The following is a 72089-nucleotide window of genomic DNA, read 5'->3' on the forward strand; positions in this document are numbered from 1 at the left end:
GCAGGCAGATTGTTTTAAGAAGCACGTTGACATGCAAAATGGAAATTTACAGCAAAACAACTATGCATCCTTGAGTAGAAACAATGAGGATAATGAAAGGTTGTTTGTTATGCAGCATGTCATTAATGCCATGTCTGAAAATGTTGAAGCAGCACAAAAAGATGATGTATGGTACGTCGATTCAGGTGCTTCGAACACATGACAAGTCATGGGGAGTGGTTCAAGGAGATGAAAGACCAGGTTTTGTGGAAACAGGGGATAACACTGCTCATCCAATTGCCCATGTTGGAGATGTGCCATTGTCTATGTAGGATGGCAAAGTGAAGTACCTTGCAGATGTACTTCATGTTCCGAACATAACAAAGAATCTGGTTTTAGTTGGCCAGATGATTGAGCAGGGTTTGTAGGTTTGGTTTAATCCTAATGGTTGTTATGTTGAAGACTTTAAAGACAAGTGCAGGTTGGTTGCAAAAGGCAACAGAGTGGGCAGAATGTTTACATTGAATGTAAACATGCCTGAAGTGAGTGCTGCGATGTTTGCAAATGGTTCAGACACAGACATTTGGCATAAAAGAATTGGACATGTGAATGTGCAGAGAATGAAGTCTATGCAGACTAAAGGAATTGTGACAGGGCTTCCAAAATTTAAAGTTGAAGGTATGTAGAGAATATGTGAAGCATGCCAAGCAAACAAATCATGTATTTCCACATAACATAAATGTGAGTAGAAATGCACTAGATGTTGTGCATTCAAATGTATGGGTTCCTACGAAGACCATGTCTATGGGAGGCTACAGGTATTATGTGACATTTATTGAGATGACCACACAAGGAAAGTGTGGGTATACTTCATGAAGGAGAAGGGTGAGGTGTTCACTCACTTTCAGAATTTCAGAGTTATGGTTGAAAAGCAAACAGGGAAATATGTAAAGTGCCTAAGGTCAGATGGAGGGGGAGAGTACTTCTCCAATGAGTTCTCTGAATTTTTGAAGAAGAATGGAATTCGGAGACACTTTACATGCAGATACACTCCGCAGCAAAATGGAGTTGCTGAGCGAAAAAACAGGCACATTGCTGAGATTGCACGAGCATTGATGGAAGAGAAGAATATGCTGAATAGCTATTGGGCTGAGTTTCTACAGCAGTTTACATCATGAACAGGACTCCAACTGCAGCCATACATGCTGCATAGCTATTGGGCTGAGGCTGTTTCTACAGCAGTTTACATCATGAACAGGACTCCAACTGCAGCCATACATGCTGCATAGCTATTGGGCTGAGGCTGTTTCTACAGCAGTTTACATCATGAACAGGACTCCAACTGCAGCCATACATGATGTAACTCCAGAGGAGAGGTTTACTGGCAGAAAACCTGATTTATCTCATATGAAAGTCTTTGGATGAAATGCATATGTGCATGTGCCAGATGAGCCGAGAACAAAGCTGGATCTAAAAGCTGAAAAATGTGTGTTTATTGGATATTCCCTTGAGCGAAAGGGATACAGGTGTTATAACCCTGCTACACGTGAGTTGAGGGTAAGCAGGGATGTTGTTTTTGATGAGATGAGCAGCTGGTATGCTACTGAAAAAGAAGCTGTTGTTGGGGCTGATGTGAGTGGAAATGTGGTTGCACAAAATGCAAGTCAGCAACAATCACAGTCTTTGAGTGGACCAGGAGAGTCCTCATCTAGTGGTTCAGTTGATAGACCATGGAGTGGCAGGCTGCATCATAATACCAGTCCTGCAAATGTGATTAGTACATCACATAAAGGCAAAGAGAAAGTGGTTGAGCCCCTTAGTATGCCTGACATTTCTACAGGGCATTCTCATGTTGATGGAGAATCTAGTGGCTCAGAGATGAGCCTTGATGAGGAGCTTGGGATACCAACTATGAGAACACCTGGTGTAAAGAAGGCTATGGAAGCCATGAATGCAAAGCTGCGAAGATCTGGGAGAAGTAAGAATCTTGTGCAGAGGTTTATCGATGATGGTTATGTTGCACATCACTATGCATACATGGCAAAGGTTGTGCAGGTCGTAGAGCCCACATGCATTGATGAGGTTGTTGGAAATGTGAAAGCTATGAGGAGATGGATTGGAGTCAAGTTCGTGAAGCTCTTTACCATGATTCCCATATTGGTAAATAGGGTGGAGGAAGAAGAATGAGCACCACATCCCACAGCTGCCCATGTGTCCACAACTGTGCCATGCGTGGACATGCAAAGCATCCAATAGTTCCTGCACACTGAATGACGAAGATGATAAAATCAACCCTCTAAAGGGTGTAGACATAGAGTGGTACAATCCCCTAAACATGGAAGACGTTCGAAGATAGGGTAGCTAGACCAAATCTGTGCTCCAAAGTGCTAGAAGTGCACATGGTAAAAAAAGCAATCATCAAGTTCTTCTCACATTGGTACCATCGACACCACCCATAAGAGACAAGGGGAGGCTATCTTTAGTTGAATAAAAGAATAAATATTTCAACTGAGGCTAACTAAACATATTGCAATGCTCGATGCTACATGTGTATCACGCTCACCTACATGCTCATTCTAAGACATTGGGGTTGGAAAACAATTGAGGAGCTCCGTGAAGGAACCTAGTGTGGCATTTAACTTTTGATACATCTTAAACCTGTAGGAAACATAAGAGCACAAAATGATTGAGTGGATATTGAACTTCATCAAAGACTTCAAGCTTTTACAAGATCCAATAGCTACTATTAGGTTCTTCAAGCTAATCCCTGCTCTCCAAATAGTTTCAATACTCTTACAAGGAAGTTGGCACCAAATTGCATGGTCTTTGACCTAAATACAATATCCATCACAAGTCCTCTTGTGTACCATGACAAGTTAAGGTTTCTCACTGGGCATTGTGAAGAGATGTGCGACACACACTTTTGAGCACCCATCCTACTTCAAGCGTGACCCACATAGAGTCATCATCCTTAAAACTCTACGCCTAACTCTAGCTACTAAATGATTCCAAGAACTGAATATGAGCTAGGAAGGGGAGTATATCAATTGCTATGGTTTACATTACTTAATCTTTGGTGTCATGACCATATTTTTGTAGATGTGATTTGTATTTTTCCATTCACTAAGTGCTTAATGATAAGAGACAATGGATATCTAGGTTCTAATGCACAAAGCTATGAGCCAAATCCACCTTATATATACTAGTTTTGACCATGGGCACACAAGACACATAGTTTTGGATAAAAAGGTGGTCGTGTATATAATACACATTTGCTAATAAGAAAGGACATGTTCCATTATCCAAAGTGGAGTGTATCTTCTTTCTCTCCCATGTTGTTGTGAGACTCTCTTGTGTACTATTTGCGGATGTGTATATGTTGTGAAAGGGATTACTTGCATGCTTATGTGGTAGAGTGCTTCTCATACTCTTCTTTATGGCTAAGAGCATGTGAGGCTAGCAGTAGCACATCCACATAACATTGCTCCATATCTGATGGATTGACAACTACGATGGTTAAACATCGGGGTGGATATGCAAGTATATGTAGCTTTTGCCACTAGGAGGTTGAACGATTGGTACTAAGGTAAGTCCCTTAATGGTCCGTTTGATGTCAAGCTTGCTTGTTGTTTTATTTTTATTTTTGGCTATGTGTGATTGAGTTGCTATCTTAGTGTTGAAATGTACTAGGTTTGCTTCAATGAGCTCAACACTTAAGATGGTTTGCTTCCATTCACCACGCCATCAATGGGTGTGTAAGGAAGAAAAAAAAAACTCTTTCAAAGCTTCCTCCCTCTAGTTTTCTCATGTTTTAATAGCAAAATTTTAATAAAAAAGAGACCGTGACTAGGTGAGGATAGAGTATTGTTTTAAGGGAACATAGAACTTGGGAGAGTAGACAAAGTCAAATAACACGTAGGAAGACAAAATTAAGAGCTTGAGAAAGTATACAAAATCAAATAACATCTAGGAAGATAAAACTAAGGTGCTGGTAAATGTAGTATGGTCATGTTAGAAGAATTCAAAGAATTACTGGTAGTGTCAAGAGGATATTAGGAAAATTCAAAGAATTACTGGTAGTGTCAAGAGGATATTAGGAAAATTCAAAGAATTACTGGCTAGTATTGAGAGGATATTGGAAAATGGCAAAGATAAACATGGCAACATGGTAAGATATTGACATGAACACCTCATCTAGCATGCCTCTAATGATTATAAACAAAAAAAAAACATTTAACTAAAAGCCTCTGACATCCAAAAATGTCAATACAGAGTCTTAATTGATTAAATCCTCTATAGTCAATACAGAGTCTTAATGTTCCATCTTTCTTCTTTTGAAAGAGAATGGGCGCACCCCAACGTAAGACATTGGGTCTGACAAATCCCTGCTCTTAACTGCTTCTTAAGTTTTATGGCTTCGGGGACTGGCATTTTGTATGCACGCTGAGCCGCTGGCCGGGGGTTAATTCGATCTCATGATCTAATTCACGAGACGTAGGCATCTCAAACAGCTCTTTAGAAAACACATCTGCATACTCACTTAACCACTCTGGTTCTTTAGCCTTGTATTTTATGTCTACTGGATTTATTTTAACGACATACACAGCTTGCCTCTTTTTGAGCCCTTTTGATAATTTGGAAGCCTTGACTAATTATAGCACTAGGGATCTGAAAATTCCAATTCCTTGAACTTTAGAGAAACGTAAGGTCTTAGAAGGAAAAAAAAGCATAAACACCTTTCAGGAGCTTTAATCAAGTTCCTTAGACTTGATGTTGTTGTAAGATGGTTTACTTTGTATCAATGGGTGGCCTATAATGATATTAATGGGTGTGAAAGATTTAAAAACAAAGAGCCTTCTAAAGCTTACAAGCCCCACTTTTTAATTAAACATATATTAATTTAGCAAATTTTAGTAAGATTGAGTTTGTGTCTAGGTGTTATTTTTTGTGGAAGTATTGGCATTGACCAAAGGCTCTTTAAAGTGCAATTAAAAACTTTCAGACATACAATGTAATGATAAGTGGAAATATCAACGTACAATCCTTGAGAACTTATCAGTGTGCAATGCTAAATAAAAGGAGTGTTGTAAGAAAGATAAAACAAAAGAACTTTGTTACATATCATTGAAGGGCTAATATTTTTATGAGATTGCTCCACCTTTAATTGAGAGAGAGAGAGAGAGAGAGAGAGAGGTAAGTTTTAGTTTTACTTTTATTGTCAAAACCATATAAGTTTTAGTTTTACTTTTATTGTCAAAACCATATAAGCTAGAGATTCACGTGGGGTCATTTTTGGGATTTTAGGAAGGGGGGGGGGGAGCACATCCTTCTCCCATGGTAGGCAAGAAGCTATGGCTTTGAAGCAGTTTTTAGAAATAAAAAATTTAAACCATGCAATATTGAGAGTAGAATGTTGGAGGGCATACAAAGTCGTGGCCTAGTATATAGGGGTCTATTACATTTTACTTATGGTGGTGCACATAGTGGCTCCTTTTATTGTTGCCCAAGATTATTAACTTTCTCTAATTCTTCTTGAGATGCTTGCTAGTAAGAAAGAAAGTGCCTCAACGGAGGGGAGGCACGGGACACAGTACTTGATTTTCGGAGTTGGGCCCTTAGCAATTTTATAGCAGAACATAGTCGGCAGAGATGGCTTCCGGGGATATTCTTCGAGCACGAAAGTAAGTGATGTGAAGACAGTAGGGAAGATTGGCTTGCACGTGTGACTGACCAACCAGAGCTTGGCATGATAAGCATGATTATAGCTGCTCTTAATGGTTGTGTGGATGTATGTCATCACGATCAGAGGCCTCTTGATGTCACCCAAGGATTGGTCCAAAAGGGGAAAGCCTAGCAAACAAAGCAGACGTTGAGTGGGTTAAAGTTGGTTCCTCTGGGAAAGATTCTTGGGGAGGGAGCAACTCTTGAGTTTTCCCTTCATACATAAAAAAGGATTGGCTTTTGGACATAATAAATTCTCAAGCAGGGCAAGAGCCTAGAGGAGCAAATTTTTTGCTTGGTGATGAAAACGTACTGTTATGTGTCAGCATTGTTTCTTTTCTCTTCCTAAGCCATAGGGTTTCACACATTCTCTCTCTCTCTCTCTCTCTCTCTCTCTCTCTCTGTGAACACAGTCTGCTTCTTTTTTGTAGGGTTTTTTGTTCTACGAATCCCTTCTTTCCTAGCTCTGCAGCTCTGCCACGGCGTTTTTAGGGTTTCTGCGTTGATCATTCTGTGTTCGTGTTTTATGACCTCATCACTGTGTTTTTCTAGGTTTCTACCTTCATCTCTGTGTTTTTGCAGAGATTTCTACCCTCGTCATAGTGTTTTAGGGTGTCTGCTTTCTGTGCAACTCGATACTGTTAAGGCCGTGGTCTGCTCTGCTCTCGCCGTCGCTGCAGCGGAACCGGGGCCCGAGCCCGGCGAGGGACTGAATTCTGCTCGTCTGCGCGCGGTTCTGCAGCTTCTCGATCACGCCATCTCAGTGGAACCCTAGAAGGCCAAATTTCGCGAAGGAGAAAGTGATGATCTTTTTATGAACCCGCGATTCGCCCCGGCACCATGGATTTCCACCGTTTTGTACAGGTTTGCCTCCCCAACCCATGCCTTTTGCACTGCCATCGCTACCCTCAATTCGGTCATGTTCTCATCGAGGAACTTGTTGTGCATCTTTGCTGCCTTATCGCATCATGTCATCGACATAGCAAAGAATCGCTAGAAGGAAAGACGAGGCTACCTCTGATTGCGTTGGCATAGTGCGTTTTTTCCTGCACATGTAATTGTCTGTTTTTGATGATTAACAAGTAGCTTGTAAGCTGCAAGCTCATGGCTGAGAAGTATACAGACGGCTTCGAGTTCATGTGATAAGAGTTCGAAGTGAATAATTGGAACAATCAAGCTGTGTACACACCAAAACCGATTGTAATGGTAGCAGAACTTGTTTGTTTTACTGAGTTGGTCATTCTCAGCAGCAGTACAGTCTCTGAAATGAAGTGCAGATTGTTTGTCTGGAGGAAAGGTGACGTGACAAATGTTTAGAGTTCAGCTTCCCAACTGCCGGTGGTGGCCATCTTGCTGGCTCTCAAGAACTACTAAAAGCAAGGTTGTAGCTTCTAGATGGATTACAGGATGACAGATTCTTTCATGGGTGGCAAAGCCAGCACCTTTCTAGGATCCTCTTGGTGTTACCATCCTACAGTCTACAGATGAAGCCCACAAGTCAGGCCATGCTTCAGGATACTGTTAGCAGTGGGATCACTCTTATCAGCAACGAGGCTACTTGGTTGCAATAATTTTTATCCTGAGAATGGTTTCCTCTAGACTTATGTGCGCACTCTCTCCTTGTCTCTTTGGTTTACATGCAGACATGCACTTACGGCTCATTTATATGCCAATGATGTGGTACTTTTGCCACACGTCATCAAGAGGTTGCAATGCCACGTCTAATATCTTTCAAGACAAAGATATTGAACTCAACCTCAAGTTTATAATCATGTGTACTAGCTTGGGTATTGTTTGAGATTGGAGGTGAGCCGGTAAACCATAGCTGTACTTCAGCAAAGATTTCTGGGAGTAGATTTGCCAGTGGCATCACATTTATGCATAAATTATTATGTTGGTAAGTTGGGCATGGATGGTAGGAGCCAAACAGGAGCATGGTGGATGTAAAGCAATCATGTGGTTTGCCTGGGTTTAAGTCTTGAGTGGCCCAACTAGGCGTTAGCAATCTTGGGGTCCACCCCCTCCCTTCTCCCTTCTCCCTTCTCTCAGCTTTCTTTAAAGACAGAGAGATTGAATTTAACCTCAAGGTCATGATCTTGTGCACACTGCACTAGCTTTGGTTCTGTGTTGAGCTCCTGAGGTGAGCTGGTAGAAAAAGTTCTACCAGTGGTGTTACGTGTAGACATGTTGGTAAGTTGGACATTTAAGGTAGGAGCCAAACATGGCAAATGTACATCAATCTTTGCAGCCAGCAGCAGCACACGTGGAATTAGGTATTGGCTTGCAGCATGGAAGGCATCAGCCGTTGTGGAGTCCTATTTGCAAAAAACACACGCCTCCCCCCCCCCCCCAAAAAAAAGAAGTAAAGACAGAGATATTGGACTTAACATCATGGTTATGATCTTTTGCATTGCTTGGGGTATTTGCATTAAGCTTTAGAGGTCCAAGGCTCATTGTGAGTAGATTAACCAGTACCCATAGTTTTTTTCCAACGCGTCCGTTTCACATTCCATACTCCTGCCCACGTCCGCGTCTGTACACGTACGTTTGGATATACCGCACGGTGCGCTAAATGTTGGGTCTTTTTGGGTTTTTGTTCCGCCCGGCGCCGACAATGATTTGACGCCTGCGCGGCTGCTGTTGCGTGTACCCGATGGTGGACTATTGTGAGTCGTGGACCGTGGCCTGTCGCCTCAGGCAGCCTGTGGCCCTGCACCCGCCGCCCGGTTGCTGTCGCCTGTACCCAAGGGCCAACGTTCAACTTTCCAAGTCTCGACTCTCAAGACACGACTCACGAGTCAGGACCCGTCACCCGTGAGTCTCAACTTTCAAGTTTATGCATTTTTTGCCTTATATCTGCGCCCCCTTCTAGACTTCTAGTATGATAGTATCTGCCGCCTGCGCCCCCTTGAGGCTTGAACCTTCTAAGTTCTATGATTCTATCACTATCTACTATCATCTATGTAGTACATTGTATAGTGTACTGTGTACACACTGCACAGTACATACTACATACTGAATCCTGATAGTCTGATACACTGGTGACTGTAGTATCATGTATGTACTATGTACAGTATACTACATAGTACATACTACAGCCTGGCAACCTGTGCCTTTTTTCTACCTTGGTCCTTCGCTCCCCCTTTCCCCTCTCGTGAGATTGCGAGCTGCGAGTAGCGACTCTGCGAGCAGTGCTGCTGGGCCATTGGGATGTGCACACTTGCAAAGTTACAAGTTTACAACTTACAAGTTACAAGTGTGCACTGTGCATTGTGTGCCTTCCCTTTGAGGCTCTGAGCCCTCTTCAAAGTTCATACTTCAAAGTTCAAAGTTCAAGAGTCAAGTTTGTTCAAACGTGAATTTTGTGCCCAATGTCAGCCTCGTCAACCTCTAACGAAGTTCTGTCTAAATCACCCTTTTTACAGATGGGTCGATCCAAGCGTCCGGAGTGGCAATATGTGATCCAAGTAAAGGCCCTTGGGAAAGGGCAATTCACCTGTAAATGCAAGTATTGCCCTCATCAATGGGATGGAGGTCCGCTACGCATTCGGGCACACATTTTGGGCTTGGTTGGCCATGGTGTGGGACCTTGCACAAATGTAACAGAAGAGGTTAAAGATGTTTGCAGGAGGTTGCATGCAGACAGTCGTAGCGGTGTTCATGGCAGAGAGGCTTTTGTGGATGCTTTGGTGGATAATATGGGTGGAGATGTATCTCAGGGTGCAGGGTCTGCATCAATGGGCACACAGGGAAGTGCACAAGTTAGCGGTAGTGTAAATGTTGGGTCATCATGTAAGAAGAGAAAGATGTCTAAAGGGAGGGGGGAGTTGGCAAATGCATGGAATGTACAAGTACGAAAGCAAGCAACCATTGCAGTGCGCAGATTCTTTTATGCAGAGGGCATTCCCCATTGGAAAGTGAGGAGTTCTTACTTTTTGGAGGATGGTGAAGGCAATTGGACATGCTGGTCCTTCTTATGTGCCTCCATCTTACCATTGCTTGCGCACCACTGAGTTAGTGGATGAGGTCAAATGCATTGATCATGAGATCATGGGTGTGCGTGAGAAATGGAAAAAATATGGATGCACCATTGTTTCTGATGGATGGTCAGACACTAGGCGCAGGTCTATCATAAATTTTCTTGTATGCTCCATTCATGGCACTGTATTTTTGAAATCGACCTCTTGTTTGAGGACATTGGCAAAATTTCTTGGGTTGCAAAAGTGCTAAACCAAGCAACTCAAGTTATCACATTTGTCACAAGGAAGTCCACAGTGTTGGCATTGTTTAGAAAACTCAGCAAGAAGGACTTGGTGAAGCCTTCTGCAACTCGGTTTGCCTACTTTTTTATTATGCTGGTTACTCTCTTGGATGAGAGATGTATGCAGGGTGTGCGCAAGCTGATGATTGATGATAAATTTGTAAAAATGAAGGCATCAAAGACCCCTCAAGCAATTGAGGTATTAGACATTGTGTTCTCTGCATCTTTTTGGCAAGAGGCAAGAACCATTGTCAAGATATGTGCTCCCATTTTGAAGATTCTCTGCTTGGCTGACAGGGAAGGAGCCACCATGGGTCTCATGTATGAGCTTATAGATCGTATGGTAGAGCAAGTGCAAAACATGCAAGGCATTGAGGCCAATAAGATAAAAGAGATCAAAGATCTATGCATTGGTAGATGGGGAATGATGCACACACCATTGCATGTTGTGGGCTATATCTTGCACCCTGTATGGAAAGGAAAAGAGCAAGATAGTGACTCAGAGGTGCATGATGGATGGATGACATTGTTGGAAAAATACACTAAGGGTGATCTGGCCTTGCAAGGAGATCTCATTGATGAGCTGGACAAGTATAAGCGAGAAAGCGGCACATTTGCTCGTCCCATTGCAAAAGATGAGAAAAGAATGCAAGAGGGTGTGATGGTGGGAGACATTTGGGGCTTGTACACCCAAATTACAAGATCTTGCACTTAGGGTGCTTTCTCAAGGCACATGTGCCTCCCCATGTGAAAGAAATTGGAGCACATTTTCTCACATTCATACTAAGAGAAGAAACAGGCTTCTTCCTTCTCATACAAAGAAGCTTGTTTTCATACACACAAACTTGAGGCTCATCTCCAAGATCAAAGAACGAGGCTATGAGAGAATGGAGATCACATTGGATATGCTTAACAAAGAAAAAGATGAGGAGCGCTTGATTGCCTTGCAAGATTTGCAAGAGGCTATTGCAGAGGACGATGAGGCTTTGGAGCCTCTTTCGATTGCTCCACCCTCTATAGATGGCCAGCCATCCTCTAGCCATGTTGGGACATCATGCTCAGTTGCTACCGAGGCTTATGAGTTTGATGATGATGATGATGATGATGATGATGAGGAGTTTGCAAATGAGAATGAGGAGCCCATTGATTATGCTGAGGATGAGGGGAGCTTTGATGAGGCTTAAGCCTTAGGGTTACTTAGTATTCTTCCACTCTCTACTTATGTTTTGTTTTTCCTCACTGCTTAGGAGTCAGTCTACAGGTTTTGCGGCTTGCCCACTGTGCGGTGAGCTCTCCATTATCCATCTTTTTGCTCACTTCCACTCATGTTTTATTTAGTTTCTTGAGGCTTGGACCTCCTCATGTTTGTCCACATGGCACAGCCTACATGTGACAGGTTTTGGCATTTTCCCACTCCACACTACCTAGTCTCTAGTACCTACTTATGTAACATGTTACATGATACATGATACATCATTGATCATACATGTATGATGTAAACAAGTTACAGTAATATAAAGTCCGGACTCCGGAGTTTGGATTTTGGCTCTACATCATTTATGTTTTTTCTAATCCCAAAATCTTTGCAGTTTCAAGTTTATTTGGTTTTTTGTGTAATATGTATTATGTAGCATGTTTTTCCTTAAATTTAGGGTGCCGTATGGTATCCAACGTATGGAATTTCTTGGGGGTGTGAACCGTACTTTTTCCATACTTCCATACCCGTATGCGTTTGCCGTATGGAAAAACTATGCCAGTACCATTGCATTTTGCATACTGTTGATGATCAAATATGAGAATGGGAGATGTAAAGCAATCTTTGCAACCAGCAGCAGCACACGTGGTTTGCCTGGAAGCAGCTGGCAACAGGGATGGCTCAAGTAGGCATCAGCCATCTTGGGTTCCTATTTACAACTTATGCCCCCAAATTGGAAAAAAAATAGAAAATCTTTCAAGACAGAGATACTGAACTCACCCTCAAGTTGCACTAGCTTGGGGTATTTGCATTAAGCTTTAGAGGTGGTCTGATAAATCAAAGTTGTACTTGAGCAAAGCTTGTCGGGAGTGGATTAGCCAGCTGGGTTGTGTTTATACTACACATAATGTTGTATTAAGCTGTAGAGGTGGTCTGATAAATCCAAGTACTTGAGCAAAGCTTGTCGGGAGTGGATTAGCCAGCTGGGTTGTGTTTATAGTATACACATAATGTTGGCAACTAACCAAGAGCATGGCAGATGTAAAGCAGCATTGAAGGCAACAGCAGCAGCAGCACATGTGCTTCAACTGGAAGTGGCAGCATGGGTGGTCCAACTATGCATTCAGCCACTTTGGGGTCCCATTTACTGCAAAAATGTGCACACAAAATCCCCCCTCCCCTTTTCTGCATCTCTGTTCCCGTTGCATTTTTCCCTTTATTTCTTATCCCTCAAAGTTTATGAGATTTGTCAGGAGGAATGATTATCTGGATCCTTTGTCCATAGGCAAATTATGTTTTTTTCCTCTGTTGCTCCCCAATCATACCAGTGATGAAAGATTCACATGACCCCAATGGCTTTGGCATGAATATCTTGCAACCTGGGATGGCCTTTGTGAGAGTAAAAAGCTGAGCTCAACTATTCTGCCTATTAGTGATCCACACGCGGGTTTGTGTTTTGCACAAACCACCATGCATTACACCATGCTAGGAGTGATTATTGGCTAGAAGAGTAATCGAGGATCTTTTCAAGGAAAGGAAACCTAGTAGCAGGGGCATGAATAGAAAGGGGCTATCATCTGTTTGGTTGCTTAATTATGATAAAGGAGGTTCATAACTTTGTTATTGGTGGATTTTATGACCAAGATTCCTCAAACTTGATGAGGTGACATTTGAACAGGTAACAAAAGCATTTGAGAGAGTTTTATTTTGCCTTTGATATTGAATCTTGAATTATCACAGGCCACATTTTGCAAGCAGTTCTAGTTTCTTAGGAATAAGGCACATCAAGAAAATTATGCCATTTATGATTGTTTGGAGTATTGCCAAAGCAAGGATTGGTAAGCAAGCAAACCAATAAATGCGTAGCTCCAGGCTAGGAAGTGTGAGGCGGGCAAGCATTGTTCAAGTTACCCTCAAATTCTTTTCAATTTTGAGGTCACTATGCCCAGCTGAACCACCTGAGGTTAGCTTTCAAACCAAGGAAAACAAAAGAAGCTGGGATCTAGCTCACTGCCTGAACTTAGAGCCCCTCAGGCTGAGCCCTGAGCTGGAGATATAGGGGCGTCTAGACAGAACTTAAGCCCTGACATCCCAAACCACAGGACATAGACTGAGAATGTCATCGCAGTAGTCTCTACTGGGCTAAGGATGGAATTATCAATCCCCATAATTGGATGGAATGATCGATCCCCATGATTGAGCCTTAAGACTGACTTATATTGTCATCCAATAACCATTTGTTTTATTTAGTTTAATGCCTCTAGTAGCCACTAGGTCTCCCCTTTAGATGCCTTAACCCAGCCCTAAGGTTAACTAGCCCTAGGCTAGTCCTGTCAACCTGTATCAGGCTAGGGATGTGCATTTATTGCCTTTGGGATGATGATTGATGTGCTCCATATTAATTGTTTTGGTCGAAGACCTTGTCTTTGAGTCCCGCATCTTTTTAAGTTTATTGATAACTTCCCTCCTCTCTATTTACCAACTAGACATTCCGTAAGTTTTTAACATATTGGATGAACCAATCGGTTGCCCAAACTAATTGATAAGGAAGTCCTACCTTTAACATTGAGACATTTCCAGTTGAAAGATGGTAGCTGAGTGTTGTGACACACAAGTTTTAGTCGAAAGTTTTTATCAGCACATCTTGACTACTGGAGGCTTAAGGATGAGGGCAACTAAGGCCAATTTAATGAGAGACACTTGTAAAGCTTTATATAAGTGTTCTACTTGGTAGAGGCCCGAGGGTAGAGGATATTTGTATGAGCTTGAAGCACATTTGCACCCCCTTTTTATCGTAGTGGGAAAAGAAAAGAAGAGGGCTGGTTGGAATCAAATGGCCTTTCTTGCCTGTCTTTTTCTCTTTTTCAGTACTGATTTTTGGTTCCTGGGAGATGTTAGCCTTCTTAATGAAGCTTACCATGCTTTTGGCCTGGAGTCTTCTTCAATTTTAGAAAGCCATGGTTTGCTGCTTTCAAGCAGAACCCTGACTTGCATTTTTCTGTGGGTAGTTAGGCCCGTAGATGTGAAGTAGAACAGTGTGCCCAACCCTTGAGGTGCTTGGTCTTGACTACTTGTGGGATTGAATTTTATGTTTGGACCAGCGAAGTACTGTCTTTGTTGCTCCATGCTCCTTAAAAGTGGAAACTTTCAAACATTCTCTTTGTATTTTTGGTTCAAGACCAGCTTTGTTTCTTCAAGGCCTTCAAGTTCTTGGAAAGGAGAAACCTTCAAGTACTCTTTTAATAAATCGTCTGTGTTAAGGGTAATTTTGGCATTAAGATTTATGTGCATGCACAGGACAAGCACGCTTGAGTGATGTGATTTTGAACTTGTGCAGCGCGCTAAGGTTTACAGGTTAAATGATGAAGGAAATTGGGATGACAAAGGCACTGGTCACGTCTCTGTGGAATATCTAGAGGTAATTGACTGTTTACATTCTCAGTAGAATGTGCAATCTCAAAGGTTAATGGTGCCAGCATTAATGCTTATTGGTTTTTTTTTTGGATGCATACAGCGATCAGAGGCAGTGGGCCTTGTAGTTATTGATGAAGAGGACAATGCAACATTATTGGTGCACCGCATTTCAGCGGAGGATATTTATCGCAGGGCAGAAGGTATGGTAGTGGAAACTACGTAGAATTATGTGCATGGCATGTGTTGTGCTTTTTTGAATGGTTTGATGGCATATCGAGAAAAAAGTTAAGTGTTGAATACCAGGAAGTTTGAGCATTTCATTAATGGAGAACCTATTGAAGGTAGAAATTTCTCTAGTTTTCAGTGTGATTTAGAAAAAGGGTCACCTTCAAGGACCCAATTACTTCCACATCATTGAGACATGATTGTTGCTTTTAATTAAAACTAGATATATGATGCGCATGTCGCTCAATCCATAGTCCTCTAAAGGCCTTGCCGGTTCGAGAAGCAGGGATTATAGTCAGCTGTTCTGGTACCATGCAATCCAACATGGTATTAGAGCTTGGTCAGGCTACTCCCTCTGCAGCACATTCATCTGCTCCGCCTATCCCCCATCACCTGCACTGTGCATCTTGGCCCACCTGTCGCCTGTAGCTCCATGCTCCCGGTGAGCTCGCCCATCTCTGCTGTCCACCCATGCTGCACCATCGTCGCGTTAGCTGCCCAGCAGTTCGAGTCACAGCAGCCCTGCCCTGCAGCGTGCTGTGTGCAACATTGCCTCTGCCGCCCTGCGCCACAATCGCATGTCTACAACTCCCACCACAGCCTCATGCACTGCCAGCTCTTTGCCGTCCACTAGCGCGCTGCCACACCAGCAGCATGAATTTGAGGCTTCTCAAAAATTTGGTGAAAATTGCCAAATTGAAGCTTCTGCAATTGCAGAAATTTAGGGCTTTTTTAAAATCAAGCTTCCTGCATTAAATTGAAGGCTTTGCAGTACCATGGAGATCAACAGAGGCAGTGCGCTCAAAAAATCCAACGGCTGCAACTTCCTTATGTGGCAAACAGATGAGGGATGGAACGTGGAACGTAGTCGTAGATCAGAGAGATTAGAGTCCCCTCTGGATGACTTCAGTGGCTGCATCTTACAGAGGGTGAGGGTGATCGGATTTCAGGCACATGAGTGGCACATTGAGCCCCCGCCAGTTATGGATTTGGGAGAGCCGGCCCCTCACCCGCCTCCAGTGGGACCCGGGGGAGTGGACTTGGCGTGATCTTGTTGACCGGGAGGAGACACTGGGTACCCAGTTCTTCGCATAGACTGCATGGCTAGGCCGCAAGATTCATATGCCGGAGGTCGAGGGCACCCTGGCAGAGCAGCAACACACTAGCAGTCACAAGTCACAGGGCCTCTCATGGATGGTCACCATGAAACTCGTTTCAGTGGCTTTGAAACTCGCTTCACGTTTCAGTGTTGAAACGTTTCATGTGCACATTGAAACCATATCGTTTCATGTGGGGAAAAATGTTGTGATTTTGTTTGCTTTTTAGCTTTTATAGTTCTTTCTCTTTCCTTCTTTCATCCTATTTGTTTCTCTCTCTTCTCTTTTGTATGTCTTGTTTGTTTATCGATGATAAATATGCTAATATCATCTTATAACTATTGACCAGTACCTTCACATTTTATGTATATGATTGTTTCGGTCCAACGTTTCATTGTCCACCTACTTGGTGTTGAAACGTTTTGTTCCAAAATAAATCGTTCCAGCATTGTTTCGTTTCAATAGTGAAACGTTTCGTGGTGACCTTGCTCTCATGGCATTTTCTCTCAGATTTTTGGAAGAGGCTATGGGACAGTTTTTGGCCTCGAAAGATTACCCTCTTCTTTGCCTGCTGGCACATAGGAGTTTGGCAGTCGGCACGTGGCTGGCCATTGGCGGTCGACCAGCTGCTTGTTCGAGGTGCGGCCACCCTTAGGAGTCTTAGCGTCGTTGTCTTTGGGATTGCTCGAAGGCTCAGCAAGTTTGGCAGCGGTTTCTCCGCATTTTCATGATGGACAGGACCTTGACCCGCATCATTTCATGGGGCACTGTCGCTTGGGCCACTGAGGCTGATCTTGTCTTGGCGTTTGAGGAGGAAGGTGGGGGGCTAGCCCTTCAGATCTCTCACTCTCACCTTCGCATTTTGGCAGTATCAGTCCCAGCCCCATCTACTGATCATTGGACCCAGAGATGGGAGATCTGTAGCAACACTGCAACAAAGCCATCGAAGGCACCCACACTCCACCTGCGGAGTCCATCAGGAGCATTTGGCTTGATATCATTCATACCCTCTACGGCCAACGGGGGAATTTGTTGGGTGGCTTTGACCGCATGTGGAAGTGGCAGGAAGCCTTCTTGAGGCTTTGGCAGCTTGGCCCTTTTCTCACAGATTGAGGTGGTACTTGGCACTACAGACCATGTGTGTGGTTATTTCCTCCCCACTCCCCTTGTATGAAATAGCCTTCTCCTCCTAGAGCGGCCAGCCAGAGGAGCATCTTTCTCCACCCCCTTGATTTCGTGATCCTCACCCCGCCCATGGAGGTGAGTTTGTATCTTGCCCTTTGTGGTGTATTTAGCCCTTCGTGGCTGTTCTCTGTTAACTAATAGAAGGATCTTTTTCTGGGAAAAAAAATAAGAAAACTAGAGGAGCAATGCATAGACATAGGAGAGTGCCCTCATTTTCAGCCCAGCAGATATATTTACAGCCCTTTATTCATTTTAATGTGCAAGTCTGCATGCCTGTTTGTAGTTGTGGTATATATCTCCTTAGCATTATGGGGGAGCACCTCATCTAGCGGTGGTCTAGAGGTCTAGGGTGTGTGACTTGTGAGCAGTCATGTTTTAAGATCAAGGTTTTATGAATTTTTGCAGACACAATCATATCTTGGAGAGATCCAGAGGTTGCAACAAATTTGGCTTTAAGTTTTCAGGAGACGATGTGTTGCTCTTATATTTGGTATCTTTCCTACATTTCTATAAAGTAATACTTTAATATTATTATTATGTGCACTATGGGTGGTAAATTAGCGCCTGCTTTTATGAGCTGCAGTGAGTGATGTTTATCTAGTTTGGCTTGTATAAAAGCACTTAAAGTGTCATCTTTAACTATTCGCTTTCAAAATAGGTTTTACTTTCGAATGATCTGCACACCAATAGGTAATATTTTGCTGAGAATAACCCTTTTTGTTTTTTTGTAGGGATCAAATCTGTGATGTGCGAAGGTCCATTCATTTTCCGGCTGTAGGAGGTGGGAGTCAAAACTTTGCAGCCTGAACTTTAATTTTGGATAGGTTTCATCTCCATTGTTTAATTGGTTTGTGCTTGGGTGTGTAATCATTGCCCATGATGATGATTCTTTGTGGCAAGTTGGTCTTGAGGCTGGGTATAGAACAGTCCCCCCTGTCAGCAGGTTCTCATCTTGGCTGCCTGTCAAGGATGGACGACGATTCTTACTTGTCCAACTGCCCTCCTGTGGGTACAGAAGAGTCTTAGGGCCCCATCTTGGCCACCTGTCAAAGATAGACGGGCAATCTTACCGGCGGTCCACCAACTGCCTGCTCGTGGGACAGGCAGGGACTATTCTTTACCCGACCTCAGATGCGTTTGGCTATGCTTCAGGTGGTGCTAACATGTTGGGTGAAAAGGCGGTGAAAAGGCTGTGCTTTGTTTGTACCTCAACCTTGTGCCCCCCCTCCCTCCTCTTCCCTTCCTGCCAAAAAAGCAATTTTTTTCGGGTTGGTGATGGAAATATCCATCATTGATTTCTTCTTATCTTGCAGCTTTGGATGTTGGTCCTAGATCTGCAAATGAGGTCTTGGAACATTTAGGCACATCACAAGGCAATGGTTAGTACCTTCATTGTTGAAAGGCAGGATTATCTGGGTTAGTGGGTGCTTTACAACAAAAGATGATTTTTTTTTTTTTTTTTCAGATGGAGTCAGCAATGAAGTCTTAGAGTTGCCTACAGTGGAGCTTTCGACTTTACCACAAATTGTAAAGGTAGTTTTTAGTGTTTTATGATCACTTTTTCTTAAATTTTTAAACAAATTTCAGTAGCATTATAGAGACTTTTCTTTCTCTGAAGATAATCGCTTCAGCCACAAGCAGTAGGTTGTCCTTCTAAGCAAGGAGTCTTTGCTTCCTTGTTAGGAAGCCAAATATAAACACCATGGTCTGACCCTGGCTAGCCACGACAACCTCCTTAGCCAATGTATCTTGTACTCTTGGGCTACATGTTTGAGTGCACCACCTCTGGACCAACTAAATAAGGACAATATGCCTGTGACGAGCCCTTTGTGCTTCATCCCTTTATGACCTGCCCTTCGTTTTCCCAAAGTGCTTGCTGACTTCTTGTGCCATCCATTCAGCCATCCCAGTGTGTAACAATCATGGAATGTAAAGTTTGCTGAAAATGTGAAGGAATATGTGAGCGACTCTGAGCACTTTCACCTGATTCTCTCTCTCTCTCTCTCTCTCTCTCTCTCTATGCTTGCACGTATAATGCTCAAGAGCGGAGGAGAAATGTGATTGAGATTGGAACACCTTAACATGAGCTGAAATGGGGGGTCCAGAGGAGAAACATCAATTGTTGTCTGGAAAACGTGGTTGAAACGGCTGAACCAGGCCCCAATCCACCCATTTAAGGGCCCCTACTGCAAGCGGTGTATTTGCTTGTATTTACTGATTAAACTAAATACAAAGTGATGTTACCTTACCTGAGTGTCCAGACCTTTGTCTGGTTGAATCCTGAGGTGGTGGTTGGCAATTGCATATGCGAGGCTGCTGGTTGTGTTAGGGCTAATGGCCTTCAAGCTTTGAAAGGCTTTAATGTGGATTCCCTTGTGGTTCTGGACTTCACCTGGGCTTATTCCTGCTCTTGAAGCCTTGATTACTGATTGTGCTGAGTGGTCCAATACCTGAGAAAGGAGAAATGAGGAAGCATGGAGGTCCTATTTAGAGGAATTAGGTGGCCCCATGTAGCTGGTTGGCAAGCGGTTGGGCTGACCGAACTGGATGACCTGCTGCCTGACTTTTGGGGCCTTGACACGTGTGGAAACACAACCCCTTTTGCTGTCCAGACCTACCTGGAATTACCTAGCTTGATCTACAAACGTACTGCCTGGGAACCTTCCTATTGCCTGGAAATTCGGGATTCGGCTGTCACATGCGCGGAAGCTTTGTGTGTCTTCTTTCAGCCCTAAGCAATGGAACAGGAACCGTGATGTAAATAACCAACAAAGATAGAGAGAGAGGAGAGCTGTATGTTCAGTATATTATACAGTACATAAATGTTGGACATGTCATCTCCAGCAGTTAATCTCCATTTTATCCCATTTTATTTCCCCTTTTTATCCAGATATTTTTAGGGATTTTTCCCATATTTCTTTGGCTATTTTAGGCATTTTGATCAGTTGTGGACATTGTCCTCCAGTCCTACAGGCCGATCGGCTCTACAGATATGTATATAAGCATGGACATTGTTCATTCATAATTCATTCACTACATTTCAGTTTCTAGCTCAAGTGTTGGATCTCTCTTTTCTGTCTACTCTCTATTGTTTGATCTCTACTTGCTTCCACTTCATATTCACATATACTCACATGGTATCATAGATCTTGTGCTTCCACAGAGCAACAAGAAGAGTTTTAAGCTTGTGTTTTTTATATCCTCTGCTCCCTTGGTGGCTGCATTTGGAGATTTGCGTCAAGCACGAATCAACGTTTTTTTGCACTGATGCAGGGTTGTCTGTTTTTTTTTTGCCTCCTGGATAGCGTTTCTCCTACAGCAGTACCTTGTTGCGTTTTTTTTTTCCAGCCCTCCCTCCCTCTCCTACCCTCCCCTAATTTTGTATTCTGTCCTTACCCGGGACTAGTGGTAGCACCGTGCACTTGCTCCATTAGCCTCTCCCTCCCTTACTTCATCGTGCATCGGGTCGGCTTGTGTCTTCACCGTGTGCCTTGATTTTCGGTAGGAGTATAGTTTAATATCTTTCTTTCACCTCACCTAGCGCCTATGTACCATCAAGAACAAGGACATCGGTCAAAGAAAAGGCATTGAGATGTTGCCAGATGAGCAGATGACACCACAGATATAGGGAAAGACCAGATGCCCAAGCTCACCAAATGGGGCTAGTACCTTCAAACATATGGAAGTACTTCATGTACTTGGAACACATGGATATACATGGAACACATGGATGTGCTTGGAACACTTGCGGTCTGCAGTTGAGGACAACTGCGATGTAAGAGGGAGGAAATGTAACTATTTGGCCCTCCTAGCTCTATTTCACATGATGAAATCCATGCTCGGACACCAAACAAGTGGAAGAAGACATGGGGATAGGATCCATAAGGATTGATTAAGAAAAAGCACCATTCTTGGTTAAAAAGCAAGAAAAAGCAAAAAGTCAAACATGGTTGACCGTGAGCCAAGGACACCATTAGAAAGAGGAGACTAAGCCAGACCAAAAAGCTAAAAGGTGCTTTCTCAAAAAGTAGCTCTAAGACCAAAAAGCAAGGCCTTAAAGCTAGAAAAGAAAAGCATCAAAAGTTGAGTAATATTTTATTAATAAAAGTAAAAAAAAGAGCAAAAGCAAAGGCAAAAAGAGAAAAGCAAAGCATAAAAAGGCAAAGCAAAAGCATGAAGGCTTTTTGGCAAAAAGCAGGGTCTTTTACAAGTATAAAAAGGATTGGACTTCTCTTGTAGTACCATGAACAAGATCATTGAAGAGTGAAGGAGATCGTGGAGTGTGTGTGGGCATCATTATGATCATGGAGAGCTTCTTCTTCACCATCAACACCTTCTCCAACTTGCTTTTCAGATGTATGGTCAGCCATAGACTTGTATGGGCATATGCATGGGCGATATGGACGCGTGTACGGAGTTGTACGGACAGAAATTTCAGAAACCCTAAAATTGCTCCAAAAACCAAAAAACTACTCTTTGGAGGGTTTTATTGTCCAAAAACCATTAAAACAGGTTTTATATCAGTTTTCTTGCCAGAAAGAGCTTTTCCATGGTTTTCTTCATCGACAAGGTTGTAGGAGTTGTGGAGATTACTCATGGGAACTTGGACATAGAGCTTGGAAATGGAACATAGAGCTTGGACATGGAGCATAGTCATGGAGAATTTGGACATGAACATGGAATTTGGACTAGGATCCAGACTTGGATTTGGATCTGAACTTGGATTCATTGGATTTGGATTTGGATATTAGATTTGGTACTAGCCAAGTGAGAGATACTTGTGGATTATCCTCGTGGTGTGCTCGGCATCAGAGATCTCGTGCCTCGCAATCGACATCGACTTGGATACCCTACATCGGCATATCTGTTTGTTTTGTATTCGTTGATTGTATTGATCCTGGCCAGCGTCCCCGTGGATTGTTCCTGAATAAATTCCACGGGACATGTTCCCCGCTCAATGTGGTGTATTGTGCAACATCCCTATTTCCTTCTATCTCCTCTCTCTCTCTCTCTATATATATATATATATATCTTTTATAGATAGATATATGTATATGTATATATATATATATATATATATATATATATATATATATATATATATATATATATATAGATATCTATCTATCTATATATATATATATATATATATATATATATAGATAGATAGATATCTATATATATATATATATATATATATATATATATATATATATATATATATACATACATACATACATACATACATACATACATACATACATATACATACATATATATACATATATATACATCTCTCTCTCTCTCTCTCTCTCTCTCTCTCCCTATATATATATATATATATCTCTTGGACACGTGGTCGAGTCTGTCACAGCACGCCCCGTTGGGCTTACACTCATCTTCCCCCTTGTGGCTTAGCTTCAAGTGAAACTCGCGGTGCTTGGGGGACTAGGTAGTAGGGCCTTTGACACACTTGTTGATACCATCAATGCATATTAAAACATTTAAACATGGCAGGGTGATATGAGTGAAAGAAAGTGAAGCAAATATAAAACACAGATGTAGGCCCAGGTACAAGACCTGTAAATGCTGGAAACTAATGTTTATTGCTGAAATCTGACCACGAGGGAAGCCCGTAGGTGCTGTACAATGGTGAGAAGCAATAGCAGCTGCTAATGACCTCAACTGAATGCTAATGTTTATTGAGGGAAAAGGAGCTAGGCAGGCTGATTGGTGAGCTGAGTTAGGGATAGACTAACGGGCGGGCACCCAAGTATGGACGAGCGGGCGCCCAAGTGTGGACGCCCGATGATCGGCCAAGAGCCTATAAAAGGGTGGCCAAGGTTAGTTATTGATATATAGAGAGTCTCGCGAGTTTGTGAGAGCTCTATGGTCTTGGAGCCAATGCAGACGTGCACCTGCTTTACGTAGCCGAGGCCGGCAGCAATCTCGAGGCCCACGAGGGTAGCTTCGTGGCGGTATGGGACGTCACGAAGAGGAGATTGGTCGGTACGTCAATCTAGTTAGCTCAGCTCGTGGCTCCGTTGGGGACAGCCAAGACTGTGGGCTTGCCCACGGCTGTCATGGTTGGGAGGTGAGTCAGGCCTGCACCCCCTTGTTGTTTGTTTGTTTGTTTGCAGGATTCGAGTCTCGTACCAGGAACGATCACGAGGAGATCCAGTGGGATTTGACAGTGGTATCAGAGCATGCCTCGTGAACGAGCAAGTCGGTAGGTAGAGAAGATGAGGTCGAAGAAAGGTATGTGTTCAAAAAAGCTTGCTGTTTTTTTGTGCATACTGCTGTTTCCAGATTTAGTATGTTGTGTTTTTCATCATAAGAACCCGTCATGATAGCGATTGTGGTCTAGAAGGGTCGGTTTGCTTTGCAAAGAAGAGGAATGATGTTTGTGCAGTCGCACGAACTGCAGAGTGAAAACAGAAAAAAAAAGGCACGTTGCTTTTGGCGCGCGAGAGAGAGAGAGAGAGAGAGAGAGAGAGAGAGAGAGAGAGAGAGAGAATTGTGGCATGCTGGTCGAACCGGGCAAGGTTGGTAGTCGGCCAGGTGTACGAAGGCGGCCGTGCTGGCGGGCGCCTAGGGCTGTGTAGGCATGCGTCTAGGCTTGCATAGCCAGGCGGCCATACTGTCACCAATTGGCCGACCATTTGGTCCATTCCTAGTTTTTGCGTCTCGTTCACTTGAGGCCAGGCCGGTGTCTCATGTGAAGAGGCCAGTATTTTGCTGACATGGACGGGAGCCAGACTGGTGCCACCCGTGTGTTAGCAGGATGGTGTCGTATGGACGGGAGCCAGATCAGTGCCACCCGTGTATGACCTGGACTGTGTTCGATCCATGGGACTGTCACGCCATGGAAGAGCCAGTATTCGTGCCGTGTTTTACCTATGGGACTGTCACACCTAGGGAAACTCGTGCCTGGAACTGTGTCTTACCTATGGGACTGTCACTCCATAGGAAGACCAGGTTTTTATGTAATAAATGTCGTGCCAGTTTTGTGCCGACAGATATTTTGTACATGTTCCATGAACGGGAGATATGTCCATGTTACTTTTTGCACATGCACACATATTTTGTATGCTTGAAACTGTTTTCGCATGACATGTATTTGTGTGTTTGCCTGCTTGACGTGTTACTTACTGAGCGGGGACGCCTGCCAGTGAGTCGTGAAGTGTGCTCTGTATTCTGACGAGTTTCAGTGCATGTGAACAGGTGGTAAGTATATAGTACATGTTGTTTAATGTTATTAAATTCTAACCCTTTGATTTATAAGGTTAGGGGTCCACACTTATTTAAAAGTGGGCACCCCCTTTGGGCACCCACTTTGGGGCCAAGGTGGGGAGCCTCACTTTTAAGTGAGTGTGGGGGTGGGCAAGGTCACCAACCCCCACTAATCCCCCACATGCAAGCGTGGACAACACTAAGGTTATCTCCACATGATTTTATTAAAAAGAAGGTCTCTCTTCAAGCGTGGGAGGCATCGCTTCTTGCGTTGGTCCATCACCCTTCGCCTTCTTCTCACGTAGACTACCGGCGACCAGCACTCCGGCTCCTCTCAGGCTACGCTGCCTGCCTCTCTACAGGCGGCTGAATATCATTGCTGGCTGCTCTGAGGCGTGGACTCTCTACAGGCGGCTGACCCTGTTGCTGCTGCGCCTACTACCCCACCAGGCGGCTGTTTTACTGTTGCTCCTTCAGGCGGCTGCTACTGCTTCTACAGGTGGCTGAGTGCTCTTTGCTGCTGGCTGCGCCTGCTTCTTTGAGGCGGCTGCTTCTTCTACGCCATCTCCTACAGGCTGCTGGCTGCGCCTCCTCTTCTACAGGGCTAGTGCTCACTGCAGGCGGCGGGCTGCTCTACAACAGCACATGCTACAGGCTGCCCACCACCTATTGTTGGTAACCTCACCTGTATGCTGTCCAGGCTGCGCTTCTGGACCAATTGTGGCGGCTGTGTGCACCACTACAGCCGGTCGTTTCCCTTCTACACAGGCTGCACTTACTACTCTACAGGCGGCTGTGTATCCATCACTATCAGGCTGTGCATTCTATAAGGTGGCTGTGGTTTTCTTTTACGGAGGTATCTGCCTTGGTGGTTCACCACAAGGCAACTGCTACTTCATCACCTGGAAGACTTCATCATACTACAAGTAATGGTTTCATATCAACCATCTACAAGTAAGTGATTTTCAGATTTGAGTAAAGTATTATATGTTTAAATCTGGTAAAAGATTCGTCCCGCTCGGCCTACACCCGTTCGGTGCCGGGTTGTCCAAGCTATATGGGCGAACCTCGGTCCAAAGGTGCTGAGATCGGGAGAGCCAGGCGTTAGTACGAGAGCGCCTGTCTGTGCGTGGTCTCGGAACACCAGTGTGGTGCTCTCTGCGGAGTCCAGTGAAAGCACAGGACCGTAGCGATTGGACCACACCAGTGGTCGTACTGCTTCGAGTATTCATCATCGAAATCCGAGCCTACTTGTTTGGTATTGTTTTCATATGTACATGGACATTATCTGGTTCTCAGAACCCATGGAGCATTGTATTCATTAAATACTCCCAATAAATATATCATATATTGAGGGGGGGGTCGGCCCGTTCCGGCCCCAGTGCTGGTGTCCATTTTTCCATTTCTGCTCATTTAAATTCAAGTTGTTTTTAAGTTGTCCATTTCATATTTGTGGTTTTAAAGTTGTGCTATTAAGCGTGTGGGTGTCCAACGGAGTCTTTCCCACTTGACGGGATCGGTTTCATTGGTATCAGAGCACGGTTGTTTCCCTCTTCCTAGTGGGGAAACGAACCTGTGTACTGGACATCCCGCTTTTAGCAAACTTTGAACACTATGGACAGCCAAGGCAACCCTTTGGAAGTACCAAATTCGAGGGGTCCTTCTAGTGCTTCTCGTGGGTTTGATGCCCTGCGTAGGCACAAGCCCCTTGAAAGGGTTCTTGATAGTGAATCCAAGGGTCAACTGTCTCCAGGAAAGACGGTTATGCTTGAACAAGACCCTGATGCAATGAAAGCTGAAATGGAACATATGAGAAAACTTTTGCAGGCTCAAGAGCAAGAATTGAAGTTTTTGCATGAAGATCCTCATCTGCAAAGTGCTATTGAAGCCAGGAAGGCTGATGCTATGGTTGATGTAACCTTTGAATCAATGGCTCGTGAAGTGGGCAAGAAACCAAGGGAGTTGGCACTTGCCTATCTCCTTCGCAAAGGTGATATCAAAGAGGGGGATGACGGGGAGCTGATTTTCAGAAATCCACCTCGTTTGAAGCATGGAGATCCCGCATCCCAGAGGCTGAAATCTTATATGCAAAAGGAAGAGGTGACTGTCACCTCTCGACATGCATCCTCTCCCCAAGGCACTAAGCCTGACAGATTTATGTATGCCAGTGCTCATGGAGGGCACGAAAGTCACATGCATGCAAGATATGTATCTCATGGTGACAGGTCTGCTTCCAGAAAAATTTTGCCTTCTGAGTTGTCTCATGGAGAGACTATGCCATATGCAGGTAAGTCACATGCATCTGAGCTTCGAGTTCGTGGAGCACATGCCACCGTGCCCCATGAAGCTTCTTTGACGGCCCATGGAGCCCATGCAGACAGGGTTACCCCGTTGGATAAGGGGAAAAGAAAAAGAGAGGACCATGAGCCTCATGCCAGGAAGCTCAAGGAGTTCAAAGCAGGTGATAAATCTGTCAAATTTGATGTCTTTCATGGTGAACATGATGCTTCTAAGGTGCTAGCTTATGTGGCACAGTTCGACATTGCTTTTAGCGATGAAGACTTTACAGAAAAGTCGAAGGTGCGCCATGCTAGTATGTTTCTGAAAGGCACTGCTGCCCATTGGTGGATCACCGAAAAGATCACCAAGGATCCCATCTCTACTTGGAAGGAATTCAAAGACAGATTTTATGCTCAGTTCTTGCCACCCAATGCAGAGCAAACTCTCACTCAAAAGTGGGACAGGCTGGAACAAAAAGATAACGAGAGTGTGCAACAGTATGTCAACAAATTTTGGAAAGTGTTGCTGGAAGTGACTCCCTTCATGCTAATCTCTGAGGAGGAAAGAAAGAGGAAGTTTCGTTCTGGATTGCAACCTGCATATAGATCGGGTATTGAATTGCACCCAAAACATACGTTGCAGCAACTCACAGCTTCTGCCCTTGCTACAGAGCAATTGGTGCTCAAGATCAAGCAAGATCAAGGAGGTTCCAAGGCAAAGGACAAGGCTGCCCCAAATCAGCAAAAGGGTGGACAGCCATCTAAAAAGAACTTCCGGGAGCCTTACAAGGGTGGTAAAGCTGAAAATAACACATCAAAAGAACAGGGCCCAAGAAAGAACAAATTTGGATTAACCCCGGAGCAAAGAGAGCAATATGCTAAGGATGGAAAATGCTTTTCTTGTGGTAGCAAAGACCACATGTTTCGGCAATGCCCAGATCGCAAACCAAAGCACGAGGACAAGCACACCAAAGCAAATGTTCATGCAGTTCCTGATGTGCAAGGTAATACAGGTCATGATGCTAAAGAGAGAATGGTTTGCAAGGCTTGGGGGCAAATCAAGGATCAGCCCGCACTTTTCATGTTTGATGACTGTGCAACTGACAATTTCATCTCTATGCAAATGGCAGCTGCATTGGGTATTGAGGTTGAAAACATGGGACCTCAGATTGAAGCTGAAGCTGCATTTATTGGCAAAGAGGTGCAGGTTACCCCTTTGATTGGGAAGTTGCGTATTCATATACAGGGCTATCTTGATAATGAGCATTTCTTAGTTGCTCCTTTGAATGGATGTGATGTATTGTTGGGCAAGCCGTGGCATCATAGGCTTGAGCCCCGCAAAGACTATAAGTCCAATATGATTTCCTTTATGCATAAAGGCCGCATGCACTTTATTGATGCTGGCAAAGAAGGGGATTCCATCCCAGTTGTATCACACATCCAAATTAATAAAGCAATGAAAAAGAGTCTTTCAGCGTACTTGGTTTTTGTGCGTGATAGTCTTGTGCCAAATCATCAAAATGTGGATACTATGTCTAATGATAGGCTGAATTTTCTTAATGCATTCAACGACTGTTTTGCTGACTCGTTGTCAGGTGAATTACCTCCCCAAAGGCCTGAAGATCACCGTATAGATCTTGTGCCAGGTAGTTCTCCACCTAACAAACCCGCATACCGAGTGAGTGCTGCACAACAAGAAGAAATTATGAAGCAGGTAAACGAGCTTTTAGAGAAAGGTTTGGTTCAGCCCAGTTCCTCACCTTACTGCTCTCCTGTGCTTCTTGTTCAAAAGAAGGACGGATCATTCCGTATGTGTGTGGACTATAGAGCTTTGAACAAGCTTACCATCAAGAACAGATTTCCAATTCCACGTATTGATGATATCTTGGATAAGCTTGATGGTTCGGCTTGCTTTAGCAGACTTGATTTGAAGAGTGGTTATCACCAGATACGCGTGGTGCCACAAGATGTCCATAAGACTGCATTCAGGACAGCTTTTGGATTATATGAATTCTTGGTAATGCCTTTTGGTCTCACCAATGCTCCTGCTACTTTTAATCGTATGATGGATAGGATATTCCGACCCCATCGCAAGTTTACAGGAGTCTTTTTTGATGATATCTTGGTTTTCTCCAAGAATGAGCAGGAACACAGAACTCATTTGGTCACAGTGTTCGAAGAGTTGCGGAAGCATAAACTTTTCGTCAATGCCAAGAAAAGTGAGTTTTTCCTTTCAGAGATTCATTATCTGGGACATATTGTATCCAAAGATGGAGTTACAATGGATCCTGCAAAGATCGAGACTATTCGGAATTGGCCCGAATTGCAAAACGTACATCAAGTACGTAGTTTTCTGGGATTATGTTCGTATTACAGGCGTTTCATAAGGCATTTTGCTATGATTGCCACTCCTCTACATGATCTCACGAAGAAGAAAACTGTTTTCAAATGGACTTCAAAGGAACAGGATGCTTTCTTGCAGCTCAAGCATGCGATCATATGTGGTCCAGTATTGATTGTTCCTGACTTGCACAAGTCATTCGTGGTCGAATGTGATGCTTGTGGTGATTGCATAGGAGCTGTCCTAAATCAAGAAGGGCATGCAGTTGCATACGAGAGCCGTCGTTTGCATGATGCTGAGCTTCATATGGATATCTATGAGAAAGAGCTCTTGGCTGTAATTCACGCCTTAAAGATTTGGAAACACTACCTTCTTGGGGCTGAATTTGTAGTCAAGACAGATCATCAAAGCTTGAGATATTTTCTATCTCAAACCAAGCTTTCAGAGAAGCAAATGAGAATGGCAAATTTTCTTTCCATGTTTCATTTTCAGATTGTGCATACTCCAGGAAAGAAAAATGTAGTGGCCGATGCACTATCTAGGAGGCCTTATATTGCTGCAGTCTCAGTGGCCTCTCATGGAGATCTATCTGCTATGAGAGATTTGTATCATTTGGATGCTGATTTTTGCCATATATGGACTGATTTGATGGCTGGTCATTCACATGCCTCTTATGTTATCAACGAGGGTTATCTAATGAAGGATAATTGCCTATGTGTGGTGAAGGATTTGCGTCCAAAGGTTATGGACGAATGTCACGCTCCACCTTATGCTGGTCATAGAGGTATTATGCCTACTATTCGCATGATTGAGAGGTATTTCTTTTGGCCAAGCATGCGTAAAGACATTGAGGCTTATGTGCGTGCATGTATCACTTGCCAAAAGGTGTTGATAGGCAAAAGCCTCCAGGTTTGCTTCAGCCATTGCCTATTCCCTCGCAACCTTGGGAAAGTATTACGATGGATTTTATTATGGATTTGCCTAGATCCCAGCATGGGAATGATGCTATTTGGACTATTGTGGACAGGTTTAGCAAGCAAGCTCACTTCTTGCCCGTCAAGAAAACCATTAAAGCTGATCATATGGTAAAGCTTTTTCTTGCTAACATTTTCAAGCATCATGGTATGCCTAAATCCATTGTTGGGGATAGAGATCCCAGGACTACAAGCCTATTTTGGAGGGCTCTATTTGATAATATGGGTACTAAGCTTGAGTTTTCATCAGCTTATCATCCCCAAACGGATGGCCAAAGTGAAGCTGCAAATTCAGCTGTGTTGGATTTATTGAAATGTTATGTGGCAGATCAGAAGAGTGCATGGGAGAAGTATCTTCCACTTGTTGAATTTGCCTACAACAATACAATCCATGCTTCCACGGGCAAGGCTCCGTTTGAGATTATTTATGGCAGAGTGGTCTTGCCACCCATCCTTCGTACAAAGGATGAGATTTTTGCAGCTGATGAATATGTTCGTGACTTGGATGTTGCCTTTGGTCAGGTGCGGACAACCATTGCAAGATCTCAGGACAAGCATAAAATGGCTGCTGACAAGCATAGAAGGGACATGGAAGTCAAAGAAGGTGATTGGGTATTGCTGAAATTTGAGAAGGCTAGGCTTCGGAAGAGGCCAGGACGAGAAGGATCATATCCTAAGCTTTCTCCTCGTTATTATGGACCCTTCAAGGTGATTCACAAGATCAATGAAGTGTCCTACAGACTTGCTTTACCTAGTCATTGGAAGATTTACAATGCTTTTCATGTGAGTCTATTTCGGAAATATGTGGGGCCAGATCCTGATGAGCCTGTCACAGAAGATCCACCAGAAATTGAAGAGCTTGAGGAGATCCTCCAGCCAGAACAGATTGTTTTTCACAAGGAGAGAAAGCTACCTGCAGGAAAGCTTTCCAGGAGATACCTTGTGAAGTTTAAGAATTATTTGCCTATTGATGCCAAATGGGTAAATGAGGATTATTTTGCAGATTATCCGCAATTGTTGCAGGCATATCTTGAGGCTTTTAAGTTGAGGTCAACTCTTTAGAAGCCCGGGGGGATGTCACCAATTGGCCGACCATTTGGTCCATTCCTAGTTTTTGCGTCTCGTTCACTTGAGGCCAGGCCGGTGTCTCATGTGAAGAGGCCAGTATTTTGCTGACATGGACGGGAGCCAGACTGGTGCCACCCGTGTGTTAGCAGGATGGTGTCGTATGGACGGGAGCCAGATCAGTGCCACCCGTGTATGACCTGGACTGTGTTCGATCCATGGGACTGTCACGCCATGGAAGAGCCAGTATTCGTGCCGTGTTTTACCTATGGGACTGTCACACCTAGGGAAACTCGTGCCTGGAACTGTGTCTTACCTATGGGACTGTCACTCCATAGGAAGACCAGGTTTTTATGTAATAAATGTCGTGCCAGTTTTGTGCCGACAGATATTTTGTACATGTTCCATGAACGGGAGATATGTCCATGTTACTTTTTGCACATGCACACATATTTTGTATGCTTGAAACTGTTTTCGCATGACATGTATTTGTGTGTTTGCCTGCTTGACGTGTTACTTACTGAGCGGGGACGCCTGCCAGTGAGTCGTGAAGTGTGCTCTGTATTTTGACGAGTTTCAGTGCATGTGAACAGGTGGTAAGTATATAGTACATGTTGTTTAATGTTATTAAATTCTAACCCTTTGATTTATAAGGTTAGGGGTCCACACTTATTTAAAAGTGGGCACCCCCTTTGGGCACCCACTTTGGGGCCAAGGTGGGGAGCCTCACTTTTAAGTGAGTGTGGGGGTGGGCAAGGTCACCAACCCCCACTAATCCCCCACATGCAAGCGTGGACAACACTAAGGTTATCTCCACATGATTTTATTAAAAAGAAGGTCTCTCTTCAAGCGTGGGAGGCATCGCTTCTTGCGTTGGTCCATCACCCTTCGCCTTCTTCTCACGTAGACTACCGGCGACCAGCACTCCGGCTCCTCTCAGGCTACGCTGCCTGCCTCTCTACAGGCGGCTGAATATCATTGCTGGCTGCTCTGAGGCGTGGACTCTCTACAGGCGGCTGACCCTGTTGCTGCTGCGCCTACTACCCCACCAGGCGGCTGTTTTACTGTTGCTCCTTCAGGCGGCTGCTACTGCTTCTACAGGTGGCTGAGTGCTCTTTGCTGCTGGCTGCGCCTGCTTCTTTGAGGCGGCTGCTTCTTCTACGCCATCTCCTACAGGCTGCTGGCTGCGCCTCCTCTTCTACAGGGCTAGTGCTCACTGCAGGCGGCGGGCTGCTCTACAACAGCACATGCTACAGGCTGCCCACCACCTATTGTTGGTAACCTCACCTGTATGCTGTCCAGGCTGCGCTTCTGGACCAATTGTGGCGGCTGTGTGCACCACTACAGCCGGTCGTTTCCCTTCTACACAGGCTGCACTTACTACTCTACAGGCGGCTGTGTATCCATCACTATCAGGCTGTGCATTCTATAAGGTGGCTGTGGTTTTCTTTTACGGAGGTATCTGCCTTGGTGGTTCACCACAAGGCAACTGCTACTTCATCACCTGGAAGACTTCATCATACTACAAGTAATGGTTTCATATCAACCATCTACAAGTAAGTGATTTTCAGATTTGAGTAAAGTATTATATGTTTAAATCTGGTAAAAGATTCGTCCCGCTCGGCCTACACCCGTTCGGTGCCGGGTTGTCCAAGCTATATGGGCGAACCTCGGTCCAAAGGTGCTGAGATCGGGAGAGCCAGGCGTTAGTACGAGAGCGCCTGTCTGTGCGTGGTCTCGGAACACCAGTGTGGTGCTCTCTGCGGAGTCCAGTGAAAGCACAGGACTGTAGCGATTGGACCACACCAGTGGTCGTACTGCTTCGAGTATTCATCATCGAAATCCGAGCCTACTTGTTTGGTATTGTTTTCATATGTACATGGACATTATCTGGTTCTCAGAACCCATGGAGCATTGTATTCATTAAATACTCCCAATAAATATATCATATATTGAGGGGGGGGTCGGCCCGTTCCGGCCCCAGTGCTGGTGTCCATTTTTCCATTTCTGCTCATTTAAATTCAAGTTGTTTTTAAGTTGTCCATTTCATATTTGTGGTTTTAAAGTTGTGCTATTAAGCGTGTGGGTGTCCAACGGAGTCTTTCCCACTTGACGGGATCGGTTTCACATACGCCTGGGCCTATGCAGCCAGGCGGCCATGCCTGTGCAGTCGGCCAAGCCTGGGCGCAAGCCAGCGCAGGCCGCCCTGGCCGCGTGAGCATAGGCGGCACCGGTAGGACCGCGAGGTTGCAGCGAGGTGGCTGACGCGGGCAGGAAAAGCACATGCCTCTAGCCCGGTGGGTGACGCCAGCGGCGCTAAATCCAGGAGGGATGAGAAAAAAAAAAAACAAAGAAAGCCTTCGCTGATTTGAGGTGCTTTTGTTTTTTTTATATTAATTTTTTAAAAAAAGTTTAAAAACCCCCTCCAAGGTTAAAGGTGTTTTATTTTTTTTAAAGAAAATAGAATATATATATCCATATATATATATATATATATATAAACACAAAAGCAAAAGCTCAAGAAGCTTTTGGGGCTAGCTATATAAACCCCTTAAGTGGGCTTCTTGCCACACATCTCTCAAGTTTTCAAGCTCTCAAGCTCTCAAGTTCCCTTGCAGTTTCATTGTGCAAAGATCAAATTTTCTCTCTACTTGTCCTCTTCACGATGTCGATCCAAGAATCAGAGTTGGAGCCCCTTGTTGAACGCGAAGGCTTGCCAGCTACGGAAGATACCGATGCCGATCTTTTTGACGATTATGTGTCAAAATCAGATTTCCAAGAGTTCAAAGTAGCTCTCGAAGCTTCTTCGTCGGAATGCCAGGCACAAATCGCAGCCCAGATGCAAGCTTTGCAGAACTCCATCGCTCTTTTGACCACTATCCTCTCTACTCTATCGCGTATGGATACCTTGGCCTCTGCTTTAGGCCCCAACATTACTCCGGAACCGTTCGGGGGCGAGCAAAAGCAGCGCACCAAGGAGATCGTAGACACTTGGCTACATAAGTGGCAAGTTCGCTTTCAGTTTCATCTATACAATGATGGAAAAAAGATCCAGTTAGCAGCAGGTTTCCTCTCAGGCAAAGCTTTGCTTTGGTGGAAGGAACTCAACCCTAAGCCAACGACTTGTGCACATTTCGAAGACGTCTTCAAGAAGGAATTCCTCAAGAAAGAGGATGATTATGATGTTGTTGCCCGGTTTTCAGCTTTGACCATGACCTCGCAGCACCTCACTTATGAGGTCTACCTCCAGAAGTTTAGGGACTTGCAGATGAAAGCTACAAAGATGGATCCCACTACTCTTTTGGGGTTCTTCGTAGCTGGTTTACCAGACTCATACCGTTTACAGGTTAAAAATAACAAATGCAAAACATTGGACGAGGCCATTCATTCAGCTCGTATCTATGATGATACAATGGTCTCTTCCAAGTTGAAACCCGTTACCGAGCAGGGGAACAAGCATAAAAGAAAGTTCTCCGCACCTATGGCTAACACGATTGAAGGAAAGTCTTCGGACCAACCTTCGAAGAATTCAAGTTCGACACCAGCGAAGAAGAAATGACTTTGTTTTATCTGTGAAGAAAAAGGACACATGCGTAACGAGTGTATGTCATGTGCACATTGTGTATCTACCGTGTGCTACACGCACACAAGACTAGCTTCGAGGTTTGGGGAAGCTTGGAGCTAGGCAAGCTGATTGACGAGCTGAGTTAGGGATAGACTAACGGGCGGGCACCCAAGTATAAACGGGCGGGCGTCCAAGTGTGGACGCCCGATGATCGGCCAAGAGCCTATAAAAGGGTGGCCAAGGTTAGTTATTGGGATATATAGAGTCTCGCGAGTTTGTGAGAGCTCTATGGTCTTGGAGCCTGGATCTAGTGTTGCTTTATGTAGCCGACATAGTTTCCAGAAACGGCGTTTCTGGACGACCGAAACGTGGAAACGTTTCGGAAACGTTTCCAGAAACGGAAACGGCGTTTCCAAGTTTTATTTTTTCCAGGGTTTAGAAACCCGCGTGCTCTCTTTCGCCGGCATTTTGCGCCTTCTTTCCGCCGCCTGTTTGGAGCTGCTCTACCCATCTACCTTGCCCTCTACTCCTCTACCTCCACATCAGCCCTCTACCACGCCCTCTACCTCTCTACTTGGGGCCTCCACCTTTGCCATCTAACATTTTGATCTATCATTTGAGTCTGACATTGAACTTGAGCAAAGATGTATTTTTCAAGCTTTTGTAATGTTTTTTTTAATCATATATGTATGTATTAAACCCTAAAACCGAAACTCCGTTTCTCCGTTTCTTCCCGAAGGCCGAAACTCCGAAACTCCGTTTCCCGCCGTGCTCCGCACCCCCGTTTCCGAAACTCGTGGAAACTATGGCAGCCGAGGCCGGCAGCAATCTCGAGGCCTGCGAGGGTAGCTTCGTGGCGGTATGGGACGTCACGAAGAGGAGATTGGTCGGTACGTCAACCTAGTTAGCTCAACTCGTGGCTCGGTGGGGATAGCCAAGATTGTGGGCCCGCGAGGGTAGCTTCGTGGCGGTATGGGCCGTCACGAAGAGGAGATTGGTTGGTACGTCAACCTAGTTAGCTCAGCTCGTGGCTCGGTGGGGACAGCCAAGACTGTGGGCTTGCCCATGGCTGTCATGGTTGGGAGGTGAGTCAGGCCTGCACCTCCTTGTTGTTGGTTTGTTTGTTTACAGGATTCGAGTCTCGTACCAAGAATAATCACGAGGAGATCCAGTGGGATTTGACATGTACGTCAATTACTGTACTTTCTCGCCCTAGTACTTGTTCTAATTGTCTGTTCAACTCTAAAGTATTTGGCTTGCAGTATCTTCTCCGAGTTTATGGAGAAGTGAATGGCCATAAGATTCACATTCTTCTAGACTCTGGCAGCTCACACAACTTTGTTAACTACAAACTTGTGCAGAAATTGAGTCTTGATACGACACTCAGCGATCATACCTATGAGGTACGCCTACCTGCGGGAAGGCAAGTATGGGATCGAAAGGTGGAGATGCTTCCAATCGAGATTCAGGACTACAAAGATACTCTGGAATGCTATGTTATGCAACTAGAAAATGTAGACTTGTTATTAGGGATTGAGTGATTTAAGACTCTTCAAGTCCAGATAGATTGGTCTAGTCATATTTTTTCTTTTCAGCATAGGGACATCCAGTATAGTATTTTAGGTGACTGTATTCATCCCTCTCAGGGACCTCTTGTAAATACAATTGATTTTGGAAATATAATGGATTCTTCTTTGTATACCGCTTTCCATTGTGTATTGATTTCACTTTCTTCATTTCTCATACCTTTCATGGATGTCAATGAATTAAGTGTGTTTGAAAGCAACGAATTACAGAAGATACTTGATTTGTTTCAAGACGTATTTTCTAAGGAACTGCCATAGGGTTTACCACCTGAACGGGCAGTAGATCATCATATTGACTTGATCCTTGGTGCTCATCCTGTCAGTATTCCACCTTACAGGATGAGCCAAGCCGAGGAAGATGGGTTGGCTAAACAACTCGAAGATTATTTGAGGATGGGTCAGATCCGTCCAAGTAAATCACCTTGGGGTGCACCTGTGTTGCTTAGGAGAAAGAAGGACAACACCTGGAGAATGTGTATAGATTACAAGAGATTGAACAAGCTGACAATTAAGAACCGTTATCCTCTTCCTAGATCAGATGACCTGATTGACGGGTTAGCAGGAGCGAAATATTTCACGAAGATAGATTTACGTACTGGCTATCACCAGATACGTATTCATGAAAGGCATGTCGAAAGAACCGCCTTTCGGACTAGGTATCGCCATTACGAGTTTCTCGTATTACCTTTTGGGTTAACCAATGCTCCAGTCACTTTCTCACAAATAATGAACGATCTTTTTCGTGAACATTTGGAAAAATTTGTGGTGGTGTTCTTGGATGATATTTTGATACATAGTCATACTCTTGAGGATCATGTTAGACACCTTACGATTGTCTTATCTATTTTAAGACATAATCGACTATATGCTAAATTAAGTAAATGTGAGTTCTTTATGACAGAAATCATTTACTTGGGACACAAGAGAGATGGATTGAGCATTGACTATAACCGAGTTCAGAAGGTTCTGGACTGGCCTATACCGCGAACAGTGAAACAACTTCGTTCTTTTCTCGGTTTTGTAGTTTTTCTTCGGAAATCTGTGCGGGAGTACTCTCAGCTCACACTACCGATGACCGACTTATTGAAAGGTCGTGGACGTAAGTCAAATCAGCCTATCACTTGGAATAACGATTTGGATATGGCCTTCAAACTTTTGAAAGATAAAGTCAAGGAAGCACCTATCTTAGCATTACCCGATCCTAGTCGGCCTTATGTTCTTGAAACTGATGCCAGTCTATCGGGGCTGCTTTATTTCAAGATGGTAGACCGGTTGCTTTTGAAAGTAAAAAGCTAGAGACGACACTCAATCTCGTTGGCCAACCCTTGAGAAAGAGCTTTATGCTGTGATTCATGCTCTCAAGGTTTGGAGACATTATTTATATGGCTCCAAGTTTGTGGTATTGACTGATCATTAGTCAATCAAGTATGTGTGTGATGCGGATGATTTGAGAGGAAGGAAAGCTCGTTGGGCGGAGTTAATGCAAGATTTTGATTTTGAGATCCGTTATCGGAAAGGGTCCATGAATAGTGTTGCAGATGTGCTTAGTCGAATTCGAGAGGTGAATACTTTCTCGTTCACCGAGATTTCTACTGACTTATTTCAGTCATTGAGAGGGCTTTGCAAGACTGATAGTTATTTTGGTCCATTTTGGCAGAAGATCCAGGACGGGAGCTCATTGATTGACCAAGACTCAATGACTGAACCGCCTACCATTCAGGCTGCAGGAGGCCAGTGGATGATTCGGAATGGTTTACTATTCCGTAATGACAAAATTTGTGTATCACAGATCCCGGACATTAAGTCCAAGATTCTTAAGGAGTGTCACGACGCCCCTTCTGCTGGACACCCTGGGGTACACAGGACGTTATCATTAGTGAAACACACTTTTTATTGGCCAAAGATGAAAGGGTATGTAGAAGATTATGTTCTTAAGTGTTCGATTTGTTAGGTAAATAAAGCCGAACGCTTTAGACAGGTTGGGTTGTTGCATCCTTTACAAATCCCAGGTAATAAATGGGAAAGTATTTCCATGGACTTTATTACCGGATTGCCAAGAACACATCAAGGCCACGATTCTATTTGGATTGTGGTAGATCGCTTGATAAAAATGGCTAGATTTTTACCGATCCGGAAGACTATTACAGCTACGTAATTAGCACGGCAGTTTATCGAGCAATTGTTTAGACTGTACGGGTTACCGCAGGACATAGTCAGTGATAGGGACTCTAAGTTTACGAGTGATTTTTGGAAACTTGTTTTTGAGAAGTTGGAAACAACTTTGAATTTGAGTTCCTTTGATCATCCTCAATCTGATGGCCAGACTGAAAGAGTGAATCAAATTTTGGAGGATATGCTTTGAGCATATGTATCCAAAAGATAGAGTTCATGGGAGGATTATCTTCCTATGTTAGAATTTGCATATAACAGTACTAAGCATACGAGTACAGGTTTTACTCCTTGCATGCTTATGTATGGTTTTCAACCTAGATCACCTGTTACAGTAGGATTCTCAGGACTTCAGCATGATGCAGCACGTAATTTTTTGCAAGATATGCAGGAAATGTTACAAGTTGCGAAGGAATCCATTAGAAGTGCTCAAGACCGAGACAGATTTTATTCTAATAGACATCGTTCACCCAGAGAGTTCTCTGAAGGAACGATGGTGTATTTGTGAGTTCCGAAAGATTCCGAGACTTTACGGACAGGTCGATCTCCGAAATTATCCCGTAGATACTGTGGACCATTTCATATTACACGACGGATTGGTTCAGTTGCATATGAATTGGATTTGCCTTCTCATGTGAAAGTTCATCCTGTATTTCATGTCCTTAGACTTAAGGAAGTACTGGGTGGAACAGATCAGTTAGTTACTCCTCAAGAAATTATAGATGTCAAGGACATGACATTTGTTCCGCACAAACTTGAAAAGATTCTTGGATTTCGTGAAAGAAGATTGCGTAATACGCTTATCACGGAATACAAGATCAAGTGGAAGGATCGTGTTGAGGAGGACGCTACATGGGAGACATTGACTACTCTTCAGAGAGATTACACTGGCTTTTTAGTAAGCTCAGGAGTGAGCTCTTAGAGGAAGGGGAGTATGTCATGTGCACAGTGCGTATCTACTGTGTGCTACACGCATGCAAGACTAGCTTCGAGGTTTGGGGAAGCTTGGAGCTAGGCAGGCTGATTGGTGAGCTGAGTTAGGGATAGACTAACGAGCGGGCACCCAAGTATGGATGGGCGGGCGCCCAAGTGTGGACGCCCGATGATGACCGGCCAAGAGCCTATAAAAGGGTGGCCAAGGTTAGTTATTGATATATAGAGAGTCTCGCGAGTTTGTGAGAGCTCTATGGTCTTGGAGCCTGGATCTAGTGCAAACGTGCACCTGCTTTACGTAGCCGAGGCCGGCAGCAATCTCAAGGCCCGCGAGGGTAGCTTCGTGTAACTCGCGGCGGGTGCCCGGGGGACTAGAGCCTTTGACACACTTGTTGATACCATCAATGCATATTAAAACAATTAAACATGGCCACAGCCTTAACACATATCCATCATCACTTTGCATGAAACATAAAGCTGGACAAAACATCCACAAATGCTGAAAATGGAGCTTGCACGTGTGACACAACATAGAGGCCAGAATGGGCCGACCCCCCCCTTGGAGTATTTTATTACCCAAGGAGAATAATATCATGTACAAGCTTTGAGGGCCTTATTCTCCCCACGGGAGATGCCGGATTATCCATATACAAATGCCATAACACAGCCCAACACGAGGCAACCAAGCCGGAACATAGGCTGTAGAAATGCCGAGCCAACAATATAATCCATATGCCTCCGTGTGGGTACTGATTCTTCCCCAAAAACCACGGGTCTTCATGCAATAGAAAGGGTACAGCAAGTACAACTCTCCATTCAGCCGGTACAGCAGGTACAACAGTCGGTACAGTCGGTACGATGGCTGGTACAGCAGGTACAGCAAGTATAGAAGTCGGTACAGCCGGTACAATGGGTGGTACAGCAAGTATAGAAGCTGGTACAGCCGGTACAAGGGCTGGTACAGCAGGTACAGTGGCTGGTACAGTTGGTACGGTGGCTGGTACAGCAGGTACATCAAGTACAGAAGCTTCAGTATTTCTTCGCGATGGAAGCCTCCAAAACAGTCCCCAACAGCCGGTATTCTTCATGGGCAGCCTTCAAGAGAGAGAGAAAGAGAGTAGCCATCATTAGGGCAGCCTGTAACGGTGGTAGAGGCTAGTGTGCAGCAAGAGAGCCTTCATTAATGAAGAGAGAGGGCTCCAATTTATAGATTTGGCCTCCCATGAGCTAAAATGGCAAGAGAAGGCTACAATGACAAGTGGAGAGCCACACAATAGCTGAAGTGACAAGTGTGAGGCCACTTGTCTCACTTTGATCCACTTTCTAACAAGTGTCAGGCCACTTGTCTCACTTTGGTCCACTTTCTATTGTCCCAATCTAAAAGACGAGTCCTTCCATAAACTTTATCTCTAAAAATATCCCAACTGGTAGACATTCTGTCATAGGCACTTTGCCAACTCTTGGTATCTGCTCAATTCCAGATGTAATGACGCGAACAGAATTTCCATTGGAGTCGGGCCAAAAATAGCAACTCTCCTAAATTTTAGGAGTGTGGTCCTTTGTATTCTAGGATAATCTCCCATTCTCAAAGCTTGTACTTTCCAAATATTTAAACACCCTGGAGTCCACCAGACCCCTTTCAGACTGGGAAATGTCCAGGCTGGTGACATCCTCCCCAACTTCTTAAAAGTTGTCTGCAACTTTAAGCTTCAAGCCATATATTCAAGATATAATCATGTCCCATCGATTGGGCGAGACAAGACAGTCTCAAAAATCCAATATAACTGAAGAATCCATGTCCCAAAGAAATGGGTGAGACTAAATAAGTCTCCATAATACCAATATCAAAATCATGTCCCAAGATAAATGGGTGAGACAAAAACAGTCCCATAAGTCCAGATATCATAATCATGTCCCAAGATAAATGGGCGAGACAAATCAGTCCCATAAGTCCAGATATCATAATCCATGTCCCAAGTAAATGGGCGAGACAAAACAGTCCCATAAGTCCAGATATCATAATCCATGTTCCAAGTAAATGGACGAGACAAAACAGTCCCATAAGTCCAGATATCATAATCCATGTCCCAAGTAAATGGGCGAGACAAAACAAGTCTCTTGCCAGTAAGGCATCGGTCCACATGATCCTTGGCATAGATATAAGTTCCGTGCCAACCAGGCGTCATGTCCACTTTACCACTTGCACTTCGTGTTGGTACTCTGACCACACACCTTGGGTGAGAGGTGGGCTCAAGTAACAAGATAAAACAATCACTCGCAGGCATAGATAACCTGGTGTTCCATAAGCATTTCTGCTACACATAGTTTATAGGCATTTCGGCCACCAATAGTTTGTAGGCATTTCGGCCACCAACTCACACTACCCTCTCAAGTGCCCATGTTCCCTTCCATCTGCTCTCTATTGTTCCACCCACTACCCTTTGAAGTGTCCATGTTCCCTTCCGTCTGCTCTCTATTGTTCCACCCTCACATGGTAGAAACAATCTTCAAGAGAGCACGTAGGACAAGAGAACACTACACAGGGTATGTTGTGCTTGTCACTACCCTTTGAAGTGTCCATGTTCTCTTCCATTTGCTCTCTATTGTTCCACCCTCACATGGTAGAAACAATCTTCAAGAGAGCACGTGGGACAAGAGAACACTACACAGGGTATGTGAATCATGAGTTTCATAAGTCCAATGCATCCCAAATAAAGAATAATCCATCCCAGTAAAAAGGAGCCATAAACATAATCCATAAACTTGAGGATGGATCCAAATCCCTAGAAAAGAAGTCTAGGAATCCATAGACCTGTATACCATAATCCTTGTATACCATAACTCTTACCACATACTCCGTGCTAACTACACACCTTGAGTAGAGGTGGATTTTATCCATAAAAGCATCATATCCATGATATATCCAAAGATTTCTTCTCTATAAACTCGGACAGATTCGTCCATAGAAATTGCTTGTGAAGCCCAATATCTATATAAATCTCGTCCAAGAAAGAAATCTCCATGGATATAATCCATCCCAATAAAGGGAGCCATGAAAAGAATTCATCCCATTAAAGGGAGCCATAAACAATGTTTCCCTGAAACCATCTCAAGGCAAATAACAACACCTTTCTCCTTGCATAGCTATACAAGGGTTAGTGAACATCAAAAACACTTCATAGTAAATAGCCAAAGCACCAACTTTGCAAACTCAAAGTATACTTAGCTTTTCTTTGCTAGATTGGTCATGAAGCCAAAAGAAATATCTCGTCACCATATCCTTAAGATATCCTGAGATATATCTCCATATAGCTTGCCTGTAAGCTTGATAATATAATCCACAATGAGTGCTAAACGTGTGCACATAAAGCCAACTCCATACTTCCAAGATAAATTTTGTGAATTCATAAATCCTTAGACCAAGCTGTCTATTGCTCATGCTCTTGCTTCATAGGCTCTGAAGTGGCTGGCCATGTTTAATAGCAACGATGGTAAGTGTGGTCCCCACTTGAGATCTTTTCTCTTCCTTATTGATAGAAAGAAGCCTCTGCTTCCAAGAAAGCCTATGCTCTGATACCAATGTAACTCGCGGTGGGTGCCCGGGGGACTAGGGCCTTTGACACACTTGTTGATACCATCAATGCATATTAAAACAATTAAACATGGCCACAGCCTTAACACATATCCATCATCACTTTGCATAAAACATAAAGCTGGACAAAACATCCACAAATGCTGAAAATGGAGCTTGCACGTGTGACACCACATAGAGGCCAGAATGGGCCGACCCCCCCCTTGGAGTATTTTATTACCCAAGGAGAATAATATCATGTACAAGCTTTGAGGGCCTTATTCTCCCCACGGGAGATGCCGGATTATCCATCTACAAATGCCATAACACAGCCCAACACGAGGCAACCAAGCCGGAACATAGGCTGTAGAAATGCCGAGCCAACAATATAATCCATATGCCTTCGTGTGGGTACTGATTCTTCCCCAAAAACCACGGGTCTTCATGCAATAGAAAGGGTACAGCAAGTACAACTCTCCATTCAGCCGGTACAGCAGGTACAACAGCCGGTACAGCCGGTACGATGGTTGGTACAGTAGGTACAGCAAGTATAGAAGTCGGTACAGCCGGTACAATGGGTGGTACAACAAGTATAGAAGCTGGTACAGCCGGTACAAGGGCTGGTACAGCAGGTACAGTGGCTGGTACAGTTGGTACGATGGCTGGTACATCAGGTACAGCAAGTACAGAAGCTTCAGTATTTCTTCGCGATGGAAGCCTCCAAAACAGTCCCCAACAGTCGGTATTCTTCATGGGCAGCCTTCAAGAGAGAGAGAAAGAGAGTAGCCATCATTAGGGCAGCCTCTTAACGGTGGTAGAGGCTAGTGTGCAGCAAGAGAGCCTTCATTAATGAAGAGAGAGGGCTCCAATTTATAGATTTGGCCTCCCATGAGCTAAAATGGCAAGAGAAGGCTACAATGACAAGTGGAGAGTCACACAATAGCTGAAGTGACTAGTGTGAGGCCACTTGTCTCACTTTGATCCACTTTCTAACAAGTGTCAGGCCACTTGTCTCACTTTGGTCCACTTTCTTGCCACTTGTCCCAATCTAAAAGATGGGTCCTTCCATAAACTTTATCTCTAAAAATATCCCAACTGGTAGACATTCTGTCATAGGCACTTTGCCAACTCTTGGTATCTGCTCAATTCCAGATGTAATGACGTGAACAGAATTTCCATTAGAGTCGGGCCAAAAATAGCAACTCTCCTAAATTTTAGGAGTGTGGTCCTTTGTATTCTAGGATAATCCCCCACTCCGAAAGCTTGTACTTTCCAAATATTTAAACATCCTGGAGTCCACCAGACCCCTTTCAGACTGGGAAATGTCCAAGCTGGTGACACTTTGTGGCGGTATGGGACGTCACGAAGAGGAGATTGGTCGGTACGTCAACCTAGTTAGCTCAGCTCGTGGCTGAGTGGGGACAGCCAAGACTGTGGGCTTGCCCACGGCTGTCATGGTTGGGAGGTGAGTCAGGCCTGCACCCCCTTGTTGTTTGTTTGTTTGTTTGCAGGATTTGAGTCTCGTACCAGGAACGATCACGAGGAGATCCAGTGGGATTTGACACTTATGGCAAATCGGACTATGTGCCACTTAAGTGAATACGCCCCTGCTCATTTTAGGCCAGTAAAATTGTGGCTCTGGCTTCTCCAAGGTATTGTTCATGTCATGATATTCATGAATAATGGCATCATGCATGTAATGGACAAGTGTTGACTTATGGTTTCTTAGTATACATAACGGGTCTTTTTAGAAACATCATGTACGAAAAAGTGTTGATCTCTCGTGGCTTTCAGTGCGTGAGTCCATTGTGCACGGAATTTTTCAAATCCGTGTACTTGTCATATCTCTTGAAGACTAAACTTTGTAAGGTGAACTAGAGTGAGCTAAACAGTGAAAACTGATAAGGAAGTCCTTTTTGACCAAGAACATTTCCAAGACGATTGGACTTCCTGGGATGCATTTGATCTTTTCTGTAAATTGTTGAAAAATTTGATTCCAATGAGCTTTGTGTTCACTTCCTTGTAAAAAATGCTTTTCAGGCCTAAGGACTCCCTAAACAAATGCTTCGGCCTGGGGAATTTATGTTTTTGGCATTTTCTTGTAACTAGAGTTTAGTCATTGCCACAAAAGTTTGAGCAAAATGGTGTGGAGTGGTGGTTCTAACTTGAGATGCAGTCACTGTTTGAGATTAAGTTCCTCTTGTATTTCTCCTGTAATGCATAATTTTGATGCTATGCCTTTTTCCTTGTAGATTCTCACAGATGCATTTGTTTCGTTTTTGGATCGAGATCAAATAGGCTCCCTCATCGTGAAAGATGTAAGCAACTTTTGTAAGGTTTAATTTTGTAGCTTCTAAAAGCTGTATGGTTTAGTTTCCGACCACACTTGAGTTTATGTGACACCATCAGGAGCAATAGTTCCCTTTTTTCTGTTTTTTGAAGCATTATTATCTATGAATGGAAAAGATAATCTATCAAGGACGAGATATGTGGCTCCATACACAATATTCATGCTCTATCATCACTCTTTTGTTTGGTGTGCACAAGAAGAAGGGTGCATTGGTGGCTCACAAGAAGAATGCTTGGCCCTACAGGCATTATCGTGAGTCTATCTTGAGTAATTTCATACATGCGTAAAATTGTCTGAATCGATGATCCAAAGATGGGCTAACCCTTCTTACAAGGCAGTGGGTTGGTTGGAGAAAAGTACATTTGAGTGAACATGTGCGCCACCACCACTTACTATGACTGTATAGATTGAATCCAACGATCAATATCGAAAGGACAAAAAGCCTTTTTTTCTTTGAAGTGCTTTTTTAATTATGTATTTTCATACAAACCATGTATTTCTGCCTTTCCATGTGCACGGAGGGCTGTCCTCGTGTCACATAATGTATAGCTCTGTGTTCTACCTTGCTTGTGTCTTGACATGAATGGGTCCACTGCTGGCTGATGGATGTGTTGTCAGTGCATCTGCAATTCATGAATGAGCATGAGGATATAGTCTGTGTAGAGGCTTGACCTTAAATGGCAGCGTGGGTAGCACCACATTGTCTGTGCAGTGTGCATAGATGGATAGAGATCATTGTGGAGCCTTCCAACAACATTGACTGTTTTAACTATGAACTGTAGGATTCTTAGAAGTATTCTCTTCAATCTAAAATCTTTGTGTTGGGTTGCAGCCAAACTTCCTTCTTAAGCTGGTGGAATTATTCACAATCTGTGAGGATCTTGAAAACATTGAAGGTTTGCATATGCTGTTCAAGATAGCTAAAGCAATTAGTAAGCTCTCTCTCTCTCTCTCTCTCTCTCTCTCTCTCTCTCTCCCACAAAAGAAAAAAGAAAAAAGAAAAAAAATGGTGAGGCAGTGCTTGCAAGCCCATTTTCAGGATCCCCAGATGAAGTGTGTGCTCTTTGATTCTGTTGTAAACCCAGCGGTCATGGGATGCAGCAACCTTTTTTGAGGCCCAGATCTGGACAGATGACCGTTCAGTAAAACAAAACAAAAACAAAAAAATTTGCATGACCCCTTCGACGTTGCTACCAGGAAATTTTCATTTTGCACAACCCCCTCTCCCTGGGGGGGGGGGGGGGGGGGTGGGGAGAGAGAAAAACAAGAATTTGCATGATCCCTTCGATGTTGCTCCCAGGCCGTAGTTAGGGCAACTCCAACCCAGGACCTTGCGTTGAGACCTCGTCTCACTTACCAATATGAGACGCGGCTGGAGACCGTAATCTTCTTGTCCCATAGACCCTCGTGGACTTTTGCTAGACGTTAATATACCTCTCTCTCTCTCTCTCTCTCTCCCCCATTTGGGTGCACTTGTGTCTTGGTCTTCCTTTTACTTTGATGCATGGAATTTGCACATTCAACTGCCAAATATTTGGATTGCATGTCTGATACATGTGATGTTGATGGTGCAGTTTCATTGAACGATGGACACATATTTGATATCATATTCGGTGATAAGTTCATCATGGACATCGTCGGCATGCTGGAATGTGAGTTTTTTAGAAGGCAATAATGAATTTTCTGCATCACATCCAGCAAAGCTGTTTCACCACAAAGATTGAGCTATAGCACTTGCACATGTATCTGCCCATGCTGTGCACACGAACATTGATGTTTTTCTTTTGGGATTAGACGACCCAGATGTAGCTTCTCGGCAAAACCATCGTGCCTTTTTGAGAGAGCAAGTTATCTTTAAAGAGGTAGTGTTTCAATATCTTTTCATGGTGTTGCTATCATATGTACTTAGATACTATGGTTTTTATTTTACTTCCTGAATTGTGGTGCTTTGCTTTTCAGTTCTGTAATGCTGTCTTTTTTTCAATAAGCAGGCAGTACCAATACTGGACCCAGTTCTGTTGGCAAAGATACATCAGACTTATAGAATTGGATATGTAAAGGTATGGGAATCTGTTTAGGGTTTCTACTTTTTTGCTTTATACCCTCTGCACTTCTCCCCTTTAAGCAACAAACACATGACTATCAAGGTCACTGCAAGCATCAAATCCAACGTCTTTGGACAAGTGGTGGGTATAATGTTTTTCTAAGGGGATTTACAGACTAGCACCACAGTTTTGGGGTGGGTGGGCTGTGGATGGGGGCAATTGCCTGTCACCATCAGCCCCAGCCCCCACTGGTCGTCCTGTCAAAATGCGACGGGTGGGTATAGTCTGTAAAGCGGCAAGCCCCTAAGAGATACCAATACTTCAGACGTGTTTGTGTATTATTTGGAAACCTTGCGATAAAACCTTTGGAAACTTGGAGCTTCAGAAGCTCAAAACCTCTCCTGTGAGCATGTCTTATAGCCTTAATTTTGGCTTACTTGTTCTTTAAAACTTGCCACTGTCCCAGGATGTAATTCTACCAAATGTATTGGACAATCCAACAGTTACAAGCATCAACTCAATGATCCTGAACAACAATGTGACAGTAAGTGATTACATCTTTGCCTCAAGTTACTGGATATCATTCATTCGGTAACATCCTGCAGAACCCAAACAACCCCAACCCCCCCCTCAAAAAAGAAAAAAAACATCTCCTCCCCTCCGCTTCGTAGCTTCAACCACCCCCAAATCCCCAGCAATGCTTAGAAAAATCAGAGGCGAATACCTTAATTCGATTCCATTGTTTCACCTCCTTTTGGCAGGTTGTGTCGGCACTTCTAGACCACAGTACCTTCATTAAAAGCTTATTTGCAGAGCTGAAGTCCTCAAGCTTGTCTGAGCAAGCAAAAAAAGATGTAGTGAGTGACCTCTCTGCTTTCACTGTTTGACTTAACAATTCCCCATAACTGGTCAATACGCATTGTAGGGAGGTTTATCTCCATATACCTGTTTTGATGTATATAGTGTGTTTTCTACAGGTCCATTTTCTTCAGGAGTTTTGCAGCTTGAGTAAAAGTCTGCAGCTGCCACTTCGCATGCTGCTTTTCAGGTTTGCCTACTATTCTTCTTATTTTTGGCTATTCCACATAGTTGTGGGAAATAGGAAAACGGCACAAACTGGCCCTTTTGAGGGGGACAAATGCCTTCTCAGCAAGGGAAGAAGCAAGGAGAAGAGGATTTTAGGGGAAAAGGATGAGGAAAGGAAGGTAGAGGAGAAGAAAGAAGGTGGGTGAGAAGATGCATGTTATTTGATGTAATCCTGACCTGAAATTGGGTGTCAGGGAAACCACTAAAGTGGCAGAGGGGAAATCCATGAAATGGAAAACGGCTGAAAAATGCCACATCAGCAAGAGAGGTACAAGTTGGGGGGAAGCAAGAACAAGAGGAGAGGGAGGGGAAAGGAAGGGATTTTAGAGGAAATGGAAGACGGGAGGGAGGTAGAGGGGAAGAAAGGTGGATGGTTTTGTGCAGAGAAGGTGGGTGGTTTTGGCAGAAGGGAAATGTCCGTAACGTGTCGTTTTGGAAATGGGAAGAATCGGCTGAAGTAGCTAAACCATGTTTCAGATTGGGATTTAAACCCCGCTATGATACTCCCGGATGGTGGTATTATGTTGGCTTCTATTGCTGTTAATTTTGAAAGGCTCTTAATTCCTGTATTTTAAAGCCCTGCACTAACCAGGTGAAATCATATTATTAGCATTTTCAAAGTATATTTTCACAAACTCACATAAGCTTTGAATGTAGTTTTTTTGCTTGCGGAGTTCAATTGTTTTCTTCTTTATGTCTTCTTCCAGTTCCTTTGTTCGAGAGGGCCTGTTTGATGTTGTGACTGACTTACTTGGAAGTGTCGACGAGAGTCTCCGTCTAAGTGGGTAAACAAGTTTATTCTCTACTATCACTAGCTCAAATATGGATGACGATGTGTAAACCTAAGCTCCTTCTCACTGGTTGTTGCTCGACCATTTCCTCCTTCAACTACCCTTGATGATTACATATGTTTTTGGTAGGACGGACATCTTGATTGTGGTGCTGAACTACGATGCATCATTGCTTCGGAAGTTTTTGATCCACCAAACAGGGCACACTCTTTTCAGCTTTTTGGTTAGTCCTCCTGTTCTTGTTATATGTGTTTGTCTATCTTGGAAGCCAAATGTTGATGACTTGACCATAGAAAGCTGTTTTTTGTATCATCCAGGTTTCAGGTATGCTTACTTCAGGTCAAGGAGGGGTTCAAGCTCAACTACTTGAGGTTATGAGAATGCTTTTGGATTGTGAAGCTACAGAACGGGTATACTATTTCCTCTTTTGTGTTTATTCTTATATGAGGTTGAGAGTTGATGAAATCTAATCCAAGCCATCTCTAAACCATCTCGTCTCCTAGGCCACCTTCCCGTGTGAATACAGGGATGCCGGGTGCCCGGGCTGCTCAATCATTGCTACTCCTCATAATGGGGGCCATACAAACATGGATTAGCTGGTGCTTGGACAAAAAAATGAGTGTGAAGCATTGATATCCAACAATACCAACAGCCACGACTCCCCATATCGTCTTCACTCAAAGAGCCAAGTCCTCACGGTGTCTAAGAAGGCACGCACGGGCTACAGTATCAAAGGTCTTGTGGAAGTCCACAAAGCAACAATAGATCTTCCACCCCTTCGAGTAGGCTTCCTCTATGGCGGCTTTCAATGTAAAAATATGATCCAAGATGGAGAAGCTTACATGTCCCCCTAGCTTTGTGCCCATGCCTTTCTGCAAAGGGACTCCAACACTGAATCATAAAAGTTGTCCATTGTGTGGCCAATCATGATGGTTCGATAGTGATTTGGATCTAATGGGTTCCCAGCCTTATGGATCGGTACAGTGAAAACCTTGGCCAAGGGCTATGATAAACATATCAGCTAGGAAGGGGGCCAGAGTGTGAGGGGCTTGAGCGATTTGTTGCGCTAGTGAGTCCTCATGGTCCTTGACCTTCCCATGCTGCTGTTTATGTATGGCTTCAGTAACTGGTGGAAGTGGGTCGGGGGAGGTGTGACAGAGCTCTGTGGGGGTGAGGTTATGAATGTGGTGGAGATTTTGGGCGTAGGTATGCCAAATAACTGGATCTGTGATGGGGGGTGTGGCTTGTGCTCAAGAAGTTTCTGCGAAGCCTCACCGTTGTCACTCAAAAAGGATCAATAGAAATCATCCTCACACTAGACCAAAAATGCCGCCTTCTTACGACGGGTGAGGCGTTGGAACATCCTTTGCGCTTGGCGCTCAATGATTTCTCCCATTGCTTTATCACGTAAGATGTGAGGGCATGTGGTTTTGCACTTGTCATCATACTAACTATGCAGGGATCCAGAGGCAGGCTTAGTGAATGTGTGGAGGCGAAAGAGATGTGGGCTGCATCATAAAAAAAGTTGGTGAGCTAGGCTGTGATGGAGGATAGCAAAACAGAAAGATCAAGAATGGAGAGTCGGGGCTCAAGAGGGGGCTTCATAAACATTATCTAGGTCATGGTGGAAGTGGATGCCTGTGTGTAGGCGGAAGTGGGTCTGTGAGGGGGCTGTTTAGGAAAGATGCCTGAGATAGTGAAAGACAAGTAACTATGATTTGCCTTCAAGGGTGTTTTTTTTTTTTTTTGGGGGGGGGGGGGGGGGGTTTGAAAGTCGAGGATGTGTGGGGTTAAGGCCAGACCCATCAAATAGTCAACTGTACTAGAGCCCTCTTTATGGGGAAAGCATGTAAGACCTCCTGAAGTGGGCCAAATGCTCATGCCGTTATATATGATGAGCCCATGTGTGGTGCCCGTCTCCAAGATAAACCTACCAAAGAAGGTAGTAATACTGTATGTTGTGAGAGAGAGAGAGAGAGAAAGAAAGAAATAAAGAAAGTCATATTAACGTCCATGGAATGCCTTGAAGGCATATGGGACCAAAAACCAGTACCTCACAGTCATTACAATGCACTACGGGGTGCACTTAGGCACAAGCAAAAGATTAATGAAAACCCTAGGATGATAAACAACTATCTGTGATACAAAAAATACCGATGGCACATTAGAATGCTAGTCAATTGGGTTTAGGCTTACGGAAGTCCTCGATTATTGCCCTTCCGTCACGGTGACTGCAGAGATTATTAACGTCTATGTCTTTTATTGTTAATGTCTATGAAAGACGTGCAGGGTCTAGGAGACCATAAAGATGTTATATGTGATTTATGAGTAAAGTGGATGTCAAGAGAACATGAAAACTGGAAAAACTAGCTGCTGAAGAAAATATAGAGCCAACGTACTATGTAGACCCTACGTGTAAATTTATAGGCAACAAAAGAACCTCACGTGTTTGAACTCATAATGCGCCATCCTCCTCATGGGTCAAGTACATGGCCTCAATATCCATTACTTGTGGTGGTGTATCACTGTGTCACTGAAGCAAGTCCTGCATTTGGAGCTGTCAGGCGGAATGTCTCGGTCCTGGGGTCGGGGATGTCTAGCTCTTTGGAGGATCTGTGCTCTCTCTTGGAGGACTCTACGAGTGCATGGTGCCAGCATGCCGTAGGCCTGGGGGGTGCTCCCTCGATGGGAATGCCTGACTCTGTTATGGTCCCATCTTTTCCGTTGTATGGGAATGTAGGCCGGGGAGCTCTGGTAAGGCTCAAAGAAGTCAGCAATATATGTATGTGTGGGATATCTTACCTCTCGGGCTGCTGCCTCAATAGTCTATCTCTATGGTGTCTCAGCTCTAGTAGGTATTGTCCCTTCCAAACATCTAGTGTGCAATTTCCCCTCACTGAGGAGCCAGTGGTAGGGTCTGCATATCTCATAGTAAAGTGGGCATCTAAGTATGTAATGCTCCTCTTAACTCTGTTGGCCTAGTGCTACATAGCCTGCATATACCTGTTTGTCCCGTGGGATGCCCTCTGCTTTCCCTATCTCAATCCGAAGGTGATTTGACGTCACCCTGAGCTGACCTATGATGATCCTCATGGCGGAGGGTATGGGTCTGTGAAGATAACTAGACTGTCAACAAATCCATGCCCGGTGACCCTCATGAAATGGTCTCTGTAGGACTGGAGCTTCGGGGAAAGCTCGTGTGCTTGTTAATTGTTTTATGGATTTCAGTATTTTTGATATGCTTGTGAAGGAGTTGCAAGAGCTTTGTGTTACAGTTCATAAGCTACTTAACATGTTTTTTGGTGCTGTGACAGACGCCTCCAGAGAAAAGCCCTTTTCTTGAAGTTTTTTATGGGAAGTACATGGATCAAATCATGAAAGTCTTGACCTCTGCCATCTCATCCAAAAAAAGTGATGATTTGAGCAAAAAGGTTGAGGCTTCTCATGAAAGACAAGGCCCAATCAGTGCAGAAATACTGGGCAACATTTGTGAACTGCTGTGCTTCTGTGTCCAGCATCATGCCTACAGGATAAAGTATGTAGAAGTCCAGTTTTTAATCAAAAGATGAGTTACATTATTGTGCTAAGAGACATCAAAGCATATTATTTTTCTTAGACACATGTTTTTTGTTTTATTCTAGGCACTATGTGATGAAAAACCAGGTAATGGAGAAAGTTCTGCAGCTTACAATAAGGAGAGAGAAACATCTTGTTGTGACTGCCGTGCGGTTTTTACGGACATGTATTGGGCGGAAAGTAAGTTTTGTCTCTTAGAATACTTTTCAAAATGACTTGCTTGGCAATGTGAATGTACTAAAGTGCAATATGTAGTATAAATTGCGAGAATCATCAAGCTTTTGGGTGTTTCTCTTATCGGCTATTTAATGGCTAAGATTTTTGCCGCAGCATTATTGGGCAGTTTGAGCCATTTTTGTTTTCTAAGGATCAGAAATTCCCATGAATAATTAAACCTGCAATAGTAACCACCTTAGCCAGAGGATATGCATCATTAGTATGGGTAGACAATGCTTTAGTCACACTTTCAGAAATTTTAATTCATTGGTTGGATCAGCAGCAATGTATGGGGCAGTTTTTGGGGTAGTAGGCCTCACAGATCTTGAATGGAGCCAAGAAGAGAGATTGCAGGTTCTGATGGGGCAGTTTTTTGCGTACTATGCCTCACAGCTCTTGAATGGAACCAAGAAGAGAGATTGCAGGTCATGATGCTCACATGAATCATGCAGAGTAAACCATCTATCCTACACATCATTCTTGTTTGCAGCCTGTGCCTGTCATACACATGCCTTGTTTCAATTGGTCACATAATTATCAAGGATGCCGTGGGCCTAGTCAACAGTTACTATGGCTTGCTTTCACATCATCTATGCACGTTTTCTTGCAAGGAGCAGAATGTTGACATGCCTGTGTCATGAGGTGGATTACTCTACATGGGTTCTCAATGCATTACTTCCAGTATAAAATACAAGAGTATCCGTGGAAATGGAGTGATTAGAGATGACATATATTCAACGGATGTGGATCGTGTTGGAGATGCTCTCATCTAGGATGACTTTGTACCAGAACCTTTTCCTCACATCAAGAGAGGATGGTTTATTCAAATGCCATCTTACTTGGGAATACACACAACATGTACTTAGGATCTTGCTTAGGGTCTCATCATACAAGACAAGGAGGGGTAAATTTGTGTCACGTACATCATCCTCAAGTCATAGACTAACACAAGTTAACACTTTAGCACATTTTGATGCAAAGATAGCTGACTAGCTTGCCAACTTGGTTGGCTCTCTTTTTCTATAAACATGACCCATATGCCCCCATTCTACACATCTTCTACGAGTCTGCTTGGAGCAGCTGTCAAGGGATAGATGGCCCCTCATGGTCGTTGCTAGGTATCTCCATCCTGGGTTGAAGCAAAGAAACTGGTGTCTTTTTTAGAGGGGGTGGGGCAACAGCAAGGTTGCATGCTCAAGCTTGGATGTGCACGCACACGTGGTTCAGATGCGGGAAGAGGCCACAAACAGTGCAAGCAGCAGGTATGAAACGAATGTGAGGTACAGGTAGGTTTTGTTTTCCAAACGATAAAGATTTTCTATAAGAAAAATCTGTTTGTTTCAAAATGCATATGGAATGTTCTATGCTGTTTGGGATGTTTTGTATGGATCAATGGGAACTGTATGCATATGGAATGCGAGCTTGGTTGTGGTAAAGGGAATTCCTTTGTAACTGCTGTCTGTGTGTGGGGTTGCTTTGAAGCTCTAGGAAAAATCATAAGTGTAGTAAGTTTATTAAACATCTTTGAGCACGATTAGACTTGTTTTTTTGGGGGGGGGGGGGGGGGGTGGAATCATTTTCTAGGGTTTGGATGCAGCATGCGTTTACTACAGAATACCATGCATCATGCAGTAAAGCTTAGTTTTGCCCGTTCATATATGCAGTAATTGGAAATATTACTGGTCAGTTGAATGGCACTGTGTAATTGGTGATTGTTTTGTTCATATTATAGGATGAATTCTATAACCGATATATCGTGAAAAATGACCTGTTCGGACCAGTGGTTCATGCTTTCCTAGCGAATGGGAGTCGTTACAATCTGCTGAATTCTGCAGTGTTGGAGCTTTTCCACTTTATCTTCAAGGTGAGTGGAATTGCACATGGTTTTTTGGCACGCACACAATCTCTCACAGGCCTGCATGCTCATGCACACATGATTAATTGAGTGTAACACAAGGGGAGACACTAAACAATGGTATAATATGTTGTGCAGGAGAACACAAAGTCACTTATAGTTTACCTGATTGAGAAGTATTACGATAAATTTGAGAACGTTCACTATGTGGATACTTTTAAGAAGTTGAAGACTAAGTATGATCAGGTAAGGCTGCTGTGGAGCAACGGGTTGTGTTTATTAAGACAGATGGAGTGATGGCAAATGCTTCTTGTATGTTTTACCGTTGTGGGGTAATGTTGCACTCATATCAGGCTTCAGAGGGAGCGATTACACGGGAACAAGACTCTGGAGCTGTGAGTAGTAGAGACAAGGGCACAACTGCTCGTGACAGTATTGATAACTTTCCTGACTCCCGGAGGCGGAAGGATGAGCGAGCTCTTGATAAGGATGAAGAAGAGTACTTCAACGAAGATAGGTTTGTTGAGCTTTGTGGAACACGCCATGCTTCATGCAGGCTGAGTAATTTGTTGCTTTGATGCTTGTGCACATTTTTTTTTGGTTATCTATGCAGTGACGATGAAGAGGACACTGCATCTGTACAGACAACTCTAACAACTGGAAAGCCAGCACAAGCTGTTATTGTGAATGGTGGTCCTCTGAGGTAACAGGGTTCCAAGGTGTGCACGACTGGCATTTTGATTATGTTCTTTGTTAATAACTAAGCTCTCATTGTTGTGTAGTGGCACGTTTGGGTTGGTGGACTATGATGATGAGGATGAAGATGTACCTGCCACTATTCGGAACAATGGCAACGAGGAAGTACGTGCTGGTGGTGTGATACTGGCAGCTGGCACCAAGGACTCAGTATGGTTGGACCGTGAAGAGGACAAAATGATCCAAAATGTGAAGCGGAAGTCTCTTTTAGCTACCGAAGTCAGGGAGAATGAAGCAGAACTGTTGAAGCGGCGGAGAACTATCATAGAGGCACCCTGCTCAATTGAACAGGATGAAAGGCTCTCTGCAGAAGAGGCTGTGAGTAGGGATAAGCCTGAGTCATCCAAACCAATTACTTCTGTACATGAAGGTACGGCCAGTAATAGTCTTGAAGAGTCCAAGAGCACAGGTCAAAGTACCAGCACTAAAAGCACAGTTGAACCAAGTGGTGCCGGTGATGCAGACAATATGAACAAAGGAATGGAGTCTCTAGGCTCTGTTACAAATGGGCCTGGTCTGGTGAAGGCCCATGGAGTTGCTGGATCATAAGTGGCAGCTTTCCCCCAAGAGTTAATCAAAGGTGGATCATGTTGCCTACAGCACTGGTAGCTCTACTTCTTCCCATACCTCAAGACAGTTTCATGTGCAGTCTTCAAGCTGTTTCTCTGTGCTGTTCCACTGCCTCCTTACAGCAGGCATTACATGTAACTGTCAATAGAGCCTCCTTTTTTTTCGGGAGAGGCTTGGCCAAGGGAGAGATCAAACAGCTTGCAAGTGGCATGAAGGTGCTTCCATTGCTCTTCCACAACGGCAGGAGCACTGCAGCAATTAGGTTGACCCTTACTGGGTCCTCTGCTGTCTCCAATTGTAGTTAAGAATTATTGGCAAATTTTGTAGGGCCTTTCTTGGACTGTGTTGGTGAAAATGATAACAGTGATCACTAATGTAATTTTAGTTGATAGTCTCCCGAGCAGCCCAGAGAGACCGTCCTCTGTACCAGAGCTCTTATGATCAAAGGAGTGGACATGCATAGTCAAGTTTGCCAAGATCGAGCACCTTGTTGAGTTGTAATTTATTGCATCATTCAGGGGATCCATCCACATTGTTTCAAACTTTTTCCTCCTATTGTTTGTCATGATGAAGATACCTAACTGGGCTTTTGGTTACGTTACCTATGGTGGGAAATATCTTCCCCACTCCTGAAAGAGAGTGCCAAAATTTTGGTCAATTTAAAAGTTTCTTTTATAAATCTTAGGTGCTCAAGAGGAGCCCCGGCCCTATTGATTGACAAAAAAGTTCGAAGAATTTAGTTTTGAAGAACTTAACATTTTTTTTGGGGGGGGGGCTAAGAATCGTAGGAAGTTCTGTACATTTGTTGGCATGCAGAACTTAACAATGCTAGGAATGTAATTAATGGTCTCTTGTTGTGTTCTTCTTTCATCAAAGTGATGGTTTCTATATTTGAAATGGAGGAGTGGTGTAGAGCGCTGCCCCGCCCACCCCCCCCCTTCCCCCCCCTCTCTCTCTCTCTCTCTCTCTCTCACCGCCTCAAAGTGGAGACTGGAAGAGTTAGGTGCGTCTAGAGAGCCAAGGAGCTCATACGGAGACCCATGGAAGAGAAAATTTGCCCTTTTTTTTGCATGGAGGTTGAGACAGAGGAGCATTACATATGTTGTTGCCCACATACTATGAGATTTTTGTGAAGCTTCACTGTTTGTTCCATCAAGGGTTTGACCGACTTTCAAGGACCATTGACTTCTCGGACCTTTGTTGCATAGGGCTCTTCTTGCTCGAGCTCCGCAAACACAAGGACACATTCTTGAGAGAGTTTAGGTCCTAGCCACCCCGTTCACTCCCTCATCATCACCAGCTTCTTTCTGACAACAAGGACACCCGTGCAATGAATCATGTGTACCCACTTGGGGTTGTTTGCGGACCCACCTGGCACGAGAGGAGTTACTTTGGACCAGGCATGCACTCCAGTGTGCATGGCGCCCACGGCCTGTGGATGACAACCACAATCCACTCAGCTTCAGATCCAAGTACCTTTCCACGTGACGCAACAAAGGGAGACCTCTTGGCCATACTCATTTGGCCCCATGGTTGATATACTGGAGAGTGGTATACCATATGTTGGGGGTTGAGGCCCCTCTCATGTTTCATGTTCCATGTTCCTTGTATTTCATGGTGACTTTTTTATGTACATTTTTGCCTTGGGTAGCCTTACATCCTTGCAGAAAAGCAAGGATGGAGACAAGGCCACGTGGTACTTAAAAGCAAACGCCCTTGGCACAAAAAAAAGACGCGTGCCCACCTCTAGAGAGTGGAAGAGGACAATTGCAGCATGCTTTCCCCTCAGCTCAATCTCAAATAAAAAAACAAGCACCTTTGGCATTAAAAAAAGAAGTACGCCCGCCTCCAGAGAATGGAAGAGGACAATTGTAGCAAGCTTTTCCCTCAATCCGATCTCAACCAGGTTGTGTCAAACGAAACGATGAAGTCAAGGGCGAGGTCGGGAAGATCAACCAAGACTAGAAGTCGTGGCAGAAAGAAGATGACAAAGGTATGGTTTCATCAACAAATGTAGATGTTCTACAGTCGGAAGTTCCTCTCCTAGTAAGGCCGCTCCTCCAAAGAACAACATGAGAGCTTCTTCTCCTGTTAAGAGAGGCATTGCCTCTTGCAAAGCAAACACCATCTTCGGTTCCAAGAAGCAAGCATTCGAACATCGCATAATGATATTCGACGGCCCGTGAGTGCACTGTAAAGACTAACAACAGAGCTTCTTCTCCTATTAAAGGAGACTCATCGCCTCTTGCAAACAAACACCGTCTTCATTTTCAAGAAGCAATGTTCTCATGGTTTTGTTGAGAGAAGCAAGTATCCATCACCAAAGAAGAGGTGGTCATTTGTTGCAAGTGGTCGTCGACCTTTGTCCAGGTCCTCAGTGTGCATGCATCATGCATACATGTGCGTGTATGTATGATGTATGTATGCATCATATAGATGTTTTATATGTTAGACCTCCAATTATTAACATGCTAAGCATCTTGAGGAAGGCGCATATAGAGGCTAATCTATACTATGCAATCTATCATTGCTTTTTTTAAGGAGCAAGCATTTATGTCAGGCATCAGCACCAACATCGTTGCATGGACGTCTCCAACATTCTTTGTCCAAAATTTAATGGGCTTATTCCATTCCACGTGCGAAGCGCTCTCAATAGATCGTTGTTGGGTAGAGATTAAGCACGCACGTTGTAATGCATCATAAACCGATTGAAGGTTTTCACACTTAAAGCATAAAAGCACCAAGGAGTGCATTGATGAGTTGGTTTTTTTTCATGGTGCAATCGTTGCCAGGTTCAAGAAGAGCTACAAACAAAAGGAACAGAGTTAGTGGTGAGTCAACACTAGTTGGATAGGGCTTGGTGTAATACCAAAGAGGAAATTGAGAAAGGAAGCTCATAAGAAAGCTAAACATGTAGAGGACACAGAAGAACGGCACGACGTTACAGATTGTAATCACCAAAAAGCTCAATAAAATACTTGTGATCATGTTATTCTTGTGTTCTTATTGAAGGATTGTGCCAAGCAAAAGGATTTCCAAAGAGGCAACATTGTACATGATGTTATTGTTAAAAGAGGTTTGCTCAAAAGAAATACTTTTGTGGGATGAGGTTACATATTGTAACCACCAAAAAGCTCAACACAATACTTGATCAAGGAAATACATGTGCTTATTGCTAGAGAAAATAACGTCCTCTCTCAATGTCTCAACGTGTGAAACAAGACAAAAGAGATGGTGATGGGGAAGACTCCCTAGCAACTCTGGAGTCATCTATATATGCTATGCAAGTGGGCCTTTTCGAGAGCAATGCCTAATGATCACCTGCAAATAGCAGGCAAGGTCCTCATGTAGAATGAGAATGCAAACGTCGTTGACGACAGAGAGAATCATTGCCAACATGTGTGGTTACCCTCTCTACAAACACCCCCTCTTTGAGAGCTTCCCCCACAGGGGTTGCTACCACATCTCTCTGTGTGAGCACAAGGTTTATTCTATAGGCAACCAAGCTCTTTTGCTTATCAGATTGCTTGGTCTCTAGCCAAAGCTTCGCAACTTTGTTTGCCCTAGATCACGATCACACAAAAAAGACCATCGAGCTTGTTGCCGCCTTCCAGAAGCTCAACTTTTGGGACTTCAACCATCATCAGACAAGCTCTTTGGCTATGGAGATTGGTGAAGATGTGTCGATAGCGCTTAGATACACATGTACTATTTTTTGCCTAAGTTCATTTAACATTCGCAAAGGAGTAGGGCAAAATTTACAAAGCGTGAATGAAAATTCTAAGATTCCAGGGTATGCTCAGAAGGGGCATGGTCAGGATGCGCTAAACTATTTTGAGTAGATGTAGCATGAGGGCCACTCTTCGGATGTAATGACCTTTGCTTGCATCAAGCAAGCTTGTGGCAGCATAAGGGCAGCTGACAAAGAGAAACAAATTCATGATAAGATTGCTAGACAAGGGTTATTTGGAAATGATAAGGTGCTTTGGCAAGATTGTGCTTGATATGTATGCCAAGTGTGGTGCTCTCGCCAAAGCACCACACTTGGCGATGTTGTACATATCTTGCAAGTAGTGCACTCTAAGAGACGAACATCACGAGAACGAAGCTTCTCAAGCATGCCCTCTTTAGGCTTAGCTATTTGATCAAGCTACCTGGATAGCCACTTGTCGAAGAAGCTTTGCATGCATCTTAATTCTGTTCCTGATTTGGATGTTTTTTTTTGCAGATTGCGGCTTTGGTTACGAGGTTGAAGATAACTCGTGCACACCGAAAATGGTTATAGCTCTACATTAATCAGTGATTGTGAAACAATATCACACGGGACTTGTTGCATCATCGACTTCAGTATCGCAGACTGACAAAGGTATTCTTTTTTTCTCTCTGTTATATTCGAACAAACTAATGGCCACTTTCAACACTAAAGCTATATCTTTGGTTCACTTTCGATACTGAGAGTGTTCTTTGGGAAATGGGGGAAGGGCACGTTTCCTTATGATTTTGGGGAGGCCTGTGCCAAGTCCTCGCCATACTTTATGTATGGTTTTTTTTCATTCGCACAAACAAGCACAAAATTCATATAACTTGAACAACGGCATGTAACTCATATTCAGATGTGCTAACTAATTTGTAATTATCCTTTTTGTTTTCGCGAGGTAGTTTAAGATCTCCATCGATCATAAGTGTAGGTGCCCGGACGTACCTCTAGCACCCTTTCTAAGTATGGATCAGGCACAAAAGGTTGATCTAGCTTTTCCTTCCCTTTGTGTGATACATGTGTACCTACATCTGCCTGACCATGGGCTAACATTGGATCCATTGCTAGAGGACTCTCCAGGTCCACTAAGCACTTGTGATTGCTGCTCTACATGTGGTGCAACATCAACACTTCTTACATCTACATCTTCTGTTACCTTCATTGCTAGTGCATACTAGCTACTCATATCATCAAAAATAACATCTCTGCTTACTCATCTCACGAGTGGTAGGGTTATAACATCTATAACCTTTCTGTTTCATAGCATAACCAATAAAGATGCATTTCTCTGCCTTTGGATCTAACTTTGTTCTCATTTCATTAAGAACATGCACATATGCAATACACCCAAACATTTTCAAGTGAGACACATCCAGTCTTATGCCTGTAAACTTTTGGTCAGGCATCATACCATGAATAGTTGTAGTGGGTGTCTTGTTCATAATGTGCACAGTAGTTGCTACTGCTTCTGTCCAAAAATAATATGGCATATTCTTTTCATCCATCAAGGCACGTGCCACTTTTGCAATGTGTCTGTTTTTTCTTTCTGCAACACCATTCTGTTGTTGCAGAGTGTACCTGCATGTAAACTGCCTCTTGATTCCCTACTTCCTCAGAAAATCGCTGAACTCATTGGAGAAATATTCTCCCCCACCACCATCTTATCTTAGGAATTTTATTTGCATGCCTTTTTCTTCTTGACCTAGGTTTTAAATCTTTGAAAGTGAGCAAACACCTCACTTTTCTCCTTCATGAAGTAAGCCCACACTTTCCTAGTGTGGTCATCAATGAATGTAACATAATACCTGCAACCTGCAATTGTTGTAGTCTTGGCCAATGACATCTAATGGCCTTGCACTACAGGCTTTTCATGCAAGAAAGCATGTTTTGTCTGCTTACCAAGCTGGCATGCTTCACACACTTTGTGCGCATACCATCAACCTTAAACTTTGGTAAACCTACAACAATATTTTGGGCTTGCATAGACTTCAGTCATTGTACATTCACATGACCAATGTGCTTATGCCATATGTCAATATCTGAAATGACACATGTTCCCATGCGCAAACATGGTTGCCTTTACTTCATGCATGTTCACATCCAAAGTAAATATCCAGCCATTTCTATTATCCTTTGCAACCAAGCGAAAGTGACTTTTGAAGTCTTCCATTAAACATCCTTGAGGATTAAAACTCACTTGCAGACCCTGCTCAACCATCTATCCAACAGAAACGAGGTTCTTTGTAATATTTGGAACATGAAGTACATCTGTCAAGTACTTCATTTTTTCATCTTGCATAGATAATGTTACTTTACCAACATGCGCAATGGGATGCGTAGTATCATCTCCTGTTTCTATATAACCTGGTTTTTTCATTTTCTACATGTCTCTAAACTACTCGGCATGACTGGTCATGTGGTTAGAGGCGCGAGAATCCACATACCATGTATCGTGAGATCCTAACACATCTCCTCTTATGGAACTGAGCATGTGCTACATCACAAATAGCTGCTCACTTATGTCATCATCACCTCCTTGTTTACTAGAGATGATGCATAGTTGCCTTATTGCAACTTTCCACTTTTAATGTCATTTTGCTTTTTATAGCAGTCCTTTGCCATGTGCCCTGGTTTGCCATAGTAATAGCACTCTATGCTATTTGCATTTTGATTTCTTTACCAACCACCTCAGCCTCTTTGGCTCCCCCTGCCTCTAGACTGGCCTCTTCCACCTGTGTATGATTACTGTTGTGAATCATTGAACTGTTGTTGTTCATAATTCTGATTTCCTTGTCGGCCACTACCTTGGTCGTCTTGACCACGACATCTACCTTTGCCTCTACTTGAATTGGAGTAGAACGCTTGTATTGATGTGTTCTTGCTTTATGAAGAAGAGTCCTCACGTAAAAACTTTTCTTCTATGATCAACACACCAAATCTCGAAAGTTAGGAATATTCTCCCTTACTGCAATGGAGGTCTTGAATGGCTTCTACTATGTGCCAAACCCATTCAAATAGACACCAAGTTATCATCTTTCACCAATACATTGATAGACCCAAGGGATTCAACAATGCCCTTGATCTTTAAATCATACTCATTGATAGACATGCTTTTCTTTTCCACAGTATGTAGCTCTTGTTTTAGCGCAATTTTCTTGCCTTTGTGTTGGTCGGGAACCTTTGTACTAGGTTTTGCCACGCAACTGCTAGAGTGTTGGCATCCTGTATGTGTCCTATCATCGTGTATATGACACTAATTGAAAGCCAATACATGACTTTCCTTGCACTCTGGTTCCAATCCTTAAATGCCTTTATGTCTACTGGAGTGGCATTCTCTTCAGACAACTCAGGAGGCTCCTCATTATCTCCTTCGACATAGTCTCAAAATTCTTTATACATAAGGAAATTTATCATTTTGAACTTCCAGACATGGAAGTTGTTCTTGTCCACATCTTCTCAGTGGACAATCTGATTAACTTCATCAGACATGTTTTCTTGCAACAACAACAATAAAAAAACTATAATAGACAATTTCTGTATACGAGTAACACAGCAGTATCTTCTGTGAGACTACGGTACTTTAGCACAACCTCTAGGTTACCAGATCTGACCAAAGTACATGTACATACACCCAATGTCAACAATACATGTGCAAACAATGTCTGCACTCCCAAAATGCACTACTGCACTGTAATAATCAGATTTCGACCAGAGGCAAAACTTCCAGAAACCATCGAAAATACCTTGCAATGACAAAACAGAGACCAAGATGTGTCCAAAACGTAATTCTAGCCGTAAAATTATAGTACCGAGGGGTGTTGTACCTAAACCAGGAAAGGAAAGAGATGATGATGCTCTTACCTGTGTACTGCCTATGTACTGCTTCCTTGCTTACTTGTTCTTGCGTCTCTTGCTTGCCTCCTTAGCTCTCACATGAACCAGAGCTCTGATACCATAAAGAGAATGTGGGGGAGAGAGGGAGCTTGAGTTCCTACAAGCAAACACGCACACACACACAAGAGAGTGCAAGACACATGAGAGATGGATGGCTGAATTTTCTTCTATCCTCTTCTCTTCTCTACAACCATATAACTAAAAGATAAGAGTACATACATAAAGGGAAAGTACTCTCCTACAACAACATACAAAATGGTTGGTCTATATGTGAACCCGACTATATGAGCTGGCACTATAACTATGCTATAACTCTAGATAATCCACTGGCGGCATATCGAGCATAATCTCACCAACCATGCTAGTGACATAAGTGCCAAAGCTATCACCTAGGTAGGTCATCAATGTTCACCGCCATAGCACTAGTTGAGCTCGATATCTCAACATATATATGCATCACTTCATCAGCATAAACAACACCACATCATAATCTACATTATCTCCTACAGCACATCTTGGGACAATAGCCCTCCTTGCATCCATCACATCTTGGGACAATAGCCCTCCTTGCATCCATCACATCTGTGTTTTTCTCTTGCAGCACACCTCGGAACAATAACCCTCTCTACATCCATCACATCTGCATTTTTCTCTTGCAACAGCACACCTCAGGACAACAGCCCTCTCTACATCCATCACATTTGTGTTTTTATCTTGCACCACACCTTAATACATCATCCCTCTTTGCATCCATCACATCTGGGTTTTTCTCCTACATCACACCTTGGGACAGCAGTCCATTCTCTGCTCATCATTCTCCATCAACTTACGATCAGCCCTCTCTGCTCATCATTCTCCATCGACTTACGGCAACAGCCCTCTCTGCTCATCATTCTTCATTGACTTGGGACAGAAGCCCTCTCTGCCGCCCCCTCATCATTACCTGACGACATTTGGACAGCATCCCTCTCTGCACTCTTCACCACCTACCTCGTGACAGCATCACACCATCTGCCCAGGATAGCAGCCCTCTCTGCTCCTCAGATCTACATTTCTCCTGGAGGCCACTCATCTACAAACTTGTGTTTGTCTACGTCACCTCACCTTCGGAGATCCATTGCCTCACATTGGTGCATGCCTTCGGCATCCAGCCTTACACCCCTCTAGGTACTGTAGCACCCTCGTCTCACCAGAGTCCGCACCCCTCAGGTACTGTAGAGCAGCAGAGCACCCTTGTCACCAGAGCCTACATCACTACACCTTCCGCTACCCACTATAGGTATCTACCAACTCGGAGTGCCTCTTCATCCACCACCGACGCAAGCCTTTGTCACTGACCTTGTCTTCTTCAATGGTCTACTACTCAGAGTCTCCTTAAATCTGAGGGCCTCTTGTATAAGATTACATTCACCATCATACACACTCATTCATCCATTTCATGCTGTGTTGATTTGATCTCATCTCTTGTACGTCTAGTTGTTTCGTCCTTTTTCCCTCACATGGTATCAGAGCTATCGTGACCAAAGGGACTGAAGACCTCAAGAGCACATAGCATGGATCGTCTACCTGCGTGACTCCAAAAAACCAGCTTTTCTCACTAGATGTTGATTCTCCTTACTCAGATCTGGACCACATGGAGGATGGAACTTCTTACTCATTGGAGAGCCCCATTTAAGGTCTTACATTGGGAGACGATTAGCATGTCTACACCTACTCACCCTTTACACCTTTGCCATCACAATCTTCCTCTTGAAACTTATCAGACTTCGCTTCCAGAGGTGGATACATTCCTTCTACCAGTGTGCCAATGTGGGACCCTAATATCCTTCATCTTCTCTCATGGTCCCCTTTTGGCCTGAGAGGGGGTGTGTGAAAATGGTATTTTAATCAACCCTAAAATGGGTTTTTTTGGGATTTTGGTCTTGTGTTGCTAATCGACAGCCCCTACTTTGAGCTAGCCAGTAGCCTAACCCCATATATATATGCATCGCTTCATCAACATAAACGACACCACATCATAATCTACATTATCTCTTGTAGCACACCAGTAGCCCTCCCTACATCCATCATGTCTGTTTTTTTCTCCTACAACAGGACAATAGCCCTCTCTACATCCATCACATCTGCATTTTTCTCTTGCAGCACACCTCGGGATAGCAGCCCTCTCTACATCCATCACATCTGCGTTCTCTCCTCCTGCAGCACACCTCGGGGACAGCAGCCCTCTCTACATCCATCACATCTGTGTTTTTCTCCTGCAACACACCTCGGTACAACATCCCTCTCTGCATCCATCACATCTGCGCTTTTCTCCTATAGCACACCTTGGGATAGCAATCCATTCTCTGCTCATCATTCTCCATCGACTTGGGATAGCAGCTAGCCCTCTTTCCTCATCATTCTCCATTGACTACTTAGGGGGGACAGTAGCCATCTCTGCTCTCATCATCATTCTTCATCCACTTGGGACAACAACCCTCTCTACTCATCATCACTTGACAACATCGAGACAGCACCCCTCTCTACTCTTCATCCACTTGGGACAACAACCCTCTCTACTCATCATCACCCTACAACATTGAGACAGCACCCCTCTCTACTCTTCACCACACCTACCTCATGATGGCAACACACCAACTGCATGGGACACCCAAGTCTCATATGACATTAAGCTTCTTCCTGTTCCTATATCCAGTAAAGCAAGTTTGGGTATTGTTTGTGTGTTTATGGGGAAGTCTAGGCAAAGCCTTGTGGATTTGACCTCTTCCTCCTCTTGAATTGTTATGTATATTAGTCATGTGGATGTGTATAATACCTCTCCTTTACTTTTCTTTCTCTACTCTGACTTTAGCTTCCTATTGGGCTTGTATCTTTATCTCAACCTCCTCTTGTTTCCTTCTTTCTTAAGCCTTGTGAATGGCCCAAAGTTGTTCATAGGATAGCGGCCCCGAGTACTTTCTAAGTTTACTCCCATTGAGGAATCCTTCCATTTGGATTCCATCAAGGGTGTTTAGGCATAATTCCCCTCTTATCATGTGTTCATAGATCCTGAAAGGACCCATCCCTCTCTCAACTTCAATTTCCTTTTATTTTTCTGAAGGTTATAAAGTAGGACCAAGTCCCCTTCCTTGAACCTCTTGGTTTTGATACTAGCATCGAACCATCTTTTTTTCTTTTTTTTCTCGGCATACGTGCCCAACATAGAGTATATCCTTGCTTCATCAGGTTTCTTGAGCTCTACGAGTCATTCACACTTGTTACATGTCCACCATTTGCTTTTGCTACCCGTCCATTTGCTTTTTGCCACCCATCAAATTTGGGATCATGAATTCTACTGGTCTCATCTAATTGCTCAAATATTTTGAAAGCTCATAGCTCCAACTTGACGCTAAGATTATTTGAAATAGGGATACATTTGGAATATCATCCTCAACCCCTATTAGTTCCTCCCCTAAGTTGTCTACTAGCATAACTAATAGGAAATTCCATGCCATTTTGCCAAGTTGAGCTAGTATTCATCCTATAGCATAAGCTGTTGCATCTATCTGTACATGTAAGATGACATCCCACCGTGGCTTTCTAAGAATCAAAGCTATTATCAAGGCCTCCTTCAACTCATGGAATGACTCTTCATTCCACATAAAACATACCAAAAGGGCATATAACATACTAATAGTGGTCTACCAATTTTTGCATACATGAATATGAAGTGTCTATAATACCCTTTATAACCTATCTATGTGACCCATGAATCTTTGGAATATTTTTGATGTTTTGGGTCTTTCGAGTTCTACAATCACTCGAATATTTCCTTTATCTATGGAGATGACCCCATGTGCCCTAGGATTACACCTTGTCTCACCACCATGAACTCGTACTTTTCAAGGTTCAGACATAGTCTCTGTGTACTATCCGCACCTTTTCAACACTAGTTGTAGATTGGGTTAGTGCTCTCGTCTCAACTTTGAGTTCACACAGAGATCATCCATGTACAAATAAGTCTTTGGAACGTAGCTGGTGCATTGATTAACCCAAATGGCATTACTTTATATGCAAATATTATCTATTATGTAGCGAATCTTATTTTGTGCTAGACCTTTGGGTCTATGGATACTTGGTTGTGCCCAAAACATCCATCTAAGAAGCTATTAGCTTCTTTTCCTACCACTCTCTCAAGCACATGTTTAGTGTATGACGGTGGGTGGGTAATGATATCTTGCCATGGCCACATTCAGTTTTTCCAAGTTAATGCACATGCGGATCTTACCATTCTTCTTGGGCATAATCACGACTAATGATACCCAATTTGTGTGCTAATCTCTAAATGAAACCCACATTGATAAGCCTGTCGACTTCATCTTTAATTTCCTTGTTGGCATAGGTTTCATTATACATGTACAGTCTTTGCTTGACTAGCCTAGCACCATCCACTAATGGAACTATGTGTGCTGGCAAATCTCTAGAGGGACTCTTTTCAAATCTGCGTAGCTCCAAGTGAACACATCTTAGTATTCCTTGAGAATTGCTAGAAGCTCTCTCTCCTCTCCTCTGAATTGTGGCTATCTTCTACACCAATTTAGACTCCTCTCAAGACAATGCTAAATCCACTTGTTTTACATCCTCTGACCGATCATAGGACACTCTTGATTCCTTAGATTTTTCCCTTTTGGTAGTGGAGCAAACACCTTTCAATTTTCCACTTTATAATTCTTGATAAGGAGCTTGTTTAAAGCCCTCTCGACCACTGGTTGTTGGGCTCGAAGGCTTAGCCTCTTTGACTCTCCCTTCCTTTATGGCCTTGTTTTGTCTTCTCCGTCTCCAGACTTGGAAGTCTTTTTGGAGTCCACCAAGAGGTAGTCATGGGGGCTAGAACTTTAGCTATTTGAGGATCTATTTTCATGGTATTTACACTAGGTCATTTCATTAGATCCTTTCAGCTAGAGCAAAACTCCTCCATTGCCTTCTTCAAGGCTTCTACATATTGTAAGTATTGTTCTTCCCCCTTGCGGCTTGGTGGATCTCTCACGCCAATCTTTGCTTGTTTCTTAGCTCTTTTGAGTAGATCTTCGCTCCTTTTGAGGAATTCTCTCAAAAGGGCCCAATGTTCTGGAGGAGCGACACTTCTTCTTTGTCATCTTTGATCTCAAAGGATTTACTTAGTGCAAGATTTGAACTTAAGCCCCTGATTAGTATAGTTTTAACTCTTTGGAAGACTTTTTTTCTATTTTTGATTCCCTCTTGGTGGAATCGGTGTCTCTAATTTTGGAAGCACTAGGTTCACAGTGTGATTAATATCATGTCTCTATCGTTTTCATCACAAAGTTGTGTTCCCATGGGTGCAGGACGACATACATTCATAGTAGCTAGCAAATGCATCCAGTTTTCCTCCTCTTTGGGGTTTGGTAGTGAAGCTATGGAAGCTTCTTCTAACTCGCAACTTGTCCCTCTGTCCACTAAAGCGGTGCATATATATTAAATCAAAGTGAGTACTCGTATTTGACCCCAAGTCATCAATAGGCACTCTAGTGACTTCCTCGATTTATGGTTCACCTTAATGGTATGACAGAGATAAATGACATCATAACACCAATCATGAATCATTGACAATCGGTACATGAATGGTCTTTTTCCCAATATCACATTGTAATTGGTTGGGAGGCTTTCCAAAATTAACACAATAGCAAATGTATGCTCATAGGCCAGGCCACATGATGCTACCTCCACATCCTTTAGGATTCCCATAGAGGAAATTTCCATCCATTAGCTTGAGGACTATTTCTGCTCTTCTAAGAGGCTTGCTTCCCCATCTTTGCCACATGTCTTTGGTTGCAAAGATGCTCACTCCTAATCTCCCAAGGATCATAGTGGTGGTCACTCCTCCCAACAATTGATTGGAATGGTGGCATTCATATCACCCTCATAGTACTTCCCAACCGCACTGACTTGCACATCCTTGAATGTCTATCGTGGGTTATCTATTTTAGCTTGGACTTTCTCCTCAATTTCTCCAATCGATTTGATCGTTTCTGTCATCCATTCATGGACTTTCTCCCCAAGCTTCTGGCTTACACGTCAAGTATTCAACCATGGTTGTAGTCACTGTTGGGACTGAGAGGATTACTCTCGAGGTTCCCATATCTCCTTTTAATATAGGTCTTAAAGATGGCACGTTTGCAAATGTCTCATCAACTCCTCGGCCATACCCATGTAAGGAGGTGTGGTAGGTAATGAGCTAGGTTTAGATTTGTGTGGCACGCCCATTCTCTGTTTCATCAAGCTCTTATAGCTCTTCCAATGTCTTTGTTTCATTTTCATGCTCTTTTGTGATGCACAAAAGTTTCTATGGATAATCTTGGTTGAGCGTCCCTTCCTTCCCTAGTTTACCCTACTCCAAACACTTCCCTCTAATAGCATTGTAACGAGGGTTCTCAGTGTGGAAACAAGGAAATTGGTCCCACATGCCCTTCTATGTCAAACTGGATTTGCTGCATCAATTCTTGTGTGTCATCGTTCAACCTTCAGATTTCCTCTCTCAAGTTAAGGTAAGCTTGTAACTTCTTAGAAAGTGGTTCTTTTAATCCTCTAAATTTGTATTTCCCTTCCAATGGCTTTCTTGGCCTCGTCTTTTTGGTCCATTATAATTGATCGGTCTTCACTTTCCTTGCCCCATGCCAAGAGTTTTGAACTGGCGGTCCTGGGATGATTTTTATTTCTACATAACTCAGATCATCAAGTGCTTTTAACCTCAAGGTTTTTCGTTCTTCCCTATGGAATTAGGAATTTCTACTCTCCTGTCTAGGGGGTGTATAATCAGAGTGAGGAACATCCTGTAATAAAGGGAGACCACCATGTAAGAATAACCAAAAGAAATGAGAGATCTGGCTCCTTTTGTATGAGTGCCAAAGTCTATTCCAATATCTGTGCTGTATCACTGGAGATATATCATAGCTCTCCCAATGAGGCCTGAGAGTAGGGATCCTATGCATCTGTCAAGTGAGGAGAAGCCTGGCATTCCGAATAGTGAAACTGAAAAAGGAAGGCTTTTCAAAGGATCGAAGGCATCAATCCACTCCCACTCTCCTGGATCCCACTAAAGATATCTAATAGGACTGCCATCATATAGCCACAAACACCAAGAGCCATGAGTCACTATCTGAGGAGAAGGGTCAATGAACCAGTGCTTTCCCGAGCGACCAACAATACTCACTGGACTAAGCCTAGTATTTGGTATGATCTTCTCCATACTACATCTCCTCAATCTCCCACCAGGCATGATAGAATAAATGAGCTCGAAAAAACTCCCAGCCAACTCGGATGATAGTCTCCGCGAAAGGTCCCAGAAAGCCACTTATGCGGAATAGCTGCATCAATCTGATCAATACAAATGCGAAAGCCCCTAAGATGCTGAGTGGATGCAACCCTCCAATCCTCCGGAAGACTATAAAATCTCATCTATATTTACTATAGAAATCTTCTCCAATGGTATTGAAATAGGCTTACAACTTATCAGTTAACAGAGTTATGGGTTTTTAGTGGTTAAATCAACTACATGCAGCTTTCTTAGGGATAAGCTTCACCACTCCCTCCTCTAGATCCTTATCCAAGGAGCCATAATTGCATGCCCCTCAAATATTCCATACCAAATCCTTTAGGGAAGGCAAGAAGGAGATGAAAAATTGGTTAAATCAACTACATGCAGCTTTCTTAGGGATAAGCTTCACCACTCCCTCCTCTAGATCCAGGGAGCCATAATTGCATGCCCCTCAAATATTCCATACCAAATCCTTTAGGGAAGGCAAGAAGGAGATGAAAAATTCCACTGAGAGTCCATCCCATCCAGGGGACCTTTCCTTTCCCAGTTTAAGGAGGGCTTCCCAACATTCATCTAGTTCCACTTCTCTCTACAGCCACCTAGCCTTATCTACATCAACTCTTTGATTGACCAAGCTTAAGAGATTATTCTCAGCTCTAGGAACCTTTTTTGGACTCATCCTCTTTTAGGCTTAGGGTAGTCCCCAATAATTCTACCCATTTGTTTGCCACTTGGTCAATCTTCCCTAACTTTTGCCCATTCTCATCCAATATTTTCCCCACCAATTCCCTATTACCTTTTTCTTCTACTAATTTGAATAGATGTCTATCAGGTTTCTTCTTATAGATGAAAGTTCTCCATCTTTGACTCCCAAGACTTATATTAGCAAGCTTGTCATCTTCTTCTTTTGGGCTTATTTGGAATTTAGCATAAAGGTTAATCTCATCCTTAGTCAGTTTGCCCACTTGCCTTTTCCTTTGTAGAGCTTCTAATTGATCACTCCATCTTTTCCTATCCTACTTTCTCTCATTAGCTCTTAGTTTCTCCACCCTTCTAATATACCTTGCATCTCATTGGCAAAGGACCTC

General features: G+C 43.5%; 1 protein-coding gene and 1 pseudogene across 1 annotated transcript; both read left to right on the forward strand.

Annotated features, from left to right (window-relative positions):
• Positions 1–5843: 5843 nt before the first annotated feature.
• LOC147614203 (binding protein) lies at positions 5844–56924 on the forward strand. Its single transcript, XM_086780742.1, has 25 exons — positions 5844–6564; positions 14494–14574; positions 14671–14770; positions 17483–17567; positions 17809–17858; positions 18391–18456; positions 18543–18610; positions 45046–45111; positions 45976–46075; positions 46718–46795; positions 46938–47005; positions 47135–47203; positions 47655–47732; positions 47950–48045; positions 48166–48236; positions 48982–49059; positions 49195–49288; positions 49383–49475; positions 52380–52600; positions 52707–52821; positions 54590–54721; positions 54851–54958; positions 55066–55229; positions 55326–55415; positions 55495–56924. The coding sequence occupies exons 1-25, from the start codon at positions 6541–6543 to the stop codon at positions 56015–56017; spliced, it is 2718 nt and encodes a 905-aa protein (XP_086636868.1). The 5' UTR covers positions 5844–6540; the 3' UTR covers positions 56018–56924.
• LOC147614204 (uncharacterized) lies at positions 9025–11277 on the forward strand (annotated as a pseudogene).
• Positions 56925–72089: the final 15165 nt, after the last annotated feature.

This window comes from Cibotium barometz, chromosome 42 (genome assembly GCF_041138505.1).
Source record: "Cibotium barometz isolate CiBa-2024 chromosome 42, ASM4113850v1, whole genome shotgun sequence".
Lineage (NCBI taxonomy): Eukaryota > Viridiplantae > Streptophyta > Polypodiopsida > Cyatheales > Cibotiaceae > Cibotium > Cibotium barometz.

Coding starts and splice junctions, on each gene's coding strand:
- LOC147614203 (XM_086780742.1), top strand. CDS start 6,541: ATGGATTTCCACCGTTTTGTACAG. Junction 18,457..18,542: donor AGGCACATCACAAGGCAATG/GTTAGTACCTTC, acceptor TTTTTTTTTCAG/ATGGAGTCAGCAATGAAGTC. Junction 18,611..45,045: donor CTTTACCACAAATTGTAAAG/GTAGTTTTTAGT, acceptor TTTTCCTTGTAG/ATTCTCACAGATGCATTTGT.